A 72,089-nucleotide genomic window follows, 5' to 3' on the forward strand; every position below is an offset into this window, starting at 1 on the left:
GAGCAATCCTTCGTACCTATTTCACTTGCTTCGCTTACTGCTTTTTGGCCCATTTTTATGTATATTTACTTTTAGGTCTTATCAAATTATTTAAAAACGCTTTAAATGTGACTAAACTGATCATCACAAGTAATTTTATACAACATTTTATGAGAATTGTCAAACTAACATTTAAATTAATAAAACAGTTATGAGTTATAAAACAATTGGGTTGACAAGAAAGTCAATTAAAATGTTGTTATTGTTAAAAGGTTGTGCACCTATTTTTTTAAAAATCTTTTCCGGTATGCTTTTTGTATTCTTTTGAAAAAGGTAAATTATTAAAAAAAGTAACTATATATGAACTTGTAAATGACATGTTAGATGAAGAGAAATAAATTTCCTGTTTCTCAAAACAAATAAAAATTAGGTCTTTAGGAAATATGGATGGGATTTTAGGATGATTTGAAAAAGAAAATGTGTATATATATATATATATATATATATATATATATATATATATATATATATATATATATATATATATATATATATATATATATATATATATATATATATATATATATATAGGGTAAAACGCCCAGTGTTCGCCTCTTTTTTGGACTTACTCCGATATAAATATTTATTTCTCGCTCGTATTTTCATAACTTAAAAATCTTAATCGTAGTCTATAGGTCGAGAGTTAGTCTTCAGAATAAATAAAGAGAATAACTTTCGAATAAACGAAAGAGTCAAATAAAATTAAAAAAAAAGCAAGAAACATTTGGAAATTTTTACTTTTGCTAGTGTTCGCCACAGTCATTTTTTTTTAAATATTTCTTTTTCTTTTTGATAAAGATTTATTTTTAAATCTAAATTATTGTTAAAGGATCAAATTTTATATGCATCTTTGGTCATATTATTGCGTGGAATCTAAAAAAAAAGAGAGAAAATGATATTTAATTTAATAAAACAACAACTGGACCATAGAGTAGTCACTTGGAAATTATTTTGAAAATGGTGCTTTAAAATTTCTTCTTTTGTTTCCACCGACAAATTATCTTTGCCATCTCAGTTGCCAAGTGTTTGTTCATTCTCTTAACTTTTGCTCACTTTTGCTGTTTCTTTTTCTCTTTTACTTCCGCCAGAATGGATCTGATCTGACGTCACAACAGATGCTGGTTAAAACTCTTGCGCAACAATGCAAACTTTAGCTAAGAACAGTATAGAATAGCGCAATACAGAAAACATAATTTTATGACCAGACATGTCACTAATTTCAAAATAATATAAGATCAATAGTAACATAATATTTAAAAATGACCATGACTAACCTACAGCATTAGGCGAAGGAAACCACATATGGTTGATCATTACAGGACTACTTTTAGGATCATACTGAACCTCTTTTGTTTAAAAGCTAACACAAGCAAAGGAGACATCATTTTTGATGTGAACATCAAAAAAAGAATAATGGTAATTGAATTTAGTAGAGGGTTTGCTCTTGGGAGAACTTAGTTTTGTGAATGTGCTTGTTTGTGTCTCCAATCGCCTGTTTCGTTCAAAGGCAAAATCAAACCAGTTTCTTCGTATGCTTGTTTTAAACACGTCAAATCTGGAACAATCTAATACAAAGTCATCACAGTTTTTTAAAATTTTGCATAAATATTTTAAATACTACTTTTAGCAGAGGCTATAGGTGTTACAAAATGTTAATTAAAGAACCTATAACTGTAGAAAGTTATTTAAAATTTAAATGAGCATATAATTTGTCACAATCTTTTATTGTGTTTAAAAAATGTATTTATGACTTACAGATTTATGTAAGACCCAGTTGCTTGCGCTTTAGGGAAAACAATTTGAAGAGATGCACTGTTGCGAAATGTTCCGCCAATTTGCACCCAAGTACTCTGTCATCCAGGTGACTATGTTGGGATGCTTTGCCATGAAAAGCTTATACCTTCAAAAAATTAATGATAAAGTTAACATTCTAGCCTACTTTTAAAACTAGGTAATACAAATTATATTTTACGTCTATATCACTATCAATTTGCATTTGTTTACTTTTTAAGGTAATAACTTATTTAGTTATTGTATCAATTATGACACTATAGAATATACTATAAAACTTGTCACTAAACTTAAAATACTATATAAACAAATACCAGTATAGTAACTTATTATATATTATGTAAATCTTATATTTACTAACCACCGATCGCCAGGTTTTAATGTGCCAACTGTAATGTGCCAAATTTGTATGGTCAGCCCATATTAAAATCTCGGGTTAAACTTCCAAACTAAATTTAAACAGCTTTTTATTTCTTACTGCGGTTTTTTTTTTATAAAATAAGAATTTAATAAGAAAAATATATATATTTTTTTTTGAAATGGACTTTTCTTCTTTCGAACGGAAATTAAAGGAAGTCAGAAGTTTGTTTTTTTAATTTCTATTTCTCTTGTTTCATAGACATTCATGCACAGCTATATATCGTTTATGAAGATTTATTTTTAGTTTGATTATCTTTTATTAAACCTAATTGTAAAATAATAAATAAGCACTAAAAATTTTATTCAAATACCTTTTCTAGATTATAAAATATCAGGTTTTGAAGTTGTCAAAAAAAAAAAATTCAAAAAGTTGTAAAAGCATAGAAAATATTTAGAAAAAAAAATTAAACTCACTTTTAAAAAAGTTTAGTAACCCAGTGGAAAAAAAAAGCTAGTCCTACATGGGTTCCGTATGGGTTCCGTATGGGTCCTCATGAATTCCACACAAAACCCACATATGGGTCCTCATGAATCCCACACAAAACTCACATATGGGGCAAATGACTTTTTTTCACTAGGAAACTTTTTTTCACGACAGAATTAAAAAAAAAAAAATTAAAGTTTAGTAAAAAAGATGAAGACGTTTTCTAGTAAAAAAAAATAATTTATTTTAACTTTTGTTTGAAGGAACTATAAGTAAAATTAATAGAAAAATTGATTTTAGGTATAATTATTTTATTCCAGAGATGTGAACCACGATAAGAAATACAAAATTGATCTTATTTATTTTGGCAAACTTTCAGATATTACTATATATACTTTAAAAAATTGAGTTATTTGTTTATAACTTATTTATTTTTAAGTTTTTTTTTATGCGAAGATTTTGGAATGCGCAAGAAGACAATTTGTTACACTTTTTTGTTCAACATATTATTATATGCACGTTTAGTTAATAAAGCTTTCATTAATTTTTTTTTTAAGAAATGCGTAAAACGGTTTTTAATATTTATTGCGCCAGCAGCGTGTTTCTGATAATGATAATATTTTGTTTTATGTTTGATATGACAATGATTAGAGGAATAATATATTTATGTTAACTGTTGTTTGTTTAGTATGTTTCTAGCTTTATATTTAATACTAACAGATTTAGCAACTTTCGAGGAGTATGTTAAATATAGATTCCTAAAAAATTTTCTAACCTTTTTTCTTTTAATCAATTACATTATCAATAGAAAGATCAGGTATCAGAGTTAGTAATGTTCGTTTTATCGATATCAATGTCTAGAAAAAGAATTTATTTATCTTGAACAAATTAAAAAGTTTAAAAGTTATTAAAAAGTATATATGTATATTTTTCATGAGACAAAAATAAGTTTGTGTCACCTGCAAAGATTATGGTTGTCAAGTTAGAAACTTTCTTATGATCATTTATGTTTTTAGAAAAGATAAGAGGCTCCAGTATAGATCCTTGCAAAACACAACATCTTATGTTCATGAATCTCTGAGAAAGTTAGTTTTCATTGTAAACATGTTATAATTTAATTAATAATAAAATACTTTTTATTCAAATTTATGTTTTAATTAGATGAATTTTGTATATCATTAACGTATTTAAAGTTTGAATCTTATCTTAAATCAAGTAATACTATTATGGAAAAATTTAATTTGAATCAAATCAAGATAATGTGAATCTAAGCGAGATAAGGATTGCTTTTATAAGCGAGATAAGGAATACTTTTAGTAATCTAAAAAATAATAAAAGTGCATAGACAAAATAAGTAAGTAATATGAAGTAAAGTCAGTGTTTAATATCATTGAACTGTCTTTATTACATAGTTTTGACCTTTTAATAAAATTAGGTGTTATATCTGAAAAACTAAAAGTTACCACGCACTCAGCGAAATTACCCATATCCACTTACAATTTGTACATATTAATAAATTCACTAAGTATTTGCATTTTTTTGTTTTGTTTATAACAGAAATTATTCGGAATAAATCAAAAAGCAAATAATATTTTAAAAGAAAATAATTATTGATTTATTTCGTAAAATCTAAAAGTTAAAATATTTTGAAAAAACATTTCTATATTCCCATCAAAAGTTAAAATTTATAATTTTTTGAATAGTTTTTAAATTACTTTAGTTTTTAATAATATGTACGACCACCTTTTACACAAATACACTAATTCGAAGATTCGGTTTTTTTTTATTTTTTTATAAGATTTTCCTAACAAACCTTTCTAATACTGTTACATGCTGTTGGAAAGAAGATTTAAGTTCTTGTATTGTATTATACTTTCGAGAATTTCCATATATATATATATATATATATATATATATATATATATATATATATATATATATATATATATATATATATATATATATATATATATATATATACATAGCCGCCGAGAGAAATTTCGGGCCCTGGGGAAGTTTTCTTAACGGGCCCTCAATATGATTAATCACATACCCAGGACCAGAAAGCGTGCTCTGATCATTGAAAATAAAAATGAAAATTAATTAAATCTTTTAAAAGTCAAATCTATTTAAATCTTTTAAAAGTTAAAGTTAGGAAAAAGCGTATAAAAATAATGTTAAACACTGTTTCATAATAGAGCTTTGCGAGCCTTTCGACTCGCAAACAAATTAATAACTTCTTCAAAATTAATTTTCATAGCCATTTCGGCTACAATAGATAAAAGTCCTAAGTCATTTAAACAATTTTGTATAATTGTTGATCTTAATACGTTTTTCATTCTTTTCAACATGCTAAAAGATCTTTCTGCTTGGGCAACTGTTACTGGAATTGTGCAAAATAGCCTTATTTGAATTATAATGTATGGAAACAGCACATTTGTTTGTTTGTTTTAATTTCATTTAACAATTCAACGGGCTGAAGAAAAATATTATGAACATTGGCATCATAAATTGATTTTAAAAGTAGTATTTCATCTCTAAGATGATCATCAATATCATTTTCATACATTTTTTGCAACTTTTCACACTTTGTATTTCTTGCGAAGGGGGGGGGGGGTACGTCTATTAGACACCAAAGAGTACATTGTATAAATAATCTATTTCTTTTGCTGCATTAAATCTTCTTGTCATATTTCCAATAATGCTATCTATTAAATATGCTATGAAAACATTGAAAACATTAATTCTAAATTCTTCTGCCGGTGTCCATATTAACTCATGTGTTGCTTTTTTTCTTTTAGTATACTTTCCCCCCGAAAATTCTGTTTATCTATAAAGATGTGCCCAACAATCTACACTCATTTAGAATAGTATCCCAACTATTTCTTATCGTATTTAATTCAACAAGAAGATTCGACAAATTTTAATTCCAAATTCGTTAAGTTTAATTCCAAAACAGCGTTTATTGCTATTTTAATTTCATTAATTTTTTCAGCAAATGGCTTAACATTTTTAATTCTTGCAGACCACCGTGTATTTGACATAGTTTGCAAAGAACATCCAGTATTATTTTTTAATATTTCCCATCTTTGTGGGCTACTACTAAATATATTGCATAATTTTTGTATAATGCCATAAAATCTTACAACATGAATACAAGATTCTGCTGCATGAACACCACATAAATTTAAACTATGACATGCACAAGGAGAAAAAATTGCCAATGGAATCATTTTCAAAATGCGAGCTTGTGCACCTTTATACAATCCACTAATTAGATCCGTTATCATATCCTTGTGCACGACAGTCACTTATAGGAATATTATACTTTTGTAGCGTTTCAAGAATTAAATTAGCAATATCTTCTCCAGTCTTCTTATTGCAGTCAACAAATGCAAGAAATCTTTCCATAATTTGGAATTTGTTGGACTTAATAGTAACGTGCCGTAAAACGAATGTAGTTTGTTCTATATGCGCAGAATCGGGTGTTGCGTCTACAATAAAGGAATAATACTTCATAGTTTCTCTTTCCTTTAAAATACAAGTTCTCAAGTAATCTGCACAGCATGATATGAATTCATTTTGAATGTCTGGCGATAAGTAATGTACTTGCAATCTCTGCTTTTCGATTTGTGTCTGCTTTACGTTTTTTAAATGCTCTTCTGAAAGCGGATCGTAATGACTTAAAGTTCTAATAATCCTAGAAAATTTCCATTGTTCGAATCTCCAATCAAATGAGTAATACCTCTAAATGCCAATCCACGCTCAGCAAGAAACAAAATTACATCTAACAATCGTCATGGTCAGGTATTCTGTCATATAATTTTTTGTACCCTCTATAAACCTGCCAACCATTTTCTGTAGCAAAAGTTGATCTTCGCTTATGAAATTTATAAAAAAAAACGACAAGAAAAACAAAACAAAGCATTTTTAGATTTGCTCCAAACTAACCAATTACGAGGAACTATTTCTTTATTTTTTAAACGAAAGCCTAATAAATAGGTAGGGAATAACCAACCGTGTTTATCTACAGGAAATGTTGTTGGGTGTGGTTCTGGACCTCTTAGAATGGCATCTTCTACCTCTTTTAGTGTTACATTTACTTTTTCCACTCCAATATCTATGTTGGCACAGTTGGTATACAAAGAAAGCGTCGAAATATCAGAAATTCCAACAAATTTCGTTTCATTTCTTGCTTAATGAGTCCGAATCAATATCTCCATTATTGCAATAGTCGTCGTTCTGTGTTTTTGAAGAAATTTTAAACCCCAACAAGTACTCATGCTTTACAAATTAAACACTGGATCATATCCTCCTCAATGTCCTCATCACACATGAAGCAGTACCAACGCTGCGTTTGTTTGTTTGTCTGTTGTGTTTCCGCCAATTTTAACGAATCAGAAAAAGAACAATGACGCTGGTACGAATTGCACAGCGGTACTAAATACCCCCCTTTCCTCTGTATGTTATTTGCATATTGTAAGCTAAAATTGAAAATATACGCTTACAAAAAACATCAGCAGTGTCTAAAACGAAAATTTCAAAATGCTACATTAATGAGAGATCAAGTCATGCAATCTTTACAATTGTTAACGTTTTAACAGAATATTTATAAATGAAAAGTTAACAACGTCGATTGAAAAAATTCGAATTTTAATTTTGATTGAAATTCAATTGAAAAAATTCGATTGAAAAAATTCGAATTTTAATATTACAAAAGAAAAATAGCAAGAATAAAAAGAAGCATATTTGTTAAAAATATTTTTTGTCTTTAAGATTTTTTAGAAGCGATAAATAAGATTTATTGCTTCCAAAAATTTTTAAGACAAAAAATAAGTGATGAATAAATAAGACAGCATGAAAAAAAATTATTTTTACACACACGGGGCCCCGGTAATCTTCCCCGTCTACGCCCTCCCTCTCGGCGGCCATGTATATATATATATATATATATATATATATATATATATATATATATATATATATATATATATATATATATATATATATATATGTATATATATATATATATATATATATATATATATATATATATATATATATATATATATATGTATATATATATATATATATATATATATATATATATATATATATATATATATATATATATATATATATATATATATATATATATATATATATATATATATATATATATGAAAATTCTCGATAATCTCAATATATATGGCAGTTTTCTATGAACTAAAAGTGCATGATATAAGTGTGCCAATTGACACACTTAAATCTTGCACTTTTAGATTACTTATTTTAAATGTTCGTTTAAATTTTTCGTAATGAATCAATATATTCGTACAAATATTTATTTTACTAATAATATTCGTTTAACAAATATATATTCGCTCCACAAATAAACAAGAACAACGAGTATATCAGTGAATAATTATGAAAACGTTTATTCTTTTGCTCCTAATTCTTTATCGAATAAACATTTTACAACTTTTTTTGATTATGTTGTAGAGAATCTTTTTCTGAATAAGATGATATATTTTTAATACACAAGAAAAAAAATTTTTTTAATGAATTTTCAAACTTTCGACCATCTAATTATTATTATTATTATTATAATTCATATTTTTTTGAAAAATGGGCAACTCTCAAGTGAAATTTGTTGTATTTGAATTTAAAACTTTTCCTTGTATAACATTTTAGGCCGGGTAAGAATCCTTTATTCAAAATTAAATCAAACTACTTCGGGTAAAAAGCTATGCGTTAATTACAGAAGCAACAAACTGCCCTCTGAATCTTCATTCTATAATTTACACAAAATGGTTTTTTTATTTGATCATTCTATTAATTATCCATCTATTTTCAAGTATTCGTAACCGTTTGACGAACATTCGTTAAAATATTTGTTTGTCTAACAATCGTCACTCTATAGTCTGTATCCGTCGATTGTTCCAATTTTATACGTAGTGGTGGTGAAAAAACCTTTTTGGGATCTAATAGTGGCTTGTACCTATTAAGTACAATGGCCACTGGTGGCCATTGTAATTAATAATTAGTTGTAGTTCATTTTCATTATGTAAAAACGCTGCTTTTAAACTTGGCTATGAAGCGTCAATATTATTAATATTAAAATATTAAAACATTTGCTGTTGTAAAAAAAATTTAATATGTTTTAACATTGTTTATACATACGTTATATTAATATGTTGCATTATTTTATAATAAATGTTTTAATATTTTAGTATTTATAATATTGACCCTTCGTGATAAGATCTTTTAGAAGTCCTTCCAATAATTTTATTATATGATATAATAAAATTTATGGAAAGACTTCTAAAAGATCTTATTATGAAGCCGTACAATTTATAGTTTTCAACGATAGTTAAATAGTATAAATTTACAATTTTTGTTGTGATATACATTAGAGTTTAATACATTAACAAGTTTAAAATATAATTAAAGAGATACAATCGTTAGATATAAATAAAGATAGTTTCGAGTGAAAAAATAATTTCTTTTAACTTCTGCTTAAAGGAACTACAAGTCAAAAAAACTGATGTTTGGTATAACTGTTTTATTCCAAGAGATTAACTATTAATATAACTTATATTAAAAAAGATCAGGTATCAGAGTTGGAAATCTTCATTTTTTGAGCGGGATGTTAATGAAAAGCATATTTATATTTTCATAAGATAAAAGCAAGTTTGTGTCGACTGCGAAGATTATGGTTGCTAAGTTTAAAATTTTGCTAAGATCATTGATATATATTAAAAAGAGAGGTGGTCTAAGTATGGATTCTTACAGAACACCACATGTTATGTTTATTAATTTTTGAGAAACGGAATTTTCATTGTAAGCATATTGTTTGCGATTATTTAAATAGCTTTTGAACAAATCTAAAGTTTTATCTTTTAAACCTTAAGCGACTAGTTTTTTAAATAAGATAAACAGTATGAAAAGCTCTGGAAAAGTCTATAAACACTCATAATGTAAAATAAGAGTTTTAAAAGATTCAGAGATGTTGCGTGTAAGTTGGATAATGACGTGATTGGTTAAAATGTTCCTTTTAAACCCTCATTAATTTTCATATAGTAATTTATTGTCAGTAAAATACGTATAGACTCGGTTATACATTATTCTCTCAATAAGTTATAAGAAAAACGGAAGAATTGAAATAGGGTGGTAGTTACTTATATTAGAAAAATCACTGGTCATGAAGATATGAGTTATCTGACTATTTTTATATGAGCTGGAAAAGATCCTTAATTGACTAATTAATTATATAATTTTTAAACACATTTTAATGTGTGTGGCACTATATAATATTTTGCAATATCATTTGATTGACTTATATAGTCAATAAAATTGCAATATCTTTTGATTGATATAACTGAAGACAGAATAAATTTTACCATTTTTTCAAAAAATATTGGAAAATGTACTTTTTCTAATTTCTAATGTATGTGGTAGTGAGATAGCATTAGTTTCCATTATCGCTGCGAGTTCTTTCATTATTTTCTAGAATCTTGAATCATATTTGTGTTTATTGTGCAAGTACTTTTTTTTAAAGCATTTTGGCAAAGTTTTTTAAATGAACTTTGTAGGTTTGGTAATTTATTTTATGTTTTTTTGATTATGTCGAAATAAGAGCTTCAGATGTTATAATTTTTTTTGCTTCAGGTTTTTCAATATTTAAAGAAAGTTTTCTTTTTTATATATGATTTTTAAACCTTTTTACCTACTAGTGAATCTAAAGAACATCATTTTGAAGTCTTTAGATTTTTTGATATATGTTATATATATATTTATGAATTATATTATCTTATATTATAACTTGTTCAATTTAAATATTTTGACTGAGCAAGAGTAGACTAAAGTATAGAAGTATATATCTCGTAATATAATTTTTCTTCAATATAACAATATTCATATTTACAAAAATGTAAGATAAATAAACATAAAATTATTTAATTTACTATTAGAACATTTTTATAATAAAAATATAAAAAAAAATATAAAATTTTTTCGATTAAACTTATAAACAAAATATAAATATATGGGAATAAATTATTTACATTATTAACATTATTTACGATAGAGAAAGCCCAGCTGCTTAGGTTTTTTGGTGCCAAACCACACGCTTGTCAGTTGACTAAACACTTTACTTCGGCCAGAAATATGTAACTATATCTCTATATTACTAAGTTTATTGCCCTTTTTACCTTTTGAATGCTCCACTTAAACCAGCTTTTATTATGAACGCCTTTACTGTCTCTGATATATATATATATATATATATATATATATATATATATATATATATATATATATATATATATATATATATATATATATATATATATATATATATATATATATATATATATATATATATATATATATATATATATACAGTACTGTGAACATGATTTAGACCAATTACATTTTTTCAAAAAATCCTGGAGAATTCTTCTCTTATATTCAAGTTTGTAGTTCTATATTATAAACATATTAAAACACATGTAGTTCACACAAAATATAGAACAGTTAAAATCTTTTTAATGTCAAACTTCATAAAAAACTCCTAATATCTACTATGTCCTCCTCTTGCCTTAATCACAGCCGATATTCGCCGGGGAATAGATTCATACAATTTAGTTATAAAGTCCTGGGGTATGTTGTGCCATTCTCTTTGAAGTACTTCAAAACATTCTTCAGCATTTTGGGGAAACGTGTTTGACCTTCTTTTTGCCCAGGTAATCCCAAATATGCTCAATTATATTTAAATCTGGACTCTGGGGAGACCAGGTTGTTAATTCCAGTACTCCTTCCTTTGCCATTTCATTAAAAAAAATTTTTGCCACTCGGAAACAATGTTTTGGGTCATTATCCTGCTGCAGAATAAAATTATAACCTATTAGTTTCATTCCGGTAGATACAACATGGTGCCTTAGGATATCCACATAACGAAAGGAGAAGCATCCGTTTGACAAAGTCAAAGAATCTGACGAAAAAATCCCAAAGAAAACTTCTCAGAGTTCTGAAAAGCGCTGCACAAAGTGCTTGTCAATTATTGGCCGAGGACTTCTTCACAACTGCACCATTGGAACTCGCCCTGAAAACCAGAGAAGAATGGCCACAGATGATCCCGTAGGTGCAGAGCAAGTGGCTGCAGCAGTCTTAGCATCCAAAAGCGCATCTCCAAATGGCACTATTAGACTCAGTCAGCCTTGTGGAAAACTTTTGCCATTGAGGAGAGGTAATTACTTCTATTGCCTAGTTAATTATCATAGTATCATTATGCTAAATTAAAGGCACTCAAAATGTTGATTCACAAACATTTAATTTACGACCTGTAATAATTAATTATGAGAAAAAGAAACAAGAATGCTTTTATATTAATTAAAATGCTAATTGCAACTGCTTTTATTGAAAATTCATCTCTTAATTAATTACCCTGCTTCAATTTTATTTTATCAACCTAATTTTACTTTAAATCATTCTCATTGCAAGAATAAATTTTTTTTTTCCTAATGGATGTTATTTTATTGTTTTTAAAGGTCCGTCATTGGCTCAGGAGCTATTCAAAGAACCACTCACAACAGAAAATATGGTTCAAATTCAGCAAAATACAGGACTTTCAAACAATGGCATGCGAAAACTAGGTTCAGCACTAAATCAAATCAGCCCAATTAGATTGGTGGAGCCATGTTTTCCTTTGAAGTTTGCTCTAGCCGGCCAGAAACTTAATGATCAGTTCATGGTTAGCAACATTACATTGGCAGAGAATGGTCAAACTTGTCAAGTTGTGCACTGCCAGAGCCTCAGCAATCTCAGTGATGTTTTCAGAGCATCACGAAAACTATCAGAATCTTCCATTTTAAAACTCGGGATTGATGGTGGTGGATCATTTCTGAAAGTGAGCTTCACTCACATTGTGTTGGAAGAAGATGAGACTCCTCCAAACAGCTCATTACAGAAGACAATCAAGCTGATGGCACCAGCATCAACCAAAAAAACGAGTGTTAAGCAGCAGATGCTGATAGCACTGTCACAAAACACTCCTGAGAGTTACCAGAATGTGAAGGCCATTTTCGACCTCATTTAAGTCAAAGAAAAATGCCAAACAGGTTGTTTTGGTTGACTCTTGTGACCTAAAGCTGGCTAACAACCTTTGTGGCATTCAGTCTCACAGTAGCAAACACCCTTGTTGTTGGTGTGATGCTGCATCTCCAGGTCTTGAAAATTGTGGACAACTTCGGACTTTTTGCCAGATCAGAAGACAGCATTCTGAATATATCCAGGCAGGAGGAGATTCAAGAAAGTCGAAGGAATTCAAAAATGTCATTCATGTACCTTTGATTGAATTTCAAGATGACAAGTTTGTCCTTGAGGCTATTCCATCAATGGAGCTCCACTTATTACTTGGAGTTGTGAACCACATCTTTAAAAATCTTTGCGACCTTTGGCCAAGGGCCAAGGAATGGCCTCCATCACTTCATATCCCTATCCAGCCTTACCATGGGGAGGGGGGGCATTTCAATGGGAACGATTGCATGAAGCTTCTAAGAGGTCTGGATAAGCTTCAACAGCTTTCAGAAAAAAAAGGTTTCAGCCCAGCTCTTGGCTTCATTCAAACACTCACACTATTCAAGACAGTGGTCACTTCGTGCTTTGGAAAAAGCCTGGACCCTGACTATGAATCCAAGATTGAACAGTTCACACTTAGCTACACCAACCTTCCTATTTCTGTGACTCCCAAAATGCATGCAGTGTTTTACCACATGCCACAGTTCATCAAGATGAAACAAATTGGACTCGGCCTCTTTAGTGAGCAGGCAACAGAAGATCTACATTTTAACTTCAAATCTCACTGAGAGAGATTTAAGAGAGATCCATTGCACCCAGATTATGCCAGTCACCTTTTAAAATGTGTCATTGTCTACAACAGCAAGAGAATTTAATTTTTTTTAGAAAAAAATATTTTCTTTAGAACATGCCTTTTCTCTGTAATCCATTAATGTAAATCCAAGGTTGTAACAGAACTTGAAAACAAACTCACTTAGAAAATAAATTAATTAAAGAATATTGGTTTGAATTTTACAGGCTAATATGTTGTGTTTTGTAAAAAAAATGCAAAAATTTTTTTTCTCAACAAACATTTTGGGGTCTAAATGTATGGGTATTTCGTAGTAAAACATTCAAAGCTAAATAAGTCTATTGGATTTTAATCCAGGATTTTCAAATCACTCATTTTGTGTTCAATATGACATGCACTATCACCCTTTAAAAGGGTATAAATATATATATATATATATATATATATATATATATATATATATATATATATATAAATATATATATATATATATATATATATATATATTTATATATATATAAATATATATATATATATATATATATATATATATATATATATATATATATATATATATATATATATATATATGTACATACATATGTATGTATATATATATATATATATATATATATATATATATATATATATATATATATATATATATATATATATATATATATATATATATATATATTAGGGATATGACTTTTTAATTTTTTTTCAAATAAAATGTTTCCTGTATCATAAATCGATGAACTTTTACCTAAAATCATGAAAAAAGGCCCAAATAGCTTTCTGCAACAAAAAAAGGTCACCCCCAAAATAAAAATTTGATTTACCATTTTTATACATTCATTTTTGACCGATGTTTTAATCTTAAGCTTAATTCTCAGCTTAATTCTATTTATTTCATTATTTTGTTATGAATTTATAAATATAACGCCACACGTTACCATGGCAACGAAACGGCCGTGTGCCGGCAAATACTTGGAATTGTTATGTGATGACGTCATTGTGTTACCACGGTGATATAGACGACTGTAACAGACTGTAGAAGATTATAGAACTTAGTAGAACATTCTGAAAGCTCTAAATAATTATATAAGCGAGCTGCTGTCAGAGCTCAGTGTTGATAATGTGAATAGTTCTATGAAGTACTCTGCGTGTAACTGAGCTAATAAGGAACTACTGTAGCGAACTAAAGACGCTGTAAGTGTACGAAGTATAAGTAGTTGTAGCATTATCGTTAGGATACGGACTGGATTATCGAACTGTTATCAACATTGACTGGATTATCGAACTATAATTGGATTACTATACAGTTAAAGTATTTTATTAATTAAACGACTTTATTAAACGGATATTTACGCTCAGCTATCCGTAAAGTCGTAACAATATTATATGATGTCTCACAAGAAAAGTCATACCACAGTAACAAAGAACAAGAAGACTTGGACTAAAAATTTGGTGAGATTTCAAGAGTCACACAGAAGAAGAGGAAGCGTGGCTGTAGAAGAACATTCTCTCGATGAAAAATCCAGAATACCACTTCAATTGCAGATCGTAGGAAGATACCAGTTTCTCGGAGCATATGTTAAAGGAAGAAAAGAACGAATAGACCAAATTTCTAAGGAAATTACAAAATTGTGGGACAATAAACTGAATTTTCCACGTGTGTGCCTGATCAAGTGATAAGAGCAAAGCTTATGAAGGTGCTGAAGGTCTATGATGAATGTGTCAAGCGTGGAAAATATGATGTTCTCAATGCATTATTTGACATCACGAAAGTGAATGGCCAGTGGTTATCCTCGGAAGATAAACGTCTATACCACCTACAAAAAGAAAGTAAAGGACAGGTGGGGTACTCAACAGGACAAGTGGCAAGTAAAGAAACCATTCACCCTTCCAAGAGAAGGAAAGTCCAGTCTGGAACAGCAATACCTTCCACATCACAAGTCCTGTCTACCACAGACAGTGGTACTGAATCTGAAAACTGCAAAAGTAAGAGTGAAGATGATGAAGACGACGACGGTGATAAAGACGATGATGAGGACACTCAGAAAAAAACTAGAAAGCACTACAAAAGTAAATTTGCTGTAAGTATGGTTACATCAAGTGGAGTTTCCACAAAGAAAGCTGCTAAAATATGCAATGTATTATCACAGCAAGGTATTGATATTCCAACTCCAAGTCAATCAGCAATTTACAAGTCCATATTCAAAGAGGCAGGTAAATTAAAAAAAGAAATGATACAACAACTTAAAATGGAACAGTGGTCCTTACACTTTGACGGCAAACGAATAGATGATAAGGAATATCAGGTAGTTGTACTTCAGAATGAAAGAACTGACGTGAAACTTGATGCACTGCGTTTAAAAGATGGCAAAGCTGAAACTGTTGCTGAAAAAATTGCCAAACTTATTGATGAATACAATTTGTGGAATTCAATTAAGATGATCATTACTGATACAACAAACGTCAATACTGGGAAGAGAAATGGAGTTGTTGTGAAGTTGCAACGTATGTTTAAATTAAAGGGTGTCACAATACCACAATTTATCGGTTGTCAGCATCACGTACTAGACAGGATTCTCCGTCTGGTGATGGACGAAGAACTTGGGGGTGATACCAAATCTCCAAACATTGAATACCCATTTGTGTCTGAACTGTTGAATAAGTATGATGAACTGAAGGATAAGTTTGTGAATGGAACTGTAGAAATTCTTGATAAATCAGGGTGGAGAGACGATATGAAGTTTTTGTACCATTTAACAAGAGTGTTTAGGTTCTATGAAGAACAAAGAAACTTCCCTCTGATTCACTTTCAGAACATTCCTAATATGAGCAATGCCAGATGGAACTCAAGAGCCATTCTCGCCATTCTGGCGTTTATTCTTATGCCTGAAGCGAGAAAGAATTTGGAGAAGGTTTGCAGGTTCATTTCATATGAGTGGGCAAAACATTGGTTTAGTAGTCAAAAGTACAATGACAATGACTTCAAGAATTTATCTGATGTATTGAAGCCTTACAAAAAGGCATTGCAGTCATTCAAAAATCACTGGAAGAAAGAGCCATCCGTCATCGACATACCACGAAGTAATCAGATAGCTGAACGTGCAATCAAGGTGATGCAAGACCTGTATGCTTCCTGCAGAAAGAAAGACAAACTGCAACTTCGATTCATTCTAAGTAATAAGCGCTAGACTCTTTATGAGACGTGAGCATCATGTGACCCATGTACTAAACACAGTAGGCCTATAGACACAGACAGTTATGTATATTGTTGTACTAGACGCTTTGATACTGTTAATTTTGTAATACTTGTATAATTATATATCACATAATGTTTTTTGTTATATCACAGTACATGTTGCATAAATAAATAAAATAACAACAGGAGTATGACTCTTACAACATCTTCAGCCTTTAATATTCATTTACTGTACAAAAGTGTACCTATTGAAAATTCGATTTTTTGGTTTTGGGGTGACCTTTTTTCAAAATATGTCAAAATGAAACATCTATTCGTTCTTTTTACATAAAAGTTCATTGAATTACGATACAGGCCTAGTAGGTTGCAAAAAAGTCATATCCCTAATATATATATATATATATACATAGAGCGCTTGCTTATAAGCAGGAGATCCAGGTTCGAAACGAACTCTGGATATATATTCGCGTCACGGTAAGTAAGGAAGCGTGAACTTCCTAGTTAAACGCACTTACGCGGTGCTCTGTAACAAGACTGTTAGGACTTCTTGGGACACCTCAATATCAAAATTAAAAATATATATATATACATATAACTCTTTCTCATGAATAACTAGAAACAGTTTAACAGATTCAGTTTAAATAAATACACTTAGGAAGTTGATATATATACTTAGGAAACTAGCACACCAGCTAATTGTAATATCTTAAGGAGCACAATCCAACTCTAGAAGGTCTCACAATTTAAACTTGTGAACCTGGTGGAAACTTAAGAACTCTAAGTAAGTTCTATTATTCAATTATTTCTAATGCGATTTTTGTTATTATCAACTTTAGAAAATGTAGGACCTTTATATTTTTGCGTATTATTTTAGAAATAGTGTTAAAGCTGTATAAATTATAAAGCAATATAAAATCAGACAGTTTTATCTTTATCTCATAATGAAGATGTGAGAATGTGGGCTAATAAAAGCGTTGAATAGTCAAAAACAGCAGAAGCATTGCGTTTCTTACGTAAACAGTTTATAGATATTGCAAATCTACAAGTATAATGAATAGTGAAAAAAGCAAAGAAAAAAAAAAAAAAATTCTGAACTGGAGAATTCGGAACGGGAGATACTGTAACTTAAAAGTACTTACACGAAAGGGATGAAATTTATAAGAGAAAATAAACAAGATCGTGCGTAATCAGTTATACTTAATCTTATTTAATTAATCCCAGATACAAACCCAACCTTTGACTTTACTTTACCGAACCCGCGTGTCAATGACGTGGCTGAGGTTGGTGTCACACAGAGCGGTAAACTTTTGGTGTCACCCCTCTAGACAAACAGGTGAATCTCTTTGAAAGTCCCTTATATCTAGAAATTTCTAAAAAAAAAAGGACTTTAAGAAAAAAAAATTCTTGAGTATTTACTTTTTATTCATTTTAGCGTCATCCCACTGTAACGTCGTGATATCAGGCGGCCCGCACCTAACTAGCGACGAAGCTGCCGACAGTTTAAAACCAAGCCCTGGAATGTAATTGTTTTGTCATATAATCATTTCAAGCCAAAACCAAACATAATCGGAAAAATCTTAGTAAATTTCATTGCAAGCTTTTTGAGTTGTGAGAAACTAATAAATGTAATAATGAATTTGATCTTGATTGCTAAATCCTTTTTTTTTTCCTTTCAATTTTTATTTTAGGTACCCCAAAAATTGGGGCACCTAAAATAAAATTTGAAAGGGGCGCCTAACATAAAAATCGAAAGGAAAAAAAAAAAAAGGATTTAGCAATCAAGATTAATTACATTATTACACTCAATTAACTCAAAAAGCTTGCAATGAAATTTACTAATATTTTAGTCTTTACGGTCTTATCACAGAGCACCACGGATAAGCATTTAACTGGAAGTTCACGCCTCCTTCCTAATCGATGCCGCAAAACTTGCCCAGAGGTGGGGTTTAAACCACGGATCCTTTGTTTCTGAGGCTAGTGCGCAAACACTGCTTTAATCTGAGACAGTATTATCAGCTGAAAAGAGTTAACAAAATCCGTCAACCAAACATTTTAAAAATCTTTATTCACAATAAGATTTCCCAAGATAATTAGTACTTGACCAAATAATTTTTAATACTATTTAACCATATATATTAAATGTAACGAAATAAAAAAAAAATTCATAACATTTTCTTGTGCTTGTTTTAATAATCTATTTCATAAAAACTAATGACTAATAACTTTCCCTCCCTTACCAGTAAAAACTTAATATATCTTTTTAAAAGATTGCTGATTCTAATAATTTAATTTTTCTAATTTTACACAACTTTTAGTTTTTTAGTTACTTCATATATTGCAAGCAAAAATCTTTGTGAGATCCTATTCTAAATCACTGCTTAAAATGATCAAAAGTCATAATAATTATGCTACAGAGTCTGTATTTCCTTAAAAAGTCATGAATATGCTAAAGAGTCCATAGGTACCCACTGAAAAAGTCATAAATATGGTCAAAAGTTCATGGTCATCCCAATAGAAAAATCAATTTGTTTTTACTAGTTATGACCCTGAACTTGAACTGTACCAAAAACATAAATTAAAAAAAAAATTTTATTCAAAAAATAAAAAACATATAAATAAGAATGTTTCATTTTAAATAATTTAACAACATTCAACTAAACTTGCCAAGTCATATAAATATATAAAGCATTTAAAAATATTATATGTTAAACATTTAAAGAAGCTATATACAAAAAGATTTAAGATTGTATTTTGTTTATTAAGAAAATTATACCATAAAAAAATCTAAAGCTCTTTTTTTTGAAAGTCATTTGAAACAGTCAATAAAATTTTACCACTATTAATGTTTGCTTCCATTCGCTCATGGGCTTCTTTAACTTGATCGAGTGACATAACTGAATCAATAATTGGCATAAAAACACGAGATGTGAATTTATCAATTGAAGACTGAACGAAACTTTCAACTAAAAACTTTTTGTACTAAAAGAAAAGAGAAATAACAAGAAAATTCATTAAGAAAAAATACAATACATAACTTTTTATATAAAGTGTAATAAAGAATAATCTGGATACCATAACTTGTGGTTTAGTGACAATTTTAATGATATTTCTTTTCAATGATTTGCATTTATAACTTTTTTAAGTTTTTTATTAAAAATATTATCATGACTTATTTGAAGATCTAAAAAATAAACTAAAAAAAGTGCTACATCTATTTTTTGTGCAAATTTTGCATCCTTATTTACCCTAATATGCTATAAATAGGGACATCTAAAGTAAAATAAATTTTAAATTAAATAAAAATTATTTTAACACAAATTTTTTTTTTTGACAGATGTTTTATCCTCTAATACAGTCATTAAGCTGTTCTGAGTCTGTTGTTGGCGCAATAGCTGACAAAACGTTTTTACATTTGACTGGAAATATCCCACATTTAATAGAGTCAAAAATGAGATTTGCTTAAACAGATTTTCTCTTATTCATAAGTACTAGGACGATTTTTTTGATGCTTGAGATGACAATTTTAAGCATTAAGTAAACTTTTTAAAACTAGGTATGTTCATGATTAAGTCAAATGAAAATGTTTTAGAAAAAATTATGGTGAGTCTGAGAAAGAAATAAAATGGCTGAGTATAACGTGATAAAGCATTAAAGTAGATGAAAACGTTAAACAAATTAAAAACGTTGTTACAAATTATCATTTATTATTGTTTTTATTTTAGGTGCCCCAAGAAGTTCTTACGGATTTATCACAGAGCACCGCGGAAGAACATTTTAAAGGAAGTTTACACCTCCTTTCTTATCGATGTTATAAAACTTGCCCAGAGATGGTGTTAAACCATGAATCTCTAGTTTCTGAGGCAAGCGCCCTAACCACGCAATACGGCTCAATGGGCTGCTCAATAAAATATATAATGAATTCTTTTCATTAGAGCAGTAACTATCTCTATTCGTATTGCTCTTGCAATAGATAAGGCCTTACAATTCAGTATACAAAGTTGGATTTGTCAACCCCTGTAATGAATAACCAGATATTATGTTGGCTCAAAAAAGCTATAATTGTATAAGTCTATATATATATATATATATATATATATATATATATATATATATATATATATATATATATATATATATATATATATATATATATACACACACATACACACACACACATATATTTTAGGTGAGGGTTTGCTTCAAGGAGCTGGACCTCCTTTCCAGAAGCTTTATTATTACAGGTCCTGGGTTAATTAGCCAGGAAGGAATTAAAGAACCTGATAACAATGTTTGTTGAAAGTTTGATTTATAATTATATATAAATGCTACAGAGCAATGGTCATTGTGATAAGAACAAAATGTCGCCAATGATTTATGGCTTGAAATATTGTTTGAGTTTCTTTCTCCACAGATGAATAGTATTGTTCACTTCCTTGAAGAGCATGTGAATTCTTTTGTAAGTTCTTTAGCTCATTTAGGAATTGGTCAATTGATTCACCAGATTTTTGCTTACATGTGCATAAAATATGTCTGGCAAATATTTCATTCAAGTATATTTGTTACTTGCTCAAACTCATCACACTCTGAAATATCATCCACATTTGGTTTGATATGATTAATTTAATATAAACTTGTTGCTCTGGCACATGATATTCCTCAATCATATCTCATGACTTTCAAACAAAAGTTAACATGATTGAATTTGTTATTTTGGTCATTAATATACAGCACATAAGAGTTCAAGGTGACTTTGTTGATCAGATGACAGAATAACTTTTTATAACAAGCTTTTTGTCTTTTTCTTTCAGCTGGATATAAGGTTAGCATCTAGTCCAGTAAATTAACTGCACCCATGCTGACAGTGTAATCACAGATGACCACCTGCTTTTTTCTAGTGCCAGGATGACTAACAGCTTTAACTGCTGCACTGTGATAAGTGGCGTGACATCATTGTAACATCTTTTTTGTTCCGTTTCAAAGACATCTATTTTTTCACAGAACCTTAAGAATATTTCACCACAAAAAAAATTTCTTTTTCAAATCTGCTAGTAAGCAGTTTGTTTGAACAATTGGGACTGTTTAAAGAGTCCTAACTGTATTAGTTTGGTTTTGCACAAGTTGTCTGAACAGTGACGGAGATGTGTAGAAATTATCCATGAATACTGTATAATCTTTTTCAAGAAGATTGTGCAGTAATGTCAAGACAATTTTTAAAGTCCTCAGATTATCTTTGGATGGTTGCAATGGGATGGCCATGTTATTGACAAAATGCAAACATCTCATTAGAAGCAGGAAACGATCAATGGACATTACAAAATTTCAAGATTTCTTTTTTCAAAAAATATTTTCCCTTAACCAGGGGGATGCAGTGGGGATTTCTTAACAATTAAATTTAAGTAAATTACAAGATTGAAAAGAAAAGTTAACATAGTGCTATTTTTGCTGTCTACAGATTTTGGTAGAATGATCAAGAAACTTAAATGATCACTTTGATCAAAAAACATGTTTTTTCAAATGCAAAAATTTTAAAAACATGTTTCAATAAAGACAAAATACCAACTGAGAGAACATTTGAACATACAATAAGAAAAGATTAATATGAAAAAAAATAAAAAACTTTAAAGTAAATGATTCTGAAGGGTTTGATGGTGGTCTAGAACCAAGATAAAGAAACCTCATTACAATACCACTGTTTATTTGTTTATTTATGAATTTCATTAAAAGTTATTTTAACTTTTTAATTATTATAACTTGATTTTATATACATTGAATGAATTCGTATACAGCTTAAAGTTAATTTTGGCTGTTTTGTTTGCATATATAAGGAGCCTTAATTGATAAATGCTAGTTTATAATGCTAGTTGTGTCCTTATTAAATAAATGACCTGACCTCGAAAAATGTATAAACTTGGAAAATGTTTTCTTTAATATAAAAAAAAGTTGTATAATAAAAAGCGTCTTCTCTAGAGAATCTTCATATTCAAATTTTTTTTTTGCAAATTTGAAATCTGTTTCAATTTCATCATCAAATCAATTTGAAATTTCTCTCCATAAAGAAGTTCATTTATCAATAAAGAAGTTCATAATCTTCTTTATAAAGAGCAAAGTAGGAAAAAATTCAACTATGGAAGCAGAAATAGAAAACGAGAGGAGTACCAACCATTTCAATAATAGTTGTAACATTATTATTAGAATAAAAAAAAATTAAAATGATTTTCATGAATTTATATTATCAAAAAGCAATAACAACAATAGCAAATTTAATATAGATCAACAAGGGTTTAAAAAAATATAGATCAACAAGGGTTTAAAAAAATATAGATCAACAAGGGTTTAAAAAAATATAGATCAACAAGGGTTTAAAAAAATATAGATCAACAAGGGTTTAAAAAAATATAGATCAACAAGGGTTTAAAAAAATATAGATCAACAAGGGTTTAAAAAAATATAGATCAACAAGGGTTTAAAAAAATATAGATCAACAAGGGTTTAAAAAAATATAGATCAACAAGGGTTTAAAAAAATATAGATCAACAAGGATTTAAAAAAATATAGATCAACAAGGATTTAAAAAAATATAGATCAACAAGGGTTTAAAAAAATATAGATCAACAAGGGTTTAAAAAAATAACAAATCGACAATTAAAATACATTTATACAAATGCAACATTAAATTCAAATAGAGTAACTGAATTACCAGTTTTAGCATTAACATATATTATATTCATGACTAAAACTTGTAATAAAGTGGAATATTTAATGCATATTATTTAAACAAATTTAACAGAAAGAATGTTTTAAATAGAAATGACAGTGGTGGTGTAGCAACATTTATTCAGGATATTATATAATCATTTTAAATTAGGAACATCATTTTAAATAAGGAACTTTAGCTGCAACAATTTAGATTATTACAATCTAAACATTTTTATTTTATGTAATGAATTATATATTTTATATATTAATTACTTAATATATATCTCACTTTAATTGTGGAATTTTCAATTGTTGTAATAATTCTTAAAATGTCTACTTTCTATTACAATAAGAAAGAATAAAACATTTTTTATAAGCAGTAAAAACTTATGTAGTTTTTTGTCAAATAAGTAATGTTGTTAGTAAATAAATGGATAGCTAGTGTGAAAATCAAAAAACTTTGCTCGTCTAAAGAATTTTTTCACAGTGCAATAAATGACGCTTGTTATGTACATATTCTTGTAATATTACAAACATATGCTTGTAAAAAATATAAAAACCAAATTTTGTATTTAATAACAATTTTTTGAATGAATAAACTCTTCGTTTTTGCTCATGAAAAACTAAAAGCTCTGGCAAAAAGCAATTTTGAGGAGCAGCTTGCATAGTTTGCTATGTTTTAGGAGAGCTTTTCTCTGCTCTTACGCTAATTAAATCCAGCAGATGCCTGTGTGTGTATGTATATGTATAAAATTTACATTCCTAATTTTGTCTCTATTCTCAGCAAATTATGAAATTGTATAAACTTTTTAATATATTTCACAAAACTCAACTTAAATTATGATTAAAGCCATGCCAACCTACATTGTAGATAGAAACCCAACAGTTACAAAAAATAACAACAAAAAAAAAACAGTTACAGAAAAAAATTTCGTATATTTCAATAATCCTCATTTTCTGAATGCGAATTCAGAAAATGAGGATTATTATTAAAGTATTGAACAGATGTTGATAAATTAATAATTTTTTTGTTTGCATTATCCTCCAGATAATGCAAACAAGAAAATAATTTAATAGAAAAAAAAATTTTTTAAATTATTTTATTAAAGTTTTAATATCCCTTAAGAAATTCATAACTGCATTATTCATAATCAGAAACTTGAGAAAACTTTTTAAAAAACTTTTAAAAAAAACAACACACTTTTCAAAATAGAAAAAGCATAAACAATATCCTAATTGAAAAGATTACATAAACATCTAAAGGTGAGTGAATGAAAAACAAGAAACTCATAACATTCTTTGGAGCTTTCGACAATCCTTTATAATATTTTGATTTTTTTTTTTAATGCAACAAATCTTATTAATGTTAAACAAAATTAAAATATTTTTTATCAATCTTTAAATGTTTAAATTCTTATCAATTTTTTAATTTGTTAATATCTTTAGCAATAAAATATTAACCTCAATAGATCTTGTTCTTAGTGTGCTTGTTAAAAGACTCCCTCTCTTCATTAACAGTTGACTTAGTATAGTTCCCTCTACACATCCCCCACCTAATAAACCATATACAACCCAACGCCCATCCACACTAAGAACGGCTAAGTTCTGATGCCAAAAACTTCCACCAACTGGATCAAGAATAACATTAACACCAATTCCTAAAAAAATTCTGAAGCAATGTGCAGATTATCTCAAATAAAGATCAGAAAATTTTCAAAATTCAAAAATTAAAATGAAATATGCATAAATTTAGTAATAACAAGTTATACATATAAGTATAATTAAACAAAATATTATTTACCATTAGTTACTTCTTTGACAACCTCTGAAAAAACAGTTGTTTTATAGTTTATAACAACATCAGACCCAAGCTGCCTTGCCTTTTCAATTTTTTCCTCTGTACCAGCAGTTGCAATTATAAAACAACCAGGAATCTGTTTAGCGAGCTGAATAGCAGCTGTGCCTACTCCGCTCCCAGCTGCATGTATAAGAACAGATTCATTTGGTTTTATTTTAGCCACTAAGTGAATAAGTTGATAGGCTGTTAGCCATACTTCAGGAATTGAAGCAGCAGTAACAAGATCTATCCCTTTAGGTATATTCATAACTTGACACTGATGCACAACTACATATTCAGCATATCCTCCTCCTAAAATCAAAATCAAAGTAGATTAAATAATTTTTAAACTGAATAAAAGCTATATATATATATATATATATATATATATATATATATATACATATATATATATATATATATATATACATATATATATATATATATATATATATACATATATATATATATATATATATATATATATATATATATATATATATATATATATATATATATATATATACATATACATATGCACACATATATACAAATATCAAGCCTTCCCGGAGAGCGCGTGCGATCACACGCCTTGTTCGTCTACGTTTAAAGTATTTTTTTTAGATAAACTGACCACGGCAGTTAGCATCTTTTAACTTATAAAGCGTTTCAATAATTTGCGACAAAATACAAACTTATCTACTAAGAAAAAAACATAACAGTCCTAAAAAAAAATTGAAACGAAATATCAAGTTTAATCAAAAAAATTAGAAAATTTAATAATTAAAAAAAGTAAATAAAAAGTTTTTTTTAATAAAATTTTTATACAACTTTTGTACTCTTTTTTTTAGAGTTGTTGTTGAAAATTTTTTTATCTTTTATAAGGATTTAGCAACAACTGAAAGTTTTGATATGCAATTTATTCATGATTTTTATCAGTCCATATAATTAAGAAACTAATTCGCTATGTATGCTAGAACTATGAAAAACTTTGTTAATTTTTTTCCTTATGTTTATTCGTTTTGTACGTATTTTCGCTTTTAAAAATGTTTTTGCTATATTAGATGTTTTTTCCTCAATACTTATATAATAGGAAAATAAGAAAAAAAATTGTTATTTATTTGTAAAATATATTATTTGATTAATAATTTTTGAAATAACAGAATAAATTAAATTCTTTATAACATGGTTTCTTTAATAAATGTATTTACATCATATTTTGATGCATGTCTTTCATAATGCCTAATTTTATAATGCCTGTTTCTTTTATAATGCATAATTTGCGATGTTAATACGAATTACTAGAGATAATAACATTAATGATTGCTCTGTTTAAAAAAATGTATTTTAAAACTTAAAAAAAGTTTTAAATAGACTCCTAAACAGTAAAGTAACAATGTACTAGCCCACAAACTTTTGGAGCATCGTCAATAACATCATGTTTAAATGCAAAATTTGAATAATCCTAAAAAAGCGCAGAATATTTCAATGGGATATTGAAAACAACCACATATTTTATATTTAAATATTAGCATTAATGACTTTTTATTTTTTTACATGAAAAACTTGCTAAAAAAAATTTTTTTTTTTACAAATAAATAGCAATTACTTAGAGAAAGAGAGAGATTTATAGTCTAATTCATCTTCAAAAATACTATGCGATTCATCTATTTTCATAATACTATTTGATTCACTCATTATGAATATATGTATAATATCTGATACAAGTATATATTTTACCTTTTTAATTTATAATATGATTTATTTATTTTCATAATATCATGTGATTCAATTGTTTTCATACTTGATTCACTCATTTTCATATCATGAAACTCATGCATTTACATAATATTATACAATTTACTTAAGGCTATCTAAAATCTATTACAATAATAAGTTAACTTAAGAAATATGTATACAAACAATATATGTATATATGTGATATAGATATATATTTATAAAAACTGTATATATAAAAAGATTATTTTTAAATATTGTAAAGCATTATTTAAAAGAAAAAAAAAAAATTTTTCTATTTTTCAAAAACAAGTTCACTCCTAATAATATTGCAAGTAAACATTTAAGCTGACAACTATATAATTCAAAAACTGTAATCTGTAGAAGTCAGGGAATAAAAAAGAAAAAGAAGGTCAGGGAAGCAAAGGGAAAGTAAGTCAGGGAAGCAAAGAGAATGTAAATCAGGGAAGCAAAGAGAATGTAAATCAGGGAAGCAAAGGGAAAGTATTGATGTTTGAGGGAAAAAAACTAGATCAATAATTGTTTTTTGAATATAACAGTAAAAAGGTGTTACTTTGCTGAGTGAAAAGTCATGCAGGATTGAGCTTTGGAGCAAAAGATGAAAATTTGTTGAGTAGCAACCACGGTTTTTTTTGTTGAAAAAAAGTGACGAGAACTTACAATGCTCTGACTACATTTACAATGCATTTTTGAGCCTTGTCTGTAAAAGAATGATATGCCAATAGTATTCTAAACAAGATTGAATAAAAGCTTTATAAAGCTTGAGAATAGATTCAAGAGTAAGAAAAAGCAACCTGAGCTGGTATTAACTTCCCTATGGATTAAATATATGGTTTTAATGAGATGGTTAGTAATTCAAGAAGATGTTAGTAATTCAAGTAGATTTGCAACAATTATTAGCAATCAACAACAAAGTTATTGATTGCTAATAATTGTTGCAATTCTGTTTTTGAGTTGAAACTCATTGATCAATGCAAGCCCCAAGTCATCACAGAAAAGAGATCAGACAGGTGATCTTGCCAAGACTGGAGCATATAGTGTCAAGACTGGATATATCTAGAGAGCTACAACAGAGTTTAGGAAAACTAAAACCAGCCAGCTTCAGAACCATCAAGTTGAGTTTTAAAGCAGTACCTTTATTACAAGATAACAGAAAGAGTTGCCTAGTCACTGTCGAGAAGGCACAAGCAAAAAGCAGAAACAGAGTTAATAAGATCTAGTGTTCATCATCTTAGGCAAGAAACAATGTAACACATTGATATTAGATAAGGATAGGTTGTTTACATATTTATCACCACAAGTTTACATCTATGTTTACATCTGACCCACTCTTCAAATAGTTTGGAGTTCATCAAGCTCTTTTTTTGCGTATAGAAAGAGCATGCTTCTAAATCCCTTAAAGAAGATTTGTTTGATTGAATTATAAAATAGCAGATTTTGTTTAATTTAATTAAAGAAGTTTGTTTGATTTCCCAATAACAAACATTGGAATTTTTACAGCACACATGTTAGTGTGTGCAATTCTTGCCTCTGATACAATCCTCACCTTCTTTATAAAACAAATCAAACTCATCCATATTAAATATATCATTAGAGTTGTAATGAGACAATATTGTCAGCAAATTGATTTTCCTCCACAAAGCTTTTATTTCATTAGATTTTGAACTTCAACGAAGTAAAACTAGAAAAGCAATTTTAATATCAACAGAAATTTTATTTGCTTTTTTAAAAATTTATTTTACGTTCTATTTTATTTTATACCTTCAATGCTTGTATTTTTTTTTTTTAAACATCTTCGCTTCCAACAAGGCTGCAAGCAGCCACTAATTAAAGTTGGAAGTTACTGTAAGAGAAAAGATGAAGATTGTAGAGCAAGATAACGATTGACGGACGATTTAAAAGATTGCAAATTATATGAATCAGGAAAGCAAGATGAAGGAAGCGAATTCCAAAGAGCTGATGTTCGAGGAAAAAAACTAGACAAATAAGCGTTTTTGGAGCACTTAGAAACAGTCACAGAAAAAGGATGACACTTAATTGAATGACGAGTAACACGAGAATGAATTTTAGTAGATGGCACAAGAGACGCTAGCTCTTTCGAGCAGTGCCCATTATAGTATTTGTAGAAAAGAGAAAGAGAAGCAACATTACGACGATGTGATAATGATTGAAGGTTGGCTGCAAGAGCAGGTCCAACTATGTTTACAATGCGTTTTTGCACCTTGTCTAAAAGAGAAAGGGCATCATTAGAAGATCCGCCCCAGATATGGCAACAGTATTCCATACAAGGCCGGATTTGAGATTTATAGAGGTAGAGAATAGAATCCAGAGTAAGAAAGTGGCGAGCTCGATAAAGAGATGCAACCTTAGCAGATGCTAATTTTGCAACCGATTTGATATATGGTTTCCAAGGAAGATTGGAAGTAAGAGTTAATCCTAGAAGATGAAGAGTAGGTGACTCATCGAGTACATCACCGTTCATAAATATAGGAAGATCTAAATTATTGCGATAACGATTGGCTGAAAAAAATTGGGTTTTATCTGAATTAAAGTTCACCAGCCACTGTGAGCCCCATGCTGTAGCATAAGTGAGATCCTTTTCAAGCTCAAATGCCCCCTCCAGGCAATCAGAGGATGTTGGTTTCTTATCACGACAAGAATAAATGGTAGTATCATCAGCAAACAATGCCACCTTAGATGTGAGAATATCTGGAAGATCGTTAATGTAAATTAAAAAGAGTATAGGGCCAAGGATAGAACCTTGAGGAACCCCTGAAGTTACAGAATAAGAAGAAGAGTGTTGTCCATCGAGGACAACTTTTATGCTACGATTGGAAAGGAAGGATTCAATGATCTTAAAGATGTTGCCGGATACACCATAAGAAGAAAGCTTATGGAGAAGACCAGCATGCCAAACTTTATTTATTGTGTTAAAAACTCACACACAGTGTTTAAGTTCACAATAAAAGCAGGCCTCTCACACTAAATATTGGCTCCTTTTTAGCTCAAATGAGCTTAAAATAAGTATAAATAACACTTATTTTAAATTCTGTCATTGTCTTTCATGTTCACACTCATTATGTTTTGTACCTTATAATATGTATATAATCATTCTTTTGTTAAATCATACATGACAAAAATATAATTAAAAAAAAAATCTTACCTCCCAATAATGCCATGACCTCATCACCAACACTATAATTAAAATAAATAGCAGTAACAAACATAGTTTACTAAAATAAATTATTCAACCCAAAAGATATAGGGTAGAATACATATATATAGACATAGATAGGGTAAACACGTTTAACATTTTTATGTCAATAAAAATTTTAAAATAGGTAAAAAAATTCAAATAAAAAAATTAAAAAAACAACCTGAATGCAGTAACATTTTCACTAACTTTTTCAATAATGCCGCTTACTTCAAGTCCTAATATATCAGATTCTCCACTAGGTGGCATATACAATCCTTTCCTTTGAATTGTGTCTGCTCTATTAACACCTGCAGCTGCTACATGAATTAAAATGTAATCTGAAGATGGAAGATCTGGTATTGAAACATCACTAACATACATATTTTCTACACCACCAAACTCTTTTAACTGAACAGCTCTCATATTTTTAACTGTTGAAGATGTAACAACAATAATAAAAATGATAAACAAACATATATGCTCCATAGCAACAATATGAATTAAATAAAATTTCTAATAAAACACAAACAAAATATATATTTAATGTTGCAATTATATAAACATGTGTATATGTATATGTGTGTGTGTGTGTGTGTGTGTGTGTGTGTGTGTGTGTGTGTGTGTGTGTGTGTGTGTGTGTGTGTGTGTGTGTGTATTCATACACATTGAATTCGCATATACAATATACATATAGTATGTGTAATAATATATGTTTAGGTAAATATAAAATATATTACATGTATTTTATATGTATATATCACATTAAAATTTGATTATTAAATAAATCTTTTCTATATTATAAAGCTGATTAATAAATAAAATAAGATTTATAAATATAATAGATACAGTATAAAATTACAATAAAAAATAAATTGATTATAAACTATTTCTTATAAGAGTTTTTAAATTTCAAATGCTGAGCAAGTTTTTTTGTAACTTTAGTTTTTATTTTACATTCGTATTTGTTTTTGGATACCTCTGATGCTCCTGCTTTTTCTTCTTTCCAAATACCGCGAAAATTTCTATGTTCAGGAAATGTAGGCATAAGTGATTTCTCAATAGGTAGGGGCTTATCTTTAAAATAAGAGCTTTCTAGACAGTCCTGGGCAGATATACGTTGTTCTGGATCAAATGTAAACATGCTATTCATCAGAGAAACCCCAGAACTGGATAGCCAAGGAAAGCGCTGCTTTACATTGTTGTAAGGCTGGTGTTTGAATTGAAAATTTTTTGCACCTGGAAGATTGACAAAACCAGGCCATATTTTTTCATTTGGTGAACCAAGTAAATCAATAATAAGTTGCATTTGATTTATCTCAGATTTTCCTGAAAAAAAAATTAATTATAAATCATAATGAACTTTTCCAAATCTAACTAAGAAAAGAAAATTTAATAGAAAAACATTATACTTACATGTCATGTTGTCTAAAAATCAAATTAATTGTAGAATAAATAACTGCAAAAACGCAAACTTGATTGATTTATACTTTATTTTTTTAATGCAGAATGTGTTTTTTTTAATAATGTTTTATAATATCAGTTATATTTTGGATGTTATTTTGGATGTGCATTGTTACTTTGGATTAAAGATAAAATTTCAAGGTTGAAATTTTAGATTTTAAAAGAATTTTTTTTCATTTAATATTAATAAGACTATAATCTTTTATAATATGAAAAATATATATCTATTATCACTTTTGAAGTAATAGAGATTTAAAGTATAATTGTAATAAATTATGTAAATTTTTTAACTAAATAATAAGCGACCACGAGTTGCTACAGAGACCACAAGTGGCTACAGCGACCACAGGTGGATACAACAAAAAAATTTTAATATATGCTAACAAAAATTAAAGACATTTTAAACAAAAATAGAAAATTTTTTTTTATTTCTTTCAAACAAAAAATAAAATTTTTTTTTTCCTAATCTTAACAGTTAAAACTCAGTCTTACTTTAAGAAAAGATAAACTTGCTAAAAAAAAACTGACTCTTTACTAGGGATGTATTGGAATTCCAGCCGAATTTTGTCTTATAGATCAACTTGCTTCTGGGTGGAATTAAAAAATTTTTTTTTACTTTTTTTTTTTATGACTTGTGACAGGCTTTGTAAATAAATCAAAAAATCATTATCCTACAGAGCAATAAAGAATTATAGGTAAACCGAGGTAAAAAATACAAATTTAATTTTTACAAATGTTTATGCAGTAATACTATTTCTGCAAATAAAACTAAATTTGTATTTTTTACGGTTTACCTATAGTCCTTCATTGCTCTGTAGGATAATGATTTTCTGATTTATTTACACAGCCTGTTACGCCATAAAAAAAAGCAAAAAAAAACTTTTAATTCTAGCCAGAAGCAAATTAATCTAAAAGTAAAAAAATCTGAACGGGATTCCGATACATCCCTACTCTTTACAGTGTTAAATGTGCCAACATAACTACATATTCTTAATTTTCGGAAATATTTACCACCCACCAAAAACATATTAAACCTCTCTCCCTCATTTATTAACTTTTACTTGTTATCAACCAAAAAACATCTCAAAACTGAAAAAAAAAATCAGAATATATATATATATATATATATATATATATATATATATATATATATATATATATATATATATATATATATCAGGTAGGTTAAGTAGACTAATATATATCATGTAGGCAACGTTAAAGAAATCACAGCTTGGCATATTGGGACAACAAATTATTTAAATAATTAACTATATTAGTACCATTTTAAGATGGTACTTACAGGTTGATGACTTTATTTTTATATCATTTTGCTTGTTTAGAAAAGCAATATTAGTAATAAATTCGAAGTTGTTATTTTTTAACTTAACTTTGATTATTAATAGTGTCTAATGCAAATAACGATGGTAAGAAAGATTAATCGTATAAAATGGAATGAAATGCAGTTTTAGTTGTGAGTAAAAAGAAACTTAGAATTAAAAAGCTTCTGATACATATGACATGTTTAAATTTGCTTACATTAGCATATTGCCAGCTCATCAAAAATGTTGCCAAATAGTTTCAGGATATTTTTTGTATGATTTATGTGATCTATAATATTTTTTGTTTAATTTTAAATATAATAGTTACCAATTTAACAATATATACCTGTTTTGCCTACTTGATTTTTAGAACGATTTCTTAAGTTTATTTGTTTAAGAGTATTTTATAAAACATAAAGTTTTTTTATTTAAGTTATTTCTTTTTTGTATAGGTGTGTAGTTTCTATGGGAATATTACTTTTTTGAGAGTTTAATGTCTGAACATGGTTAAATGATAGCCTTCATTTTTTATCATTTTTAAAGCATTACAATTAAAAATTAACTACTGCTTTTTAACTGTCCAGTGCCCCACCCACTTACAAAATGTAAAAATTTTGCTAGTCTAGTGTTTTGGTTGTCGTAGCTTATTTTTAAATCTTATTTTTTGTTTTCTAATATCAATGAATGTTAGGAAATTTATAAAAAACAGTGCTTACTATGATGAGTTTATCCGCATTACTAGCATTTGTTTCTTAAGTGTCCCAATATGCCCGGCTTTACTCTACACAAACAAATAAATTAAAGCAAGCAACATATTGCGTATTAAAAATTTCCTTCTTTTTTGAAAATATTTTTGAACAAAAGAGTTAGCATAAATTAAGACTTTTTTAAAAAAATTTACTTTCTAAAAAGTTGAATTAAAAAATAAAATTTAACATTTATCAAAAGTTCAAAAAAAAAATTATCTATTCATTTACAGTTCGTTTTTGTCATGCTTTCTTAATTACTTTTTTAATTACGAGAGTTAAGAGAAACTTCTCTTAATTCTCCTACTACTTTTTTAATTTGTGAATTAGTTAGAAATTAGGTCTCAAAAAAAAATTTTGTGAATAAATTTCTAAAGAATTTTTAAAATGTACTGCAAAAACAAACATCTTAATTAAACTTGACTAAATAACTTAATTGAACAAACAAATTGATTAAACTAACGAGGTTTGTTGAGTTTGGCAGTCACAAAGAAAAGAAATCAACAGTAAACAAAGTCACAACGTATTTTCTACGGCCTGTAAGAAACACGTAATAATCAGGAGGCCTGGAACTGCTTTCATAATTAGCTGAAATAAAACAATCTAAAATTATTATTTCGGCACATTCGTTTCTATTATACTAAATCTTTTATGAATGCATTTATCTATTTTCCAAAATTTTGTTTGATCCTTGACATTAGTTATAGGCGATTAATTATGTTTGCATATTTAACTATATATGTATATTAATATTAGAGTACATAATAGAATTAAAACTAGATGATGTGTTAAAGCTTAACTAAAATATATGATTAAAGAAGAAAAAATGGAAACAAAAACAAAAGCAGTTTAAAAATATGGCATACCAAAATATAAATTTTACTACTGTGTAAATGGAAAGCATCCTGGTACGGTTGATAAAAGACCTTTTTTAGCTTTGGCTGAAAAGCTTATTTAGTTGCATATTTTTTCTTTAAATTACACAAATCTTTAAATTACACAAATTCAACCCATAACTTACATAACCCATAAATTACACAGATCTTTATATTACACAAATTCAACCCATAACTTTTAAATGTGGTAAAATTTATTTAGAAGACCTTTTTAATTATCATTGGACGCCTTGTAAATGTAGTAAATGGTTTTGTGGTACTTATTTTTATTAATTAGATATAATTTCTATTTGAATTGTTTTTAAATCCAAATATATGTAATTTTGTAATATAAAAATCTGAAATCAAATTAATTTCTTTATATATAAAAAACAAAATCTGATAATTAGGCATGTGCATGATTGTATTTATTTTTTTACTGTATAAAGAAAAGATTTTATTTTCACACCTTTAATTTTTTTCTATACATACACAATGGAATCCAAACTAACATGAAATGATGCTGTTTGAAGTTTTTTTAATAGTATTTTTATAATTAATTTAGTAAATAAAATAAAAAACTTTTAAAAAAAAATTGTGAAATTTTTATTCAGCTTGCTGAGCTTTACAAGAATATGCAAAAATATTTTTAAAATTCTAAAGTTTAATAACATAATCTTAATTAAAAAAAAAACTTATGAAATATGCATAACTTACATTAGTGTTTTTATTTTTCAGTTTTATTTGTTTTATAAAATTTTTTTTTAGTGTACATATATCAACTGACAAATAGGAAAAAAATACAAGGAGTATTCATACAACAACTTACAAAATAGATAAAGCATAAAAAGAGTGCTGCTACATTGAGTGAGAAATAGGTAGAACATGTGAGTAATGCTGCTACATTAAGCAACAAATAGAACATGCAAGGGAGTGCTACTACATTAAATGAGGGTTTAGGTTAAGGCAGCCATCATTTTTCATTAAACTTTTTTTTTTTTCCGAAAAATTAAAGTGCACAAAATATATTAGGAAATTGCATTACATACAAATTTGTAGTGTGTGTATATATATATATATATATATATATATATATATATATATATATATATATATATATATATATATACATGTATATATAAATATACATACATGCATTAGATACAAATTTGTAGTGTGTATATATATATATATATATATATATATATATATATATATATACATATATATATATTTATATATATATATTATTAAGTAACCGGTACCTTAGCCCCGGCTAAAAATAAGACTTGTGCAAACCCAGGCACAGCAAAATTTTAAGATTTAGCAGGGGTTGATAGCTGGGGCTAGAAAAAAATTTATAATACTTAATATTATAATTTTATGCTTACATTTTTTTATTTACTAAATACTGGTATACATTTATATATTTTTAAACTTTTTTAAAAATTTATTAAAACTTAAACTTTTAAAATTTATATCCAACAAGATTGCAAGCAACCACTATTAAGTTATGAGTTACTTTGAAATAGAGAATAAAGTAAAATTCTAGGAAACGTATAACTGAAGACTTAAAAAGTTGTAAGTTGTATAAGAAAGGAAAACATAAAGATGGGTAAAAGTTATAAGGTTATTTTGATGTTCAAAGAAAGAAACTGCATTAATAAAAGCTTTTTTAGCATGAAGGGACAGATACAGTAAAAAGATGTAACTTGTTAAATAAAAAGCTAAGCAAGAATGTGTTTTGGTTTATCGTAATAGCAATCATAGCTCATCAGAAAAAAGAAATGCAACCTTACAACAAGGGGAGAGTGGCTCAAGCTTGGCAGATAAAGCAGGTCTAATTACATTTACAAAGCGCTTTTAGACTTTTTCTGAGATTAAGAAGGTTTTTATTCATCAATATAGAAATGCCAACAATATTGCAATATATTTTTGCAGCAAATAAATGAGTTTTATTGTCTAACAAAATTGTGGATTTTAAGCCCATAATTTAAACCCATAAGCCACTGCAAGCCTTAGGCTGTTACAGAAGAGAGATCATATTTAAAATTGGCTGCTTGTTCTAAGCAATTAAGAAGTGAAGATTTTTAGTCAAGATAAAAGTATAAAGTTGAGTTGTCAGCAAATAGAGCCACTTTAGATTCAACGAAGATCGTTATTGTAGATAAGAAATAATACAGGAGCAAAGATAGAGCCTTGTGGTACCCTTAAAGTTACTTGAAATAAAGAAAAGGGTAGGCCTTTAAGAATAACTTTACTACTGCAGTTAGAAAAAAATAATTTAATAACCTTAAAACCTTTATGTAAAGAAACTAATAACACTGAAAAGAGTTCTAGAGAATACTTTTTAAAGACAATGATGGAAACCTTGTCTGAAGCATAAACTGTAGAAGTGTTTAATTGGGAATTAATTTCAGTATTGTAAGCCAGAGTGATTTTGATGTTTAACAATGGGTTAATCTGTTTAAATGTCAGGAAGAGTATGGCCATTATATTCAAAAGTAAAATTAGAGAAAGATTTCTTTGCAAAAAAACTCTGCTTTATTCTGGGGATGATTAAAAAGATCAGACCCATGAATTAGAGATTAAATGTTAGATTTACTTTAGTTAATGACACTGTTGAAGACAAACCAAAAATCTATAGGACCTAACATCTGAGATAAGATACAAGATTTAGTAAACTGAGAATAACAGAGCTTAACACCCGACAGGACTTTTTTACATTAAGTAATTGCAATAATAAAAGGACATTTGTTCTTAAGAGAGATGTTCTTGTAAAAAAGAAGAAGAAAATGATTAATGTTTAATAAAGCAACTGTTCAAGATGGCAAAAAATGTGGAGTAGAATGAGGCTTGACTTAAAATCGAAGAGAAGTAATAAAAGCTTCCAAGATGCACTTTACGCATACCCATTATGGATATAAACATATCTGTTTGCTATTTATTTAGATGCTGGCATACAATATCCTTTCATTGTAATATAAACTTTAGTATTTATATGATGTAGTATTTGCCGAAAGAGAAGATGACCAGTTGGATGTGTGGTGTGACTTTTGCAAGACAAGAAAAGGAGAGATTAGAAAAAACATTGTATCGATCAACAACTGTTAGAAAAGATTAAAGTAATTTAGGTATCAGCGTGTTGAGAGATAGGAGCTTCAGTAGAAAATGGGGGAAAGCATACCTGCTTCAAAAAAGAACTGATCGAAAAAAATAATTATTTTTAATTATAGATTTTCTTCAAACTTAGTGTACATACTCTTGCTTGGTGACAATACAATATTCAATAATTAGTTTTATAATAAGTCAATTAATTTAGTTAATTTTAATTAAGTTTTTTTTTATATGGAAAAAAGAAATTTTAATAAGTAAGTATATTGATTGTAATAAATAAATAAGTATATTGATTGTTTTCATACTTATACGTGCGTTTAGCATATTTGGATAAGGCGTTAAATTTGTAAACAGAATGTCTGGGGTTCTAGACCTGCATCTTCCCTTTTGTTTTTTTTTACACATGCATACAGCCAAATGTTAATAAAATAAAACAATAATACCATAAAAAATTGATTGCAAAATTTGTGAACTAATAACATATAAAAGCATTGGGTTTTAAAAATCTCGTTTTTAATTTTACTTGTTTGATTAAATTTCTTAGTGTATCATCAATTATTCACTAAAGTAGCAATATTTCATGATTATGAACATCTACAATCAAATTTAAAATGTGTGTATAAAGTAGCACAAAAGAATGTGTCATTTCTTCACAAATGCTCATTTTAAACGAAAGTTAATTCAAATTAAATATTTTAGCATGGTTCCACAAAGGGAAGAAGGAAAATGGTATCAACTTCTGATAATTTTGGTGGAGTATTCACAAACACTTGAAGATCTTTGTACTGAGCTTGACCAACACAACCTGAACCTAGATGATCCACAACTCTGGGGGTCATCAATATCTGTGGCATGTGCACTTATGACATTTAAGTCAGAGTTGTTGTACAAATCTGTATTTGCTAAAATGAAAGATGTGTTTGAAATGGAACCTCAGAACATCACTTAAGACTTTAAGCGCTGACTTCAAAATGCTCTGAAAGAGACATGGCAATCAAGCAAAGTTAATGGATGCAGGTGACCAATATTTAAATATAATTTCACTACAGCAATTAAGGGATCATCTTCAATTCTACAAAAAGATTTAACAATGACAAAAAAATGCAATAATATTGAAATAGACTTAAAAGTAAGGGTCGGCATCTCAAAATATTTCAATGGCGATAACAATAGTTTCCTAACCACGCTATTTTGGTATATTATTTTTAATTCAAAATGTTTTGATTCAAATTTCGTTAAGGTAATAAAATTTTCCAAATTTTCTGAGTACTATTTTGAGACAATGATAAATGCTTAAAAGATATGTTTTTCCTGTCAACTACTCTATTACTCTATCAACTATTCTACCACTATCATATAAATTACAATTAAAACTACCGCTGTAGCCACAAAGATAGAACATCAGCAACTATTACTGACCGTAATAGATGCTGATGTTCTATCTTTCTCTCTTTCAGATTCCATTTTGAAAATGCCATCAATCGACAATTCTGTCACAAGACTTCAGAGAGAGTACAGGCATCTCCCATTGCTGAAAAAATGGGCTCACAAAGTGATGGGTCTCTGCACGCTTTCAACAGAAAAGTTTTTAGGAGCATGGGGCTCACGTGTCATAGAGATAGCACAGTTCACTGGTCATATCAAAACCAAGCTTCTGTTGTTCAAAAGATATTTTGAAAGGTACTGGTTAAGGCTGTTTACACCTGGAGGGTTCAGTGTCTTTTCCCTCAACCACTAAACAAACAACTCTGAAGCTTTGAACAGAAGACTGAAGCCATCTATGGGAAATCAGCATAAAGGCTTCTGGAAGTTCATGTGTTTGCTCCAAAAACACATGTTTCAGCATAATTTTCACGAGCTTCAGCAGCTGGCAAACAATCTGCCAACACGGAGAGCCCAGCGCCACTACAGTGCCACTTAGAAGAGGAAAGCATATGAGCAGAAGTTGTTGAGCGGAGAGTGGTCTACTGAGCATTTCCTCAGGACAGTCACCAACTTGTTTCAAAATTTTCGTATGAGGTAAATATTTTTATTTCATAGACGAGAGAAAGAGATAATTATAATGATGATCATAATGATGATGCTGACGATCATCATAATCATAATGATGATGATGATCATTATCATGATCATAATGATGATGCTGATGATCATCATGATCATAATGATGATGATGATCATCATCATGATCATAATGATGATGATGATCATCATCATCATTAGGTTTTAGTCTTCCTCTTTTATGCTGTTGATGTTGATGATGATGATCATGATAATGTCATCATGATGATGATGATAATAATGATGATGATCATGTTGATCATGATATTTATTTATGCATATATATATATATATATATATATATATAAATATATATATATATATATATATATATATATATATATATATATATATATATATATATATATACACACACAAAATATAACATGAATTTTGAACAAAAAATATATACTTAAGCACTGTTTCACAGGAAGACGTGCGATCTCATGCAATTAAATGACCACGCAAAAAAATACTTTGTTTTGACGATTTGACCACAACTTTTAACATGTTTTCAAAATTTAAAAATGCGCTAAAAAAATTTACTCAAACTTATCTAAAAAAAATTTTACTTAAAAAAAGAAAAAAAAATCTTAATGAAAGAGAAAAAAAAAACAAAAAATAAAAACAAAACTCAACCAATTAAAATGCTTAGTTTATTTAAATCATGTTTTTAATTACGTTCGGAATAATTTTTTATCTTTATTAATGTTTATACAATATTATCGGAAACCCTTAAAATAAAAAGAACAATTTACTTTTAACGATTGTTTAAAAAATACTCATGCTTAATTTAAATTATAGTTTTTTTTTACTAATTTAAAAATATCAGTTTCCATGTAAATGTAAACTGGTAAATAATTACGCATTAAAAAACCATTTCATTCTTTATTTTAACATTTGTACTTTTATTGTTTTTTTAGTTAAAATTGTTTCAAAATATTAACATTTATCATAAAAAATAAATATTAATACAAACAAAAAAAACAACAATTTATTAATACTTAATATAAAAATTTGTTAGAATTTTTTTTTTCATTTTATTAAAAAGCCTTTCAATAATATCGTAGACACAGATCAAGGGTGCCACAAGTCAAAAATTAGGGATATTGAGTTATGAATGTCATTTGATAGTATGTTATGTGTTGTACATGGTGACAAAATACCACAAGTCTAAAACGAATGTTTACAAAATGACAGATACAAATGGCACTCTTTGCTGGAAAAAATATTAAAACTTAAAACTTCAACCCTGATTTTCTCAGTTTGATACTTTTTGACTTGTGGCACCCTTGATCTGGGTGTACAATATGAAAGTATTAAATATCAAATTTATTAAATTGTAACGGCTTGCAAAAACATTTTCAATGAAATTTTTTTTATCTTTTTAAATGAATTTTTTTATCTTTTTAACTTCAATGATTCTTATATTATAATTTTTTGAAAAGACTTTTGTTGCATTAGAAAGCCATCGTTTAAAAAACAAAATAACTTTTTAATTTTTTAATAACGTATATAATAAAAAATGCATACTTAAATAATTTATATAATATAAATTAAAAAAATTATAAACAACTGTCAATAATACTTTTAAAAAAATCATCAGTAAATTATTACTTTATTTAAAAGCGTTTTGCTAATATAAATAAGTTTGTTCAGAAGTTTCTATGTAATTTATTTCACCTAAGGTATAATTCAAAATATTTTTATTCAGCATGTTTTTGAAATATTTTTTGAAATAGCCGCGGTCAAATTGTCAAAGCAAAATATAATTTACCTGTTCATATAAGGACGTGTGATCGCACATCTTCCTGTGAAACACTGTTTAGGATGTATAAATGTTTATACAAAACTGGTCACAAACTCGGCCCTGGCTATATTTTATCAAACCGGGCCCGGTCAAAAAACAGCCCCGGTCACTTACTAATTAATATATATATATATATATATATATATATATATATATATATATATATATATATATATATATATATATATATATATATATATATATATATATATATATATATATATATAGATAAATTTTGAGATATTTAAATTTTTTTTAAATTTTATAGATATTTACGTTTTATAGGTATTAACATTTTTTGATAAAATTTAAAATTTTTACAATTTTTAGATGCAAACCCAACTATGTTAAATATTTTTTGTTCCTTATCCTAGAGGGTTTGGAAAGCCAATGTTTTTAGACAATATAAGAATCAGTCCATCTGGCCTATTTGGTACAGAAGGTTCATTAAAGCTTGATTCACAGAAGGGGTTGATAATCATGACTAGTTGAACAACCTTTGTGTTTTCTGTATACTGTTTTGTTTTAACTGGATTTTGTCTATTAGTTTGATTTTAACCGCTTATATTAATAATTAGAAACTGTTTATTTAATATATATGAACTAGTTTTTTCATATATAATTATGTAATAGTTATGTAAATCTTCAATATACATATAATTACTTGAAAATTGTATAACTCAATGTAACTTTTTTAGGGGGACACTAAAATTAAATTTTTTAATTTGTTTTAGATTTAACTAATAATAAAAGTATTAACTAAAATGGGTTGTACTCAAAAAAAACAAAAAAAAAGAAGGCTGAAAAAAATACAGTCAACAAATCTAAGGAGGCTGCTGTTTCTTCTGAAGTACACAATCAATGAGCTTCCAATAAACATCAAATTGATGTTTTAACAATTTAAATGCAATTAAAAAATCTTTACATTACGAATAACTTTTGTTATTCTTTTTTAATTTTTTTATTTTATGTGAAGGCTTTAAATAAAATCAAAAATTAATTACGTGTAAATTAAATTTTATAATTAAATTTTTTTTTATTATGTACGTACTTTTATGATAATTTTAAATGCTCAAAACTCTTATTTCATATCTTTCTAAAAATCATTCAAGAGATTATTTTTTAAAGTTACATCAAAGTATGAATAAATTAAATTTAATTTTCCCATGATTTATTATTATTATTATTAATATTATTATTATTTATCTATTTTTACAAAGAATGGTTTAAAAGTTGTTTTTTTTTAAGTTGACTTACTAATTAAAGCATGAAATGTATAAAAATTACAATTTTAAAAAGACTACATTATTTTTTTAAACAATTTTTTCTTTGCAACTTTTGAAAAAAAATGCTTATACAACTTAAAAATATTATATTTCTTCATTTCAATAAATTAATTTCGCTTTTCAATAATTTAAATTAAATTTATTCATTTATTAAACAATCAATAGAAGTAATTTGTAAAAGCGTTTTGCATAACTTTAATAAAATATTTCAAAAGATAAGTCCTAAAGTAATTATTTTCAAATGCAATTAAAAACGTAACAAAAAGTAATTTTCAAAATTTACCTGGCATCAGAGGCTTGCACAATAGAAGTTCACCCATGACACAACCAATAGCCCATATATCTACCTTAGGTGAATGGAGTCGTGAACCTAGTAAAAGCTCTGGACTTCGATACCAAAGTGTCACCACTACAGGAGTCATTAACTTACCCGACTTACCAAATGTTCGTGCTAATCCAAAATCCGCTGATTAAAAAAAGACAGACTAAATTTAAAAATTTACTAATTACCTGGGCAAAATTAGTTTCACACGGATAATTATAACTAAATATATTAGTCGTAAGTTGAACAAGTTAAGAATATTTTAGATTTATATAATTTTAAAACATGAAAAAATTATTCTCAGCCACATACAATTAACTTATATTATTAGATTGCATTATATTTTAAATATTGTAATATTTAAAATATTGAAAATTTTGGATTATTTAAAAAATTTTAATAAACTTTCAAGACTTCTGACACATTTTTCTTCAGTAAGAGAATTAAAAAATTCAAGTAATTAATGCAACAGCTAATCATAATGCGATTTAAAATTACAGACTTGTATTTTGGTATTAATCTTGAGGAGTTTGTTAATGCTAATTAGGAAAAGCTTTGCTTATTATTTTCAAGATTCATTGGTACAAAAAATCTTGTGAAAAATAAAAATAAAATCACCTATTTTTAAAGTTCCATTGTTTGTCATTAAAAGATTTGACATTTTTATATCTCTATGAATAATAAAGTTGTTGTGAAGGTATTCAGTACCAAGTAAAAGCTGAATAAGCAAGCATTTGACTTGAGATTCTGTAAATGGAGTCAACATATTATCTAGTAACCCTGCTAAATCGTGTTCACAGTACTCCATAACTAAAAAAATATATTCTAAAGGTCTTCCAACAACAACTTCTTTAAGTTTGACAATGTTTTTATGCTTGATTCTCATCAACAAATTTATCTCACGTAAACTACTGATAGGTAGACCTTCCTTTTCTTTATCCATTCGAACTCGTTTTAGCGCAACAATTTGTCCTGTGGTTGAATCTTTAGCACGATAAACTACTCCATAGGTACCCTCACCAACTCTATTTAACTTCTGAAATTCAGCTACACTACGACAACTTCCTATGAAAGGAAGATTGGGACATTCAACTGGCTCACATGGATTTTTAAATGAATACAATACAACCTTTTCAATATAATTATCATCATTTTCAGTAGTCATCTTTAAAAGTAATTATAAACATGAATAATTTTCTAAAATAAAATAAAAATTTTATTAATATATAAGTTTAGTAAAAAAGCATAAGAAATATTAAAAAACTGAATCGAAAAATACTAATAACTGGTATTAAAAATGAGGAAAAAAAGAAAAAACATAACTATAACATAACAAAACATAACTATCATGCTTTAGAAATTTAATAAATATTCAAATGTGGTAACTAGTACTAAGAAATTAAAATTATTCAACACAGGCACATTTCTTTGACTATCACTTTCCAATTGATTTATCACTTTAACGGTGATAGTCAAATTTGACAGTGATTGACATCACTATCAAATTTGAAACTCTTAGGAATAACAAAAACACAACAACAACAACAACAACAAAAATACATTTTAAAGTAAATAAAAATATTGATTTTGCAGTAGAAGTACTGGCTTTTAATTCAAGTAAAAATTTCTAATACATAAACAATTTTATTTTAAATGCTTGAATAAATCTTTAGCCATGCACATATCTTGACAATGAAAAAAGTCTAGTAATTCTTCCGCACAGGTTTCTTCAGTATGAGCTTTAGACTTAACTCTCTCTTCACATTTTTCAAAAAGTTCCATTAGTTCAGAGCAGTGTTTAGTTTTTCCGCAGGCTTCACGAAGTGTATCCATAGGGTCTACAGGATCTTCTTCATTAGCTGCTGCTTCTTCATCAGAATTATTTTCCTCCTCAGGCTCTTCATTTTCTTCTTGAATAACTTCTTTATTTTCTTGTTCTTCAGATTCATGCTCTGATAAAAATAAAGTTCAATAAATACAATTTTATATATATTGCAATATTTTTACATTTAAAAATTTTTATACAATTTATATACTTTTTATAAATATTTTTTTAATTTAAAGAATTAATTAAATATATTACAAACTTGTGATAATTTTAAAATAATATATAAAATAAAATTAAACCTAAACTATTACTATTATCTAGTAACCCTGCTAAAAAAACCTTTACCTAAACATTAATGCTTTTGGTTGCCTGAATAATAAACATTAAAAAGTATTACTGATCATTTTGCTGTAAAAACTTTGACATTTTAACTTTGTTGCTGAGAATATATATATATATATATATATATATATATATATATATATATATATATATATATATATATATATATATATATATATATAGCAAGAGAGTGCTGCTACATCGACTGAGAGTTTGGTTGGGGCAGGCAGTCTATCGAGTAATAAAAAAAGAAAATTCCGGCCTTGCATTTTAATTTTTTTTTGAGTCAACAAAATATGGAAAAACTTTCTGACAACCAGTTAGGAGTTATATATATATATATATATATATATATATATATATATATATATATATATATATATATATATATATATATATATATATATATATATATATATATATATATATATATATATATATATAGTTTGTTGCATTTGGGAAGCACGGAAGGAAAAAAGTGATTCTTACGCCAACACATACGTCACTTTTAATTACTTTTGACTTTCATCCAACATTTGCGTGTTGGACGAAAGTCAAAACCATTAAATTAATGACAAATTAATTGTTTTTTAAAAAAACCACAAAAACGCAAATTTAATTGACCAGAATGTTTTTAAAACATTCTGAATGTTTTTAACAATATAAACAATGTTTTTATTTTTATTTTTTTTAATAAAATGTTTTTATTTTTATTTTTTTTACTGTAAATCATGCGCGGTGTGTTGCTACATCAACTATCTTATAGCCTGACTCCCAAGGAAGTGCTGCTACATAGACTGACAAACAGCCTGACTCAAAAGGGAGTGCTGCTATATCGACTGACAAATAGCCTGACTCGCAACGGAGTGCTGCTACATCGACTGAGGGTTTGGTTGGTTATATATATATATATATATATATATATATATATATATATATATATATATATATATATATATATATATATATGTATATATATATCTATATATCTATATATCTATATATATATATATATATATATATATATATATATATATATATATATATATATATATATATATATATATATATATATATATATATATATATATATTATATATATATATAAATTTATAAATATATATATATATATATATATATATCTATATATATATATATATATCTATATATATATATATACATATATATACATATATACAACTCTTATGTTGTCAGAAAGTTTTTTCTGTATTTTGTTGACAAAAAGTAAAAATTAGAATGCAAGACTGGAATTTTTTTTTTAATTAATTGATAGACTGCCTGCCCCAACCAAACCCTCAGTCGATGTAGCAGCACTCCCTTGCGAGTCAGGCTAAAAGATAGTAGATGTAGCAGCACTCCCTTGCGAGTCAGTCTATAAGATAGTCGATGTATCAGCACTCCCTTGCGAGTCAGGCTATTTGTCAGTTGATTTAGCAGCACTTTGTTGCGAGTCAGGCTATAAAATTGTCGCATATACATATATATATATATATATATATATATATATATATATATATATATATATATATATATATATATATATATATATGCATATATATATATATATACACATATGCAAATATATATATACACACACACACACACACACACACACACACACACACACACACACACACACACACACAAATACAAAGCAAAAATTATTTTAAACATAAAACAGACATGTTTTATGATAAACCTTACAAAAAATGAATTATAAATTATTATAAAATTATGAATTATTAGAAAAATTTATAAATTTCAAATTATAATTTAAAATTTTAAAATCAAAAATTTGTGTAATTAAATTGCTAGAATTTCAAATGATTTGATTTTTTGCAACATAGTATTAACTACGGCGTATTAGACCATGTTAATTGCTACCAAGTAGAGATAAATTGTTAAAAAAAAAAGCTTTTCACCATGAATATGGAAAATGATGATATTGAAAATATCACATCATTATAAATACATGAAACAATTTTATGATATAAATTAAATGATGATGTTAAAGGAAAAGTATTTGGTTTTGGCCTTGAGCCTTCGCTTATGTATCCTATGTGTTTTTTGTTTCATTTATTCCTGGCACAAACAGTATCAAAATTTAAAGCCAATAGACTACAAGAAATGGATTTGTCTTTAATACATTTTTTTTATTTTAACTTCAAACATTTAAAAATAATAAAAAGTACTTAACATAAGTACAGAAATCCTCTTACAAAATTTTAACAAAAACATTATTTAAAATAGCTAATAATATTTTCTGATAAACAATTCTAATATATCATTATAAACATAAAAAAACTTTATCAAAATTGTTAAATAAAAACTAAAACATTAATTGATAATTAATTATCAGTTAACAATTTTTTTTTTTTTAAATTAACAATCTTGAACAAGTTTTTTTACAATTAATTGTAACTAAACATTACATAACTACCTATATCAACACTGGTAGAAAGGGCAACTGGTTCGTGAATTTCTTCAACAACGACTTCATCAGTTAAGATTACAGAATTCTCAGAATTTTCTTCAGACATTTTAGAAATAATTTTTTTTTTAAAAAAAACTCAAAAATAAGGAAATTTAATGTTAAAGGTCTTCACCCTCTGCGTCCTTCTTCTGCGCTACGGAAGTGGCAAAGCTATCCTTAAATAGTTTATTAGTAGCAGATTTACTGTCAGTTGGTGCGACATTACTGTCAGTTGGACCGACATATGTCGGCATTGATCTTCTTTTTTGCAAAAAAAAGTTTTCTTTTTTTTTATTACATTTTAAATAGAGTAAAACCGGGTCAAACCGCACACTTATTAATAAAAATTAAATAACTTTTTTATTTTTTTTTTTTTTTTTTTTTTTTTTTTAATAGATTGATAATAAAAACTACATAAGATAATATAAATGCATGTTAAAAAAATAATAATAAAATTATCGAAAATAATAAATGTAAAGAAAAAAAAATTGTGCGGTTTTAGGCGACATTCTGATAAAACCGCTCACTTGAGAAAACATTGAAGTTTTTAAATTTTAACTTTCTTTTTATTATTTTTTTTTAACACAACTTATATTTAAGAAACTATATTAAAGTTTTTACATTTTTTGCGACAAAAAAATTTAGTTCCAACTACATATTTCTTTGGTAAACAAGTTTTTTTGCACAACCGTTCCCGACATATCGAATTCTCGCATTGCAACATTTCTGTGTGTAACTATACTCTACACTTTTTACATTTTGCAACTTTTAATCGTTTGGCTGCTGGTATTTGTTTTTCATTATTGTTTTTGCTGAGGTTGCTCAGCATTGTTATGCTCAGGCATTTGAATACTTGGCATAGAGAGTCTACGCTTTGCTTTAAGTTTAGCAACTTTTACGGCTTCCTTTGTTGCTTTTTCTTCATCTTTTTGTTTGAGGAACTCGATCACATTTTCTTCGGCAATAAATTTTCCGCCAAGTTTGCCGACTGCCAATCGATCCAATTTTGCCGGCTCAAGTGATCAAAATGCCGACTAGTAAATCTAGTAGGGAGGCTAGACATCCCCTATGCCACCCCTCCCCACCCTCGGGACGCCTCTGTCTACATTTGATCATTTTCTAATTTTCGTCTCGATGTATATTAGTGAAAAAGTTATGAAAAGCGTGTTTTTAAAAAGTTCATTTTTACCAATAATATCCTTGCATGCTTTGAGAAATTAAGGTTTACTTAAAAAATGCTTTAAATACGTAAAGCGTAAAACAAATGAAAATAAAATTATATAAATGGTTTAGGTAAAACAAATTATCATTAAATATTGATGAAGCTAAATGATTTTTTTTTTAGCCTTATGGTATAAAACACTTACTTACTAAGTTATGCCTTTAATTTTTATTGGTGATATACTTATTAAAATAGTTTTAATGACAAGATTTTTAATTCCTATATCGACAAAAATCATTCATGAAAAAACCACCTTGCTATAGCTAACTTCCAGACATGGAACAAACTCCAAACATTTGTATGTTAATACTTATGTGAAATAATGAGGCTTTGCAAAAAATTGCGATAAATGAAGGCTATGAACAAAAAAAGCCCTTTAACTTTATCATCCTCCCACCCCAAACGTGAGGGGCAACTCGACTTGTAAGTCATCAATGGATTTTATGTTTCATAGTATTAACTTTCAGCGTTCAAAAATTATGACCACTCTCTTCGATTAGAAGGGGTTACAAACTTAAAAATTGCCTTACATTATGGTTTATACTATTTATTTATTTAACTTTTATTTCGCAACTAGAAGGAACTACTTGGTCCACAGCTTCATGTATAAAAATAATATTCATTTATCCTCCTAATTGCTAAACTTTATTCCTTTTGCGTATAATAATTTCATAATCTCTTCTGATCAATATTTAAAATTTGTTTTTCTAATGTTAACGCTAAACTAATATATCTCAATGTTTAGTTTGAAGCTAATAAACTTTTCTTAAATAATGATAAAGCTAAATACATATGCTACAAATATTGGATCTTCTTTTTAACATATTTTTAAATTTTTAATTGATTTTAATTGGCATCTTAACAAACAGAAGCACTATTTCAAAATTATGCCGTAGACGTAATTTACACAATCTTTGCTAAAGCTCGACAAAGTACCTCACCGGCGTCTTCTTCTAAAACTTAAAGCATATGGCATACACGGTGCACTCCTGGAGTGGATAACAGACTGGTTATAAAAATGAAAACAGATGCTGGTTATCAGTAGTAGCAAGTCTGAATGTGTAAATGTTACTTGCGGAGTTCCACAAGTTTTTTCAATGTTAGGTCCACTTCTGTTTCTGGTATATGTAAACGACTTTCCACACAACATAGCGCATCATATAAAGATCTACGCTGATGATAGTAAGAACTTAGGGGTCATCAAAACAAAAGATAATGCAATAAAACTACAAATAAACATAGATCTTGCAGTCAAATGGTCTAAGAAATGGCTCATATTTTTCAATTTAGACAAATATAAAGTTATTCATGCCGATCACTCAAATAAGCCTTTAATCAATGCTTGACATTGACTACAATCAAATAGAACTCGGAACAACAATTATTGAGCGCGACTTAAAGTATCCTAACAACAAACGACCTAAAAGTTAGGCATCATGTAGAAGCTGCAGGAAATAGTGCAAATTAGGTACTTGGCAAACAAAAAAATCATTTGGCACAAAAGGAATAATGTTATTGAGGGTACTCTCCACAACATACATTAGACCTCTTCTCAAGTATGCTATCCAATTCTAATCTCCTTGCCTAAAAAGTGGCATAAAAACACTTAAACGCGTTCAACAGCGAGCAATCAAAACAAGAACCGGGATAAAACAAAAAAATTATGAGGATAAACTGGTCACACTCAATCTTACCGTCTAGAAGAGCAGCGAAAAGGGGGCAACTTGATTTAGCAGTATAAAATTACAAACGGAATAGAAGTTGACTTTTTAGTTCCGCTATCAAAGTATACTCTGCGTGGACATTATTAACAACTAACACGGCAAATTGTGAAAACCTGCCAAGAACGGGACAATTTTTTTACTAATTAAGTTTTAAAAGTTGATTTGACGTGCTTTTAAAGCTAACTAAGACACCCTGTGTGTCTCGAATTACGTTATCATAGTGGTGCCTGGTGCTGCTCCACTTCATCAAAGTTTGCAGCTAAAACTTTATTTTTATATGATATTTTTGCTAGTTAAATTTAAGTTTATGAATAAACAAATTCAAATTCAAATTTATAACAAATTCGAAGTTTTCCTCATAATATTTTTTATTTAAAACAAGATTTTTGAGTTTATAGAGCTTTTGTTTTCTATAACAAATTTTTCGCTCAGTAATTTTTTTTGTTCAGCCATTTTTTGTTCAGTTATTTTTTTGAGATTAATTTTTTATATATTAAGAACTTCGAAATCTAATTATAAGTTATGATCATATTTTAGATAAAAGTATATTTAAAAAGCAAACTAATTTTCTTTATAAAAGGGGGATACTGGGACGTTTTTTAAGGCTATTTTTATTCCAATTTAAAAGTCATTTGGCGTCTGTCAACCCAAAGTTTTTTTAATTGAGAGCCAAGTTGCAAAAGATTGGCGCTAAAAATGTGATCTTGCAAATTGTGTGTTGTTAGGTATAATGAAGGAGAAAAGAAAAGACGATGATCAGAAAAACAGTAGAATATCTAAGCTGTTACAAACAGGTCACCCTACTTGTATAGGTTTTACAATATCAACACGTGTTGGTTTTATTGGTAAGCAGAGATCTCCAAAGGTTGTCATGAACGTTTTTTACGCTTCAGTGTTACATTTTCAACCAAAGATCCAGATAAACACCTAGGTCAATAAAGTGATCTTAGTAGCCACTGTTTAAAATTCAGATGAAAGTTATCAAAATCTGAAAATATTGTTATAATTCCTTTAACTCGAACAGTTTAGGTTTAGCTGAACCAATAATGTCAAACTCATCAAAATCATCTTTAGATTATTTTTTGTTTATTATTTAATTTTTAATTACTTTATCTAATTATCTTGAATAAGGATGAAAGTTAAACCAAAACATTTTTTCTAAATAAAAGGCCAGCGGTTAAAAACAACATTAAGCAACATTACTAGGGTTTCCAATCGGTTTTAACCGATAACTGTAAACTGCGCCTTCAAGTCAAAACCGATATAAATAAAAACTGTCGGTTTTCAAAAACGGTTTTAACGGGTTCTTTTTAAGTCTTTTAAATGTTTATTTATTATAGAAAGGTATAAAAAATCAAATTTGTAAGTAATTGAATTTTTATTTTAAGGCATCTGTAATAGATGCGGTTCTGTTTCAACATACTTCGGTGGATCCACAACTACTTTGCGGAATAATACTTTGAATCATGGAATTACTATCAATAGGCCTTCGACTAGAGAATCAAGCAGCAGCTTAAATCCACGACTCTAAATAATAAAGATAAACTTGATTAATAATAAAATGGTGTCAACCTATAAAACTGGCCTCAATAGGATTTATGGTTCTTATCCAGCAGAAAGTTTAATTCAAAATATTAAGGATTATTTGGGCTCATTTGGTCTCTGTATGAAAAGAGATGTAGTAGGTTCTACTCAAGATGGTGCAGCAATCAACAAGAAGCTCATGCAATTAACGGACATTGTTGATCAGTTTTACTTTAAATATGCAATTCATCTTGGTGCATCCGACACGTTATATACAAGAAAAATTAAGACGCAAACGTACAAATTTCCAAGGAAAAAAATAGTGATTCAGAAGAAGATGAATTTTGAATTAATGATAAATTTAGTTTTGAATCAGTAAAGACTGAGATTAATGCTGACTAATCTGAAATTTTGATGAATTCACAAAAAGTAGTGAAATTCATAAAAATTTCATCAGTTCCTAGTCAAAATTTTAAGAAAAAAGTTACTGAGGAATTTGGTAAAGAAATCACACTGTCTCTGGCTGATCGTCGTCGTTAAAATTTATTTTTTTCAATGACTGCGTTTTTGTTAAAAACTAAGAAATGTTTATTCCAGACATTTACTGAATTAAATGGTCTTGACGTAATCAACAAGCTAGATTTTTAGTCATTAGCTTCAGTGGCGATGAAAAGTTTTTAAATGTTAGAAATAACCAACTTTTAAACAAAATAATAATCCAAATTTTTTTACGTTTATATATATGTATGAGGAAAAGATTCTCCGCAAAAAAATTAGTGTGAAAGTGGGAACAAGAAACCCTAAAATTCGTCATACATATGAACGTAAAAAAATTTGGAATATTCTTTTTTGTTTAAAAGTTGGTTATTTCAAACATTTAAAAACCTTCCTACACTACTGATTAGCGTCATTATATGCCGCTTTAGACCAAGCAAAACTAGCTGTGGAGTTCCTCAGCAAAGAAGATGCAACGTTTTTGACAGCAGATACTGTTCTTAATTTCATGCATCAATCGCATCTTTATTGCATTCAAATTTAAAAAGCTGATGATGAAAGAATTAACCGAAATGTTATGCAGTTGTTAAGGTGCCTAAAAAATCCTTTAGTTGTTCCATTTAGAAATACTTTAAACTTTCCTGGAAAACTTGCATTTAAGTTTTTTGGATTTATTTCTAATGATGAGGAACCACTACTGGATGAAGCATCATATACAACATCGAAAAGTTTACCTGTGGATGAATTAGATGCACCTTTTAATAAAGATAGTATCACACACTTGCCTAAATCTACTGATCAAACGAAATGGCTTAAGTAAGAGTTTTTGTTGTATCGCAAGACGGGAAAAAGAGCAGAAAATCTTGAAAAATTTACAATGCGACTCTCTCTATAAAGCCTACATCAACAGATGTCGATATTTCGAAATATAAACATAATGTTAGGACACTTTGTTTTAAAAACTTTTTTAATAAACAATGCAAGATAAATTTACATAAGCTTTATTATTTAACAAGAAAAACCGAAAACCACGGTTAACCGCCGTTTTTCTTAAAATTAAAACCGAAACCGCGGATTTTTATAAATGCTGTTTTTCGGAAACCCTAAACATTATCCATCATAATAGCAACATGGATGGTAAAAACGGATAAGAAAGCATTCAAAGGACTTTCAGATCACAAGCAAATAAATTTAGAAAGTACCAACTTGATAGCAAATCTCTTATACAGATGCAATACTAAAAATTTTTATTAAACCCATGCCTGTTAAATACAAAATTAACAGAGAAAGTTATCAACATAATTCCACCACCTGATTATTTATAAACATCATGTAACTAAAGTAATCTGCTCTACACTGATCTAAAGAATTTTCTTAAAAAGAAAAATTTTATCTCACAATATGGCAAAAATGATGATCTATTTGATGAGCCCAACTGTGCCTAAGATCTTTAAACGAAATGAATGTCTATTCTCCAATAAAATATCTGGAATGAATTAAAACCCTGAAGGTCGATGAAAGTAACTGATTGCTTTAAAAATTATTTGTAACGCTACTAGTCTATGCAAAGTTAGGAGACACAGACACGTAAGTACTATTTTTTTCAGCAAGTTTGTTTGATTTAGTGGCTGAATGCTGATTTGAAATGAAGTTTGTAAAACATGATTATGTGACACTTCTGTTCAAGGGAACGGAAGTGTCACATGATCACGTTTTACTGTTTGTGCTAATCACATAATCATGTTTTATCTTAACGATTGTCTTGTTCGGCAAAAAATCTCGTTTGGCGTTGAATCTGACAAATATCAGAAGCAGTGAGTTAAAGTCTAAACAAATCGCTAAAAAGGTTTGTATCGTCTGAGAAAAATGCATATTATGGTATGATATTAGAATCAGTTGTTTTGAATACAATGATATTAATAAAAAGGCATTCAAAAGATACAAGACTATGTAATGTTTAGAACTCTATTGCTTTTTAAATGTTTTAAGTTTTTAGAAAAAAATTAAAAAATAAAAATGGTTTGGTTCTTAACTCGTTTTTCAACAATTTCTATTTTCAAAAAAATAGAATAAAAATTTAAAAAATAAAGTATGATTATTAATAGAGGGGGTGGATTAAAAAATTAAAAACAACTAAAATCATCTAAAAACCTCTAAAATGGTATAGTATTGGGGATATATATTTGAGTTTATACTTTGGATTGCTTTCAGATTTTTCAGACAGGTTTTAAATTTTTTAAGCTTGTTTTCCTATGTTTTTAAAAGGCAATGTATGCCGCCCATCGAGAGGTTTCTGATGTGTTTAATATAAGTAATAAAGACTTAATAAAGTCTTTATACTTTAATTTCATTTAAAGAGTTTCATACCGTATTAAAGTTTTTTTTATTAAATTCATCTTGCAGCAGGTTTTTAGGTTATTTTGATTTAAAGGATGCTTTAACAGATGGTGAAGTTACAACATATTTATGCAGTTTTCTTGAACTTGAGTGTCAAGTTATATGATTAAAAAAAAAAAATTAAGTATACTTTTATAAATTGTAAGTTATATTTCATCAGATATTGTATTTCAATATAAAAAGTTCACTTTTATTTGAAAAAGACCTAAACTGAATTTAAAATAAATAACAGTTTAGGTTTAGCTATAAATCTTTGAATTCTTAAAGAAACATACATAGTTAATATAAGTGCAAGAATGGTAATTTTATAATTGTAATATTAAATTCTTAAAACTTGTTAAATATTTTTCCAAATAATATATAATAGCTAAACATACACAGCTGTGGTTTAAAAAATAAAATAAAAGTTAAAAGCTATCCTTTTTTCACTGTATCCTTTTTTCTATAAAAGTAACAACTTTGAGCAGCTGCAGAAAAGGGCCAGGTGATCTATACAAAAATCTTTTTATGATACGTTTAAAAAAAATATGGCTAGAAACTATGGCTATGCCTCAAATGAATAAGTTGTCACTAAAAGTTAAAAAATCAAAATGGACTTTGTCATTTTCAGTTTCATAAACATAATTATTTTGTGACATTCGCGTACATTTTTTTGTTTGTTTGGGAAATCCAAATAAAAAAAGAAATAAATAATAGTTTCTATGTTGGTATTTTCAGTATCTATGTTGATGAATACTTTAGCTGTGATTATCACATTGAGTTTTTTTTTTTAACTCCTAATTCTTTCCATAATTAATACACCTTAAAAAAAGAGAAAGAAATGCATTTTAAGTAATTTAAAATTTATTTTAATTTGATAACCACTTTCTCAAACTAATTTTGGAAGTCATATAAATCATATCGTAAAGTTTTTTTTTGGATTAAAATAGTTTTAAAACAATTACCTCTCATTTAAGAAAAAAAATCATATCTTTTTAAAAAATCTTTATTTTTCATAACTCTTTTATAATAAAAGAATAAAAAAAACGTTTTAACGTTAAAAAAAAAATAGTTTAATATGTTAATATATAAGAATATATTTTACCATTTTACGTATTTATTCCTCCATAAAGTGCTTTTATTGTTAAAAAGAAAAGTTTAGTTTTTTAATATCATGGTTATTTATGCACTCTTACGAGATTTATATTTCTTGCTAATAGTTTCTATGATGCTTGTTACAAGTGATTCTTGTAACAAACATCATAGAAATGTTTGTTACAAGAATCACTTGTAACAAACTGATGATGTTTGTTACAAGACCTTATATAAGGTCTTGACCATATGGTTTACTATGAGTTTCATCTGTCTTTATTATTTTATCACAAAATCTATTTTTGTATTTTTTTATATACTTTATGTTAAAACAGAAAATGTAGTTAATTGATAATAGATTGTTTGACCACTGACTTAATTATTGGTTGCATTAAGTGGCTATATATTGGTTGCACATTAAGTGGCTATATTTACGATTGTAAAAATGATCAAAAAAAAAACGCTTTAAATATTGAGCATAGTTTTAATTTTTTTTTTTTTATGTAGTTAATAAGTTGCTGCCAGAAAATAAACACTTCCGGGAGTATTTATTTTCTAGGAAATAAATACTCTACTAGGAAACAAGTAATAATACTAATTCTTTTTTCAATAAAAACTGAATTTAAGGCAGCGCAAATGCTTATATTGCTATATACTATATTACGTTGTATTGCTGTTTTCCAAATTTTATTTAAATTAGTAAACCATAAGCGTAACACTATTGAAACAAAAATGGTTTTACAACATCTAGGGTAAACAGTACAGTTATTGGACACTTAAGCTTAAGTGTCTAATAACTGAATTGCTTAAATATATGTCTTTTAATTTTTTGAGTTTCAGTTTTCATTAAATATTTATGTGTAGCAAAAACTTCTTAGAAGTAAAATATAGTTAAATAAAAATGAAAAATGTTGTTTATTTCAAATTAGTTAGTTATCATTTTTGTGTGTGAAAAATTAGTGGTTTATTGTTTGTTTTAAAATATTTTAAACAACGACTTTCTTAAACATTTAATATATATTATACAGACAACAAATAAAAAGAAATAGAGTTTTAAGATAATAAAAATTTGGAAAACTTAAATGCAGTGGTTCAAGTTTTAATTCATTTTTTGCATCAACTGAATTGATTGAACTGAATTGATTATCTTAGGCGATTTTCAAAATATTTGCTCAATTGTAAACCATGAGTGTTTTTCTACAAAACTAAGAATCCATGCTAGTTTCCATTTCTTATCATTAAAAACATAGTATAATTAGGTCGTTTATACCTTTTAGACAATTTAGTACAGGTAACTATACTAAAGGGTCTAAAAGGTATAAACTGTACACTAAATTGCCTTCAATAACTTTTGAACACTTTTATTCTCGAATTGTACACTTGAGAGTTTTTGCTATCAAAAGTTAAGAAACGTGGAAGAAGTAACTCCTTATTTTTCTGCAAGACCTTATTAGTTTTGATGCAGGTGTGATACAATGAGTGGTATGTTTCCACAACAATATTGGAGGTCTTCATTGTACTAGTCGACATCATTTCAACAAATTCAGTAGCTAACATGCACCATAATTTTTTAACTTTCTTTTCAGTTTTAATACAAGAGTTCATTTCAATATGTAATGCCATTTCATTTTTATCAAAATATGGCTTGAGCAAAGTGATAATCTACTTTGTCATTAAAACAGAACCCTTTTGGTTAGCTAAACTGCACAGATTGAAGTTTTTTAATATGTTGTATCCCTTCCACAATGTGAGGCGATTATTTTTTTGAATCTTCACTAAGATTAAAATGAGTGTTAGGTATTATGTTTTGCCGTTGATCCTTACAAGCAACGACTAACTTTTCACCACGGTATATTATTTTTGCTTATACAATCAGGGTCAGATTTACCTATAGGCTAACTAGATTGCAGCCTAGAAGTACACGATTTTGGGGGTCCCGAAAGGGATTTAAAAAAAGGAGTTCTGAAATTTTTTTATGGAGTCATTAAATAATAATTTCATGATTCTAATGGTTGTTATAACAATAGTAATGCCTCCAAAGAATCATTAATATTTTGTAAAGTTTTATTTGCAAAATTATTAACGATTGCAACACTAAATTCCTTGGAGATTAATTCTTCACGAAGGAATTTTATGTTTTTTTTCTAAATAATTTGAAACAAAATTAAGCACTAACGAAATATGCTTTCATTAACCAAATACCGAAGTTCAACAAAAATTCGTCTACTTTACCTTTTTTTTTTACTTATTATGGTGATGCAAGAAGACCTATTGGTTCTTTGGTGCTCTGTGATATGACCGACATAAAGCTCTTATCACAGAGCACCGCGGAAGAGCATTTAAGCAAGAAGTTCACGCCTCTTTTATTACCAGTGTTGCTTATTAGGCTAGAGCTGGTTTCGAATCACAAGCCTCTTGGTTCTGAACCATAACGTCACCTAAGAATTGATTTGTTCAATATCCAATTTTACTGAAAATGAATTGTTGTTACAGAGTTTGATTTATTCAAGATATGCTTGTTCAATAATTACTATAAAATATATAGAATATTAGCAAAAACTTTAGGTCATTTTTGTTAAAAATCCAAAAAAGAAAATGTTTATAACAACATTTTGTTCAATATTGAACAAATCAATGCCTTAATTGAATGCGTGTTTAATTGTTTATTTAATTAAAGTTATGAAAACATTAAAAAATATAGTAAAAGAAAAGAAAAAAAACAAAGAAGACTGCTAATAAGACTCCATGAAACCATCGATAATATTATAATATAGTTCTTCAAGTTTGTGATATATGTTGGGTAAAGAAATTTTTTTGAGTTTCTTATTTTTATGCTATTTTATTTTGTAAAAATAGCAAACAAGATTATATATTATATGTAAAGTTGTGTTGTTTTGTTAATTATCCTGATATTTTGTTGAGTATTCTATAAAATTGTTAAAGACTTTGCATTCAGTGCAGTTTTGTTTTATGTCCAAACAAGATATGCGAATATCTTTTTAATTTTAGATAAATAGACTTTAAATATCATATTAATAATAATAATTTAAAGGAAAGATAAACACATTGAAACACCTAAACTAGATATAAATAAAATACGAGAGCAATAATAACCTTCTAAACTTTAACCGCGTTTTACCAACAATATGTAAATTGGTCTATTGAACAAACCGATTCTCAGGTGACGATAGCTCTAACTACAGACCACTTAACTCAACTAAATATATTAAATATGTATTTGGTTGAATATATATATATTTAATGTATACACATATTTGTTTAATGATAATAACAATAACAATAATGAATATAAATGGTAATAAATGATAAACAACGATATAACTAATTAATAAAAAAAATGAGTGTAAATGATGGTATCACTCAAACAGTAATCTGATCCAAGCAAGGTGGGATTAAGAGTCTTGGGGGCCAGGCGCTTAAAGTAGCAATAAAAAGGCTCAACAAAAGTTTTTCAAGGCTTTTAATAATTTTTATAATGTACTTCGCAATATTTTACTACAAAGTTGACCATAACTACTGCCTAAATAAGACATCGAATTTTACCCAATAAATATACAATAACCTATCTTTTTTTTGAAAATTTCCAAAATTTTGGGAAATTTTCCGAAGCATTTCCCGAGTTGAAAATTTCCGGGAAACTATCATCCCTACTTTAGAGTATATGATTGACCATATTTGCAAGTTTGGTCCTTAGATGGATTGGTTGAAATAGCAATAATTTACCTGTAATTACATCAAGCTATCCTTTATTGAGCTCAAACTTAGTTACAAAATTGATTGGTTCCACATAAAACTTCAATTAATAAAATGTGTATTTTTCGTTTGTGGGTCTTTATAATGGTTGAAATATTTAAAGAAGACCCAAATACTAGTATGATAAAACGCTTATTTTTGAAACAAAGAAATGAATTTTATAAAAGTATGTAAGCTTATTGCAATTAAAATATTTTAAAAACTTGCGTAAATTTTTCACCCTACTCCAAAGATTGGTTTGATCGCGGCACAGTGGGCCAAAATTTACTTTTATTGAACAAAATTCATAACTAATTTAATATTAGGGTTATGCCCACTAAAATTAGCATGAGTACTAATATGATGTTTGCGCTTTTTATAAAGGTAATATTTTTTCATTTCGTTGCTATGAATACCTTTATTTTGCTTAGTAACAACCAACTTTTGTTATTGCTATATTCATTCAATTTTTGTTATTGCTATATTTTATGATTGCTATATTCACTAAATTTGGCATGAGTACCAATATGAGATCACACTTCTTATAAAAGAGATAACTTTTTTTTATTTAGTTGCTATAGATACTTATATTGCTTAGTTATCAGATACTTTCCTTAGTTACAAAGTGATAAATTGATTTTTGAATAAACTTTATCGGATTTTCGGCTTACCTCTATTGAATAGAATTTGAGGTAAAAAAAATGTTTTAGAAATAATAAAAACAAAAATAGTGCAAGAAAATATTTTCAATTTTAAACTAAATCAAAAAATTATAAAACAATAATATTTTTTAAAGATTGTTTAAGTAATTGTAAAACATCTGAAGGAAATGCTCTAGGATTTGTTCGGTGTGATATTGATTTACGCAATGATGAAATAACAGGATCACTGGAAACTAGGAGTCTATTGATAAGATCAGTATTTTTTGCTCTTCTGGATTAGATAAAGTCTTTATTTCTAACCTCTTGAGTTTCCTCTGACATAAGTCCAATGGGTAATGTAAGGCTTTTAATATTATCATGTCCATGTATCTTTTAATATTATCATGTCCGTTTATATTTTGTGAACTGATTGAGCCATGTAATACCATGGATAAAGGGACACATATAGTCTAACAATAATCCTTGAATTTTAAGCAGTCTATTTCATATCCTGAAGAGAATGTTACCAAGATAATGTAAAATCTGAATATAAGGTTTTGATTGATACCCAGAATTTCAGCTTTTTTTGTATATGCTGCAAAAGTATGCTTTGAGATATTGTCATCGTTGCTTGTTCCAGACCACCACTTGTAGGGAAATCAACAACAAGTCCCATTTTGTTTATAAAATCAGTATGAATCTTTTGTTTAGTAACAGATACCTTTTCTTTGTGTTCTTTAGATTTTACTTGTCACTTTCTGTTTTTTTGTTTTTTTATATACATTGTACAAAATCATCTCAAAAAATTGAATCCATGCATGGTGACTAGAAAGACCATATTTGAACTCTCTGTTAATATAATCTATATTAGGAATATCAAGACTGTTCATATTTTTTGGAGAGACACCACCCACTGAACAGCTTTGGTATGAGTTAGTTTTTTCAGATAATATCGTTTGAACCTTCCCATCAATCATTGTAAGTTCAATAATACAATTCACTTCAATAGAAGATCCGCAAACATCTAATAAAATACTTAATTTAATGTATTGATCTTTTTCAATCACAGATTCCTTGGATTCCATTTTGTATGCAAATCTTATAGGTCTACAATAGGCTGTGGGTGACGAGATTTGATTTCTCCAAATAAGTACCTTTATGTTGCTGTTGTTAAATCCAGTCAAATCCAATGGGGCTAGACAAGTAATAACTAATGATTTTTTACACCTTAAATATCTGTTCATGTCAGGTTTTGATAAAACTTGTTTATAAATGCTTCAGCCTGTAGCACCATCAAAAGCAGCCTTACACGTGAGTGTCATTGTTTTTTTATTTTATTGCTTTGTCGTTTAGTATCAAGTGCCTCAGCACAGGTTCCTAAACTGCACAGATTCTTTGCAAAGTATGAACCATTAAATCTTTTAAAGGTACTGAAGCTGAATAGTCCTCCACAGTTCTGACATGTTTGCGGGGTAGATGTTATACTCTTACTCTAAGGCTTCGCTTAAAATGAATTATTAGGGTGCTTTGTCTGCTGAATATTTTGTTGCTTTATCTGTATTTGAATTATTTAAAACATTCTTGGCAACAATAGCAATAGATTCATGTCTAAATTTTTTACTAGCAGCAAAAAATAATTCCTTGGATGAATGAGATTCAATAAGGCAAGGTACACGCCGTTTTTTAGTTTTATTAGAACTATCATCAAATGCAACTGGTTTTCGACCACGTCTACTTGCAGTTAGTTCATTATCTTTTTCTGACAATTAAATATTTATTAAGCCAATTTGCAACTTCCTTTTGTGAATTGGCTTAATAAATGTTTAATTTATTTAGCCAATTCACAAAATAAATTTGCTCTGTGACAAGACCGTTAGGTTTTCTTGAGGCACCAAAAATAACAAAATTAAAAAATTAAAAAACAAATAAAATAAAATAAAATACTGTTAAAACAACGTTAATGTAAAAATGAGTTGTTGTTATGCAAAATTTAGTACCATAGCAACCAATTTTTTTTTTTTTTTCATTTTCGTTCTTGTTTACAATTATATCACTGCATAAATACATCTTTCAAAGAAAAGTAATAATATCGTTATAAAATGCAATAACTAGTAATAAATTTAAGATATAAAGAACGCGGGGACTCAAAGAAAATCGGATGATCTTGTCACAAAGAACCGCTGAAAAAAGCTTAAAAACTGCTATTTGTTTAAATAAATACTGATACATATAGAAAATGAAAAATAAGCGACAGTTAAAATTACACTATCAATACATAAAGGTGGAGTAAAAAATTACATTATTGTAGACACCTTTAGAAATAAAGCATAACAAAATAGAAAATTTAATCAATATCTTAAAATTAAAAATTTAAAAGTACGAAGATATTTCATCTATTGAAAATACAATATTTTTCAGTTTTTGTTCAAAGGAGTGATAACTATAATTTTCGAGAATATCAAAACTTATAAAAATTATTTTATTCCATAAAAAAGCTCCACGAAACGAAATGCACCATTTTCCAAATTTTGTATGGTAAACAGGTTGACAAATAGTTTTATTATTTCGTAAGAAATGTTTTTTTTTTTCTTTTAACGAATATAAATTATGAAAAGGTTCGGGTAATAAACTGTTTTTAGACTTAAACATAAAACAAAGAACATTGAAAATATTCAACTCAAGTATATTCAAAATTTTCATATCAATTAAGAGAAGCTTGGCATGAGTAAAACGATCCTCAAAGTTAATTAGACGTGCAGCATGTTTTTGTTGACGGTAGAGAGGTTCAAGTTTACTTTTGTTAAACTACCCCACGCAATCTTTGTTTAAGTGGCAATGATTAAACGCAATCTTTGTTTAAGTGGCAATGGTTAAACGCAATCTTCGTTTAAGTGGCAATGATTGAACGTTCAAGTGGCAATGATTAAATGAATGATATAGTTGAATTAAAGTATGCTTATTTAGAATGCTTCTTGCTTTGTATAATATTCCAATACTCTTTGATATTTTACCCCATAAATTTTCGATGTGTTTTTTCCAAGAAAGATTTTCATCTATATAAATACCTAAGAAATTTGTGAAACTTTTTTTATTGGTACATTATTTATTAAAAGACAAGGCAAGTCTGTCGCCAGAAGGTGTTTTTTGTAGTCGGGATGGAAAAGAATCCATTTGGTTTCATCAATGTTCAGAGATAACTTATCTTAAACCAATCAGAGATTTTAACTAGTTCGTTGCTCATGCTTGCAAATAGAGAATGTTGTTATGGAATAAAAATAGGTTAGTGTCATCTGCAAACACGATTGTCATTAAGTTTTAGGCTTTATAAAGATTGTTTATATAAATAAGGAAAAGCAGTGGCACGAGTATTGACCCTTGAGGAACTCAACATTTAATATCAAGAAGATTACTCTTCCGTTTAGAATCAACGTAGACAAATTTCTTGCAATTACTTAGATAATTTTTAACCCACTTTAAAACACTGCAAGTTATTCCATAGTACTTTAATTTGTTAACAAGAATTTTATGATCAATTGTATCAACAGCTTTTTCTAAATTTATGAAAACTCACAAAGTGAATTGAGAATTGTCAAAGGCTTTAGTTATGCTTCTTGTAAACTGAATAACTGCATGTTCAGTAGAGTTATTTTTTTTGAACCCATATTGGTTATTATATATTAAATTATTTTTAGTTAGATGACTATAGATTCTGTTATAAACAATTCTTTCTAAAACTTTTGAAAATACGGAGAAAATGGATATGGGACGATAACTGCTTACATTAGTTAAACTTCCTTCTTTATATATTGGTATAATCTTTGCTATTTTTAGTTAATTGGGAAAAGCGCCTTATTTGATCGAACAAGAAAATATCTTAAAAAGAATGTGTTTTAGGACATCATATGAGTTGATAACATTGTTTCCATTGATACCATCCGGACCAATCGCTTTGTTTAGTTTTAGCATTTTAAAAGCACATTCGAGTTCTTCAAAAGTTAGTTCAAATAAATTAAGTTGAGAAGTGAGGGGAAAGAAGTGATCTTTTTTTAAATTGTTGGCTGGAGGAATTTTTTTGGCTAGATTCGGGCCAACTGACACAAAACATTTATTTAACTCAGCAGCTATCTCTTCTTGATTAAATAAAAGCTCATGATTTATTTTAATGGTTTTGAGTAGAGAGGTAATAGTTTTTAATTTTATGTTGCTGGTGATTTCTCTAATGATTTCCCAAGTACGTTTAGAATTAAGTTTTATATTTTTCGAGTTGTTCTAATACTTATTTTTGAGATTTTTTCTTTGTCGTTCAAAAATAATTTTTATAAACATTTTTACTTTCTGCTGATTTATATTTTAAATACTTGATATATAACCTCTTTTTGATTTTTGAAGATTTTCTAGTAACTCTACTAGAAAATCTTCAAAATGAAGATTTTCTAGTAGAGTTACTAGAAAATGATGGATTACTAGATGGATTACTAGATGGATACTCTAGTAATCCATCGTGATTTGTTGCTTTTTTCATTAATATTAGTTTTAATTTTTGGGAAATTAGTGTCATATATTTCAAAAAAGGTTTTAAAAAAAGTGTTGTAAATTAAACTTACACCGTTTGAAATTAGTGAAATATATATAACTTGTTCATTGGAGTCATATTGATCAATATGACTCCAATGAAGAAGTGATAATTGCTCCTTAAACGATGTTAAATTTGCTTTATTGAAAATACGTTTGCAAAAGACTTGATTTGAATTTGGGAATGTTTTTTTGTTAGAATTGATGGAAAAGAATATAGGAAAATGATCATATTTTATAATCATGATCATGATTAAAAATGATTAGATGTCATTTTTAATTATGCCCTTTTGAAGAGTTTCATTAAATAAACCATTAGTTATTATATTATCAACACGAGAAGTTGTTAATTGAGTGATTCTAGTTGGTTTATTAATTAAGGGAATGGACCCTATTTCAAATAATGCATTATAAAACATTTTAATTTTACATTTAACGGGATATTTGAAGCAATCAAGATTTAGGTCCCCTAATACGTATATAAGTTTATTTTCTTTGTTACATTTTTTTATTATATTGCTTATTAAAAAGTTGCTAAAATTTTTAACTACGCCAGAAGGTGGGCGATAGCAACAGCTAAGTAAAATATTTTTGTTTTTAGTTGGAATTTCAATTGTTAAAACCTCTATATTACTATCTTAAACACTCATGTTATGCCTTATGAAAAATTGCAAATTTTCTTTTATATAAATTAGCAATCTCCATCCACGTTTATTAGTTTTCCGCGCTAAAGGTATCAAATTAAAACCTTGTAAATTGAAATTAGAAAAAATGTCATCAGAGTTACACCAAGTTTCAGTCAAGCAAATCACGTTAAAAATATTAACTATTTCTTCGGTTATATTACAAAGATTTTAAAAATTCTTTTTCAAGCTTCTAATATTTAAGTGAAACACGTTTAAATAATCAGGTTCAAGAAGTTCTTTTATTTCGTCTGCATAAAAGTAATTGCATTTACTTTGTAAAGCTCCAGCTTCGTTAAAATAATATAAATCTGGATCTGATTCTTTATCAATAAGTAGGTCATTAGTTTGGAAGAAGTTAAAAAAGGTTGAATCAAAATTCTTGTTTTAGAATGAATCCATTTTGACTTTATTTCTTTTTAAACCGTTTAATAAAAGAATTTCTTTTCTAGGCCGCGCGTGATTTTGAAAATTACTTTTGCATACTTACCTTTTGTTCTTAATTCTTTTGTGCCTTTAAAAAGTTTTCTTCGCAACTCTGTGGCGTATTCACTGAAATCCTCATTAACGTAAATTCGTTCGTTCCATAGCTTCGTCGTGTTGTACTTGATTAATAAAAGCGCTTTATCTTTGTAATTTACGAATCGAACAACGGTGGCCCTATTTTTTTGATCTTCTCTCTGTTCTTTTTTCCCAACTCAATGTGCTCTATTAATTACCAAGTGATCTTGAATATTTAGTTTGGTTTTTAGCATTTCTCTAACTTTTACTTCACTCTCCCAAGTTTTATTTTCGCTCTCTTCAATTCCATTAAGTCTTAAATTGGTAGTAAAAATTTACTGGTAAATTTACTGGTAAACACATTAAGTTATTTTTAATATTCCAATTTTACTTTTATTTATTTATTTTACCTAATTTTTAAAAATTACAAATTTAATTATAATTTTACAAATCAGGTTAGGTGTCACTCATATAGTTAAAAAATAATCAAATGAGTGACACATATATAAAACAAACAAAAAATAAAATCAACAACAACAATGTTATTAAATAACACTATATAATGTAATTAAATATAGTATTTATCGGAAATTTTGTTGCATCTTTTTAAAGGTTTTTTTGAGTAAGGTTTTTTAACATTCTTTCAGAATGTTAAAAAACCTCACTCAAAAAATTTCCTACAAATACTTCGTTAAGCTTAACGGAGATATGAGAAAATGACCCCTTAATGTTTAAGAAAAGAACCAAACAAAAAAGTAAATTAAAGGAGATTATCCGAAAAGTAGAGATACGATGGAAAATGTAGGTTGACCAATATTGGAATGTGTAACCAATCCTGCAAAACTCCCCTAAAATGTTTGGAGAACTTTTCCACCCACCCTAAGCTTATTAATACCCCCCCCCCCCTCTCCGTTTATTAATTTTTACTTGTTATCAACAAAAAATTTATATCTTAAATCTAAAATAAACGTTCAGTGAAAATCGGTCTTAAATATTAAAAATAATTATTTCAGTCACCGATTAAGTCAAAAACTTTCAGTGTAAACAGACTTTAAAAATCGTCGACTTAGTAAATCTCGAAATGTTAAAAAAAAAAAAAGATGTGAAAAAAAAGTCGAAAATGAAAAATGAAAAAAATTAGAAATCTCGATGCGTCGAAAATTTTGGTTTATTTCTCACCTAAGTTTAAAACTTACATCACCATATTAAATCAAATTGAAATTATGATAAAACGCTGTTAGAAAATGTGCATTTGACCCTAAGCCACGCTAGAATTAAATGTGTTTTGTAAAAAATATTAGTTAGGATTTATAAACTGAAATTTAAAGAAAAGATACTTATTTTGTAAAATGGCATCCAATCGGAAGTTTTCACAAATCTTGGACCTCTCAATTATAAGCCAGCGCTCCAGTCACTGCGCCACGGCTGATTAAATTCAGCTCTGATTCAAATCAACAACAAATAAATAAAGTCCATACCGAAAAAGACGTAATTATAAAGTCGATTGAAAAATAGTAGGTCGAAGATACAGTAGGTTGAAAATACAGTAGGTTGAAATATCAGTAGGTTGAAAATTCAGTAGGTTAAAAATGCAGTAGGCTTAATAGTTAGTAGTACATTGTTTAATTAGTAGGAAGTATGAAAAATCAAAAGTTGTAGGTTGAAAATCAAAATTGTCATATTCTATGATTTTAGAAATTCAAAATAAGATCCAGTTATAGGCCACCATAAAATTTAATTGCTTTTTTTAAAAAAAATTCCTTATTATAAAATCTTATACTTATTTAAACTTTTTTTTTTTTTTAAAGCATTCGTTACATGGTTATTCTTTTTAAAATAAGGAGACACTTGTTTATTGATGATTTCCTTAAAAAGATTTAAATGTACTTAAAACGACACAATTAGATTTGGTTGTTAAAAAACCTCACTCAAATACATTAAAATAATAAAAGCTAAAATCAACCATTTATTTAAAAAAATATATATTTAAAACTATTTTTTTATTAATAAAGATAAAAATAAACTTTTGACTAACTCTACGTTAAGTTTAACGGATAGATGAGACTATTAAAAGGGGTCCTAAAAATTGAAGGGGTATCTTTTAAATATTAATCGGATGGGGTCCTACTAAACGTTAAATGCTCTAGTGAAAGACTTAATGTTATCTTAAAAACCATTTTTAATTCACAATAAAAATAAAGAATATTAAATACATTCTTTTCGTTTCAAAATAGGCTTGGGTTGAGTTAATTGGTCTTCAAATTGGTAAATTGAACAATATACTTTTGCTGAAGATACTATCAATCAATATTTGCATAGTTTAGAGCAGTTAATAAAAAAAAATTTAAGTGACGCCAACTGTGTTTATTTGAAATAAAATGGTAAAAACTCACGTATAGAAATATTTTTATAAGAGGTGTCAACTTCCAATTAAATGCTCATCCGTGGTGCTCTGTGATAAGACCGTAATAACTTTTGAGGCACCTAAATAGAATTAAAAAAAACAACTGAACCATACCACCCCCTCCCCACCCCAGTCGGAATAGCCCAGCTCTCTTGCACAGTAATGGTGAACTATTATCCACTTGTGTCACTTTAAATATAAGCAAACAGTCAATAACAAAGTTAACTAAACTGTCAAAAGGTTCATTTAATCTTCCTCAGCTCAAATAACTAGCTAAAGCTCCATAAATAAAACCAACATATTTAGGGTTACCAAGACGTTGGTTGACGTGGTTTAATGAATTTTTAAATACCAACGTAACTGGTTCTAACTTGTACTGAAAAGATAGAAGCAATGAAAGAAGGAAGGTGGCGTAGCGTTATATATAGACAATGAAATAGATTTGTATTTACTTAAAGATATTTGTTTTACTTACCGTAAGATTGAACTAGTTTAGACAATAATTACTTTATGTAGTTCTAAATATTTAGTTGGACGTATATACAGGCCATATCATATGGTAGATATTATAGTTTAGGGTAATGTATTTAAAAATGCTAAGGCTTATGTCGGAAAATTCGGCATAATGGAATAATAAGAGACTTCAATGTCCCAAATATTAAATGGTTTAATGGTTAATTTTATCAAGTAGTAGTAACATTGAATTCCTATTTCAAGAAACTAATTTTGAGCAATTTTTGATTCAACATGTTGGTATACCAACATTTCAATTAAACAAAAATAACAGTTTTATTAGATCTTATTTTAACATTGCATTTTGATAACATTACTGAGCTTGAATCATAATTCATCTTAAGCAACGTAGTCAATGGTCATTTGTTACTTAGTTTTAAGTTTATTATTTTTGAAAATGTGAGCCTGAAGCAACCGATGTACAAAATGGATTATAAAAGAGGTAACTTCGCTAATAAGTTATTTAGATTGTAAGAATTGAATTACTGTTTTAAAGACCAACCAGTACAATTAATGTAGATTATTACTGATGTGTTTAACAGACGCTTGTGGTTTCTTTGCCTCGAAAATAAAGGTAAATTTGAAATGCAAAAATATAGCTCCTTGGATTAATAGCTATTTAAAGATTTTTTTTTGATAGAAAGAAAATTCTTTCTTACATCATTTTTTTGTCTGGATGGAAGGATATAGTTAAAATTAGGCAGTACAAAATAATATCTAAAAAAGTTAAAAAAGAAGTGTTATTGGTTAGGAAGTTATTTGAACAAGAATTAGTTAAAAATTAAAAAAGAATCCAAAATTATTATATATTCGCGTGAATTCGCAAAAACCAGATAATACAAATAACACCGTAGGTATTGATGATAGTATTGTTAAATCGCTTACAAAATTAGATCTTATAAATATTACGGTTCAGTCAACCAAAAGTTGTTAAAAATTGTTCTGCCGCATAGCATCACCAATAACTTTAATTTTTAAAGCTTCAATTGAAATTTGCTACTTTCCATTACAATGGAGATCTGCTAATGTAAGACTATTGTACAAAAATGGTGATATATTATCCGCCTGTAACTGCAGGCCATTATCGCTACTCAGCCAGCACAAATATTCATATAAAAACACGCGAATGTTGGCTGTTTTTTCCAATGCACATACAATATTGATCTAATGACAGTTGTTTAGCAATGATAACAATCATAAGCTTAATATCAACGCGACTGCATGGATCATATATACATGTGACCCTTTATATAGATCAGATATTTCTTAATAAATAAATATAGGAGAATAAAAATTATATTCAAATTATGGTTCTGATGAACATACAACATAAAATATAACGTCGATATAACTTAAAATGCAACCCTAACTTAAAATACAGCGTTGTGCAAAAGTTAGTTTTTTGTTGTTACACACACATAACTTTGCATAGAAACAACCTTTTGGTAGTCGCAGAGTCAATTTTTTATACGAAATTTATAACAAATTTTATAACTTTATTTAATGTAAGTTATCAAAAGTCTTTTTTTTAAACTTATAAAAGAAATTAATTTTTCAATTTTGTATAATCCAGGTTCTGTCATACATTGTGATCATAGTGGTTAGAGTCCTGGCACAGAACCCAGAAGTCCGTGGTTTGACTAGCCTAAAAAGCGACATTGGTACGGAAGAAGGCGTAAACTTCTAGTTAAATGCTCTCCTACCGTGCTTTGTGATAAGATTATAAGGGAGCACCGAAGTAACTACCAAAAAAAAAAAAAAAAACTTGTACGTGTAATTCTTTTAATATTACTGAAGCACAGAATACTGACAAATTTAATAAATAGCTTCAAAAACCACTTCCGCTTTGTGAAATATAATTGATGCACAACTAATTAACTAGTAACTTTGGACATTATTTCTCATTTTATTTATGCAAATTTTTGCCAATTGGTGTAGTATGCTTAGATTTTGTCAAGGATTTTGACTCGGCACAGCACAAGGCTAATTTATAAGTAAGTAAAAAGAAATCTATTACAGTGTATTGTCACTTTCTTAATTGATTGGAGACCAAGAGTGCTCCTAGATGATATTTTATCATTGTTGAATGCTGTTCTTAGTTGAGTTCCACAAGGATCATTACTCGGAACTTCAAGTAAAAATTCGAGTAATGATCCTTGCGGAACTCTACTAAGAACAGCATTCAACAATGAATAGTAATTCCAACTCATTGTTTATATTACCGATATATCTGATACAATAAAAAATGTATTTTATCAATAAAAAATTGCAAATGATATGCTGATGACATTAAAATCATATCAAATTTGGATTCCTCAAATGATGGTTCACTATTTCAAGACAATTTATAAAATGTTTAATTTGTCTAAAATTGGCTAGTTGAGTTAAGTATAATAATATGTTTTGTAATGCATTACGGTTCAAACGTCGTAAGCAATTATTTTATTAACAATATTCAATTAAATTCAAAAGTGAGCGAAAATGAAAATAATAATTAATTGCATGCGCCTTTAAAGTGAACTCTATGCTTGGTATGATTAAACACATGTTTTTAGTTTTTGACCCGAAGTATTTGGAAATTTTGTACTGTATATATTCTCTGTATATAACTGTTTTGTATTTATTCTCTGTATATAACTCTACTCAAGTTCTCTGTTTTAGTTTGGTATTTATTTAGAAA

General features: G+C 27.8%; 3 protein-coding genes across 3 annotated transcripts; all 3 read right to left on the reverse strand.

Annotated features, from left to right (window-relative positions):
* Window positions 1-19,333: 19,333 nt before the first annotated feature.
* On the reverse strand, window positions 19,334-30,768 carry LOC100208988 (cyclin-dependent kinase 10). Its single transcript, XM_065793058.1, has 5 exons — window positions 30,427-30,768; window positions 30,213-30,244; window positions 25,256-25,603; window positions 24,916-25,112; window positions 19,334-19,737 (listed from the first exon to the last, which is right to left on the reverse strand). The coding sequence occupies exons 1-5, from the start codon at window positions 30,729-30,731 to the stop codon at window positions 19,543-19,545; spliced, it is 1,077 nt and encodes a 358-aa protein (XP_065649130.1). The 5' UTR covers window positions 30,732-30,768; the 3' UTR covers window positions 19,334-19,542.
* Window positions 30,769-31,061: 293 nt separating this feature from the next.
* On the reverse strand, window positions 31,062-44,476 carry LOC100208988 (cyclin-dependent kinase 10). Its single transcript, XM_065793057.1, has 3 exons — window positions 43,864-44,476; window positions 43,207-43,389; window positions 31,062-31,571 (listed from the first exon to the last, which is right to left on the reverse strand). The coding sequence occupies exons 1-3, from the start codon at window positions 44,408-44,410 to the stop codon at window positions 31,129-31,131; spliced, it is 1,173 nt and encodes a 390-aa protein (XP_065649129.1). The 5' UTR covers window positions 44,411-44,476; the 3' UTR covers window positions 31,062-31,128.
* A 350-nt stretch (window positions 44,477-44,826) lies between these two features.
* LOC105845490 (cytochrome b-c1 complex subunit 6, mitochondrial) lies at window positions 44,827-48,091 on the reverse strand. Its single transcript, XM_065793059.1, has 2 exons — window positions 47,877-48,091; window positions 44,827-45,197 (listed from the first exon to the last, which is right to left on the reverse strand). Exons 1-2 carry the CDS (start codon window positions 47,974-47,976, stop codon window positions 44,890-44,892), a joined length of 408 nt encoding a protein of 135 aa, XP_065649131.1. The 5' UTR covers window positions 47,977-48,091; the 3' UTR covers window positions 44,827-44,889.
* Window positions 48,092-72,089: the final 23,998 nt, after the last annotated feature.

Source organism: Hydra vulgaris, chromosome 03 (genome assembly GCF_038396675.1).
Source record: "Hydra vulgaris chromosome 03, alternate assembly HydraT2T_AEP".
Taxonomy (NCBI): Eukaryota; Metazoa; Cnidaria; class Hydrozoa; order Anthoathecata; family Hydridae; genus Hydra; species Hydra vulgaris.

Excerpts from the sequence above, each read along its gene's own strand:
- LOC100208988 (XM_065793058.1), bottom strand. The coding sequence starts at position 30,731 with ATGGAGCATATATGTTTGTTTATCATTTTTATTATTGTTGTTACATCT. Across the intron at positions 30,245-30,426 it reads GAAAATGTTACTGCATTCAG|TGTTGGTGATGAGGTCATGG; the intron begins GTTGTTTTTTTA and ends TTTTAATTATAG. Across the intron at positions 25,113-25,255 it reads TGTCAAAGAAGTAACTAATG|GAATTGGTGTTAATGTTATT; the intron begins GTAAATAATATT and ends GAATTTTTTTAG.
- LOC100208988 (XM_065793057.1), bottom strand. The coding sequence starts at position 44,410 with ATGACTACTGAAAATGATGATAATTATATTGAAAAGGTTGTATTGTAT. Across the intron at positions 43,390-43,863 it reads CAATGGAACTTTAAAAATAG|CGGATTTTGGATTAGCACGA; the intron begins GTGATTTTATTT and ends TTTTTTAATCAG. Across the intron at positions 31,572-43,206 it reads GTGCAAGCCTCTGATGCCAG|GAAAATCTGAGATAAATCAA; the intron begins GTAAATTTTGAA and ends TTTTTTTTTCAG.
- LOC105845490 (XM_065793059.1), bottom strand. The coding sequence starts at position 47,976 with ATGTCTGAAGAAAATTCTGAGAATTCTGTAATCTTAACTGATGAAGTC. Across the intron at positions 45,198-47,876 it reads TTCTACCAGTGTTGATATAG|AGCATGAATCTGAAGAACAA; the intron begins GTAGTTATGTAA and ends TATTTTTATCAG.